General features: G+C 37.9%; 2 protein-coding genes across 2 annotated transcripts; both read right to left on the reverse strand.

Moving 5' to 3' along the window:
• Positions 1 to 2,178: 2,178 nt before the first annotated feature.
• Positions 2,179 to 13,031, reverse strand: LOC125233695. The gene is made up of 6 exons (XM_048139782.1): positions 12,918 to 13,031; positions 12,336 to 12,472; positions 7,550 to 7,695; positions 6,425 to 6,591; positions 4,359 to 4,510; positions 2,179 to 2,838 (listed from the first exon to the last, which is right to left on the reverse strand). Exons 1-6 carry the CDS (start codon positions 13,014 to 13,016, stop codon positions 2,688 to 2,690), a joined length of 852 nt encoding a protein of 283 aa, XP_047995739.1. The 5' UTR covers positions 13,017 to 13,031; the 3' UTR covers positions 2,179 to 2,687.
• Positions 13,032 to 13,644: 613 nt separating this feature from the next.
• LOC125233092 (outer dynein arm-docking complex subunit 4-like) lies at positions 13,645 to 34,337 on the reverse strand. The gene is made up of 8 exons (XM_048138956.1): positions 34,245 to 34,337; positions 33,306 to 33,375; positions 29,819 to 29,912; positions 29,018 to 29,175; positions 18,349 to 18,498; positions 16,951 to 17,157; positions 14,413 to 14,591; positions 13,645 to 13,657 (listed from the first exon to the last, which is right to left on the reverse strand). The coding sequence occupies exons 1-8, from the start codon at positions 34,313 to 34,315 to the stop codon at positions 13,645 to 13,647; spliced, it is 942 nt and encodes a 313-aa protein (XP_047994913.1). The 5' UTR covers positions 34,316 to 34,337.
• Between the last annotated feature and the right edge of the window lie 37,752 nt (positions 34,338 to 72,089).

Consider the following 72,089-nt stretch of genomic DNA (forward strand, 5'->3'; position numbering starts at 1 on the left):
TTTGGGGAAACCCTCTCGGTCTATCGGTGCTGTTTCCCCTAGAAGCGGACTAGGATCTGCATATTCAAATTCATTACGCAGAGTCAACAAGTCTGGAGCCGATTGATTTTGAGAACACTAAGCGCTTTGGTTTCGAATGTTCCCGAATAAGTAACAAAGCCGATTTAGACTCATTCCAGCCGAAGAAAAAATACAGAGCATTTCTTCTTTCCACAATAGTTGTGTAGGTACTTATTGCTATTTGTATTGCTTTTTTTCAGATCGTTTCTTCAACGATTGCCATTACGGCTAGGCTGGCAGTGTTCCTAGTTTTTTTACGTACTTACTAGTCTGGCGCGATAACCCAAATGGAGTTTTAGCCTCTAACACAAAAGCACGCCACTGTTCTCGGTCTTGAGCGGTATCGAGCCAGCTTTCGCCGATGCCGAGCTCTCGGAGGTCTACCTCCTCTCTATCCTTCCAATATTTTAGGTGACCAGTAGGACGACGTCCATTCGCTCTCCCTAGTAGGCTCTTTTGACTGCCCGATCTTCATCCATCCTTTCAAGATGTTTCAACGGAGACGATGATATTTGGTTTCTAGTCTCTCAAGGTTCTAGTCTCTCAAATTCCGGTATTTCTTCGGACCGAGATAGACTGCTACTACCTTTTGTACGATGCAGGGACCCGCCCGATACTTCCAGTTTTTTTCATAAGGCTATTCTTACCAAAGCCGTTGCTCTTCAAAACCCGTTTACTCATGAAACCCGAATGAAGTTGAGTTTTTAACCGCTTTGATACGGCTAAGCAATTTGTTTATAAAAAGCCGCTGCGAAAGGGTTTTTGAAGGCCCTTTCTTGTAGCTTTTTATTTGCGATTGCCGGTGACCAAACTAAATATCCATATATTTCGTTAGTCTCTGAGATGCTAGGTTAATTGCTCGTTCCTCGTCAAGCAGGGATCGGGTATGATTTAGGACACTTCCAACACACCGGTTTCTAAAAGGTGCCATTCGGGTTTAGACTACACCAGCACGGGAAGCATGGTCGCGCGATAGACGATATAATATCAGGCCGTCCATATCGCACTTACAAATAGTGCGATAGGGACGGCCTGCTATTTTATCGTCTATCGCGCGACCATGCTTCCCGTGCAGCATTACAGCGTGATATTTGTTACCAGACATATCTTTTCTAGAAATTTTGGTGCAGCATTTTTGTAACAATGGTTCGAAGTTAGCTGCAAGCTGGAGTAGTTAATTAGGATTAATAACAGTAAAATGAGCGTTAATTAATTATCTACCTAGAAAACACATGTTCATGAATATCTTTATTTCTACCATGCTGTACCGAAATTGCTGGACAAGGTCTGTTAATTACTCATCGCTGAATAGGCTACGTTTCTTCTAGTCAAATCAACGTCTTTTTAAGAACTGACAAAACTAATTTAAGTAAAAGATTTGTTAATATGGTATTTATATCCTTGATTTTCTTACTTATCTGATGCTCTATTTCGTTCATGGTATAAATTGTACATTACGCTACAAGTGCGGAAAAGAGGGAATTCGAAACATGACCGAAGGAATAGATCGTCAACTGTTGGAAACATTGCGTAATATATTCTAATCTTAAAGAGAATATGTTCTCAATGGCAACTAGGTAGCATGAAAATTATTTCATGAAAATTTCCAGTAATTGACGGAAATTTTCAAACTGTTCTTCAATTGCTAGTCACAGGTGTATAGAAAGAATTGACAGTAGTAGTACCGCGGTATAATACTGCAGCTGTAGCTAATTCTATTTCTGTCTGAATCCGAACTGCACCTTAAGGACACTACCACCGCGGTTAATTCCTCATTTTTAGCGTTCCAATTTCAAATTGTGGTTGCGGTTGCCCTGTTATTGTGAGGTATGACGCCAAAAGGGTATGGAATTGTTACGTAGATTAGGGAACTAATGTGAATTTAAGTGAGGTAAGGTGGGGTTAATTGGACTATGGGATATGTGGCAGATCTTCATGCGCCGTAGATTCATTTATTTTTTTAAATTAGTTTTTAGTAAAAACAATCGTGTTACAGTTAAGTAAATTACCTATAATTATGCGAGCGAGCATTAAGTGAATGATGCAGTGTACTTTAAAATTTAAAAAAAATCATCTTTTGTGAATGAAATAAATCGGTCATCGAAAAAGTAAACATTTTAATAAAATTTACAAAGTTTATGATTTGAAAGAATATTTTTACATTTTGATTTCATATTAAATTAAAATTAAAAATGTAAACTTTCAAAATAATTTAAACCGCACAATAACTTGTTAAAGAATCACACAATATATTGTTTAAGAATTATATACAAGTTATGTACTTAGGTATGAGGAACGTTATGAAAGTGAGCGGAGCGAAAGTGGATTTTCAGGATCTTAGCAAATAATGGAAGTCCTTGAAATCAGCCTACTGCTTCCCGGAGAGCTGTACATAATATTTGTATGTAGGTGTACATAGTTCTTTTTTAAAAGCAAAATCAACTGTCGAAGTATTGGAACCCGAGTGGGTGCGAGATCTTGTAGTGTCGTACGGCGGGTTGCACCCGAGGCAGGATTGATGCACGCCAAGATCAACGTGTCCATATGAACGCTAAAAATAATTTAAGTATTTAAGTAAACCAAACCGGTGATTACCAAAAAAAAACAAATCATTTTGGAAAACAAAATTAATTGTCGAAATCTTGGAAGCCGAGAGGGTGCGAGATCTTGTAGTGTCGCACGGCGGGTTGCGCCCGAGGCAGGATTGATGCGCGCCGCCCGCTCGTCGTCGGCGCCGGCGCAGCCTCCATGCGCGCGCCGGGCATTATTGAGAAGCGCCTGAAAACAAAAGGACCACGCTGAGTTTTTGAATTATGAAAAACTAGTTAACTTCGCTTGTTGAAATGCTCCATATAAATTTTCACCCCCATTTTAGGGAAGTGCCTAAGAAAAAGACAAAAAGTAGCCTAATAATATGTCACTCTCCATCCCTTCAATTAAGTCCACTTAAAAAATCACGTTAATTCTTTGTTCCGTTATGGACAAACAAACAGACACACACGCTTTGTCATTTATAATATGAGTATGAATAAGCTGCTAAAGACATATTGATTAAGGGCCTAAAGAAACTGAGAGCAGGCTAACGTTCTTACCACTAGCTAGACCAGCGGAAACAGCAGCCACAGTATAATAAAGAGTACTATGATATCGTGCCTGTACCATCCTGTACCAAACTCTCTAGTGTATAATTATTATCTTTTATAATATATCACGCACACACACACATAATATATCTAATACACACTACTTATACACATATAATTTGTTCCTAATATAATATACACATGTAAATAGCCATTTTTGTTTTTCCTATGTTAAGTATTAGTTATTACCAACATGTAGTAAGATAGTTATTTCGCCTAGACTTTAGACTATCTCACTATAGAGAAATATTAATTTCAATATCTCCCTAGACTAAATTATACTTTTAACTTAATTTTTCTGTACCTAACGTAATTAACGGGTATTGTATTGGTTTGTAGACCCCCTACCTTGCCGCTGGAAGAGCGGGGTCTCCTGCTACAAGTATTGATATACTTAATAGGAGGTCCCAACCCTTTCTTACCTTGTAACACAATATCTGTGACCAATAAACGATTTTTCATTTTTCATTTTCATAATCTAGGCGTCTTCACTAGTAACTTATGGTCCATATCATCAAAGATTATTAAATAGAGTATTCAATATTCTCTGACATCATGTATCCACTGAAAACGCGTGCCATATATATGACCAGTGGATACTCTATTTAATAAGGCAAACAATGTAGTTTAAAACATGGAAAAAATCGGATAGTTGATATTTGACCCCCAGTCGTAATTGCCTCGCTGTACCTTACAATTTTAATCAAGTAAGATTTTAATGCCTAATGCTGATATAAGACTGCAGTCTACTTCGTAACTTCGTATAAAGTTTCATCCCAGAGTGGATCAAACTCTGCATGCAATAAACTGAATTTTAGAGTTCCTCGTAAATACTTGATTGTGAAGATATTACTTTTTCTTCGATAATATAACGCACAAGGCTTCCAGTAAAACTTTGAAGCCATAACTTTTTCAAACTCCAAGCGACCATTACGAACTAGAGAAGCAAAGATTTTTAATTTATTTTCAGATTTTACTAGAGTTTGTAAAGTATTAAAATAGTTTGTTAAGCAGTTTTCCTTGTTTAAAGATGCAGAGGGAAAATATAGCATAGCTTGTGGCCGCGACTTTGTCTCCATAAAATTATTTAGTTCATAAAATTTTAAGGCGAAAATTAAATTTTGGCAAAATGCTTCCGTCAATGTTAAAAATCACCTGGCAACGGGAACTGTAGACATCCTCCTGAACAGATGTTCGGCGGCGGACTTTAAGTCATCGTCCTGCATGAGGCTCACCATGTCCTTCTCTCTTTTAGTTAGCGGCTCCTCAGAGAGCAGGATTTCCCCTTCGGTTGACACGTTGGCGCACTGCGAATACGTCACTAATATTAGCAGCAAAATGGTGAGGAAAACATTGTTAGGAAATCGGACTAATTCCATTAAGGCCTAGTTACCCTGCGGGTTGGAATATCCGTGGCAGTCTCTTTCGTTAAACGAGTGCCTACGCCAAATCTTGGAATTAGTTGTGAGAGCGGACACCAGGCTCCCATGAGCCGTGGTGAATGCCGGGATAACTTAAGGAGGATGATGAATGGTAAGGAAACGAAAGGGTCGGCGCAAAGCTTTGAGTCGACAAAATAATGTCTGTGACAGCTTACGCTTACGATTATATCGTTATCGTAGCTAGCTCTCTATCGCTCTTCGACATTTGAGCGACAGAGCTTGACTGCGTTTCAATTGGAGTTTAGCATCAATCAATTCAACGATTGCCATTTTCGGCTAGGCCAGTTGGAGCCAGGGTGGCTTCGGTAATCACAGCATGGGAATAGAAATTACAAGTTGTACTAAAGCGACTGCTATTATGACCTTCTAACTCAGAGGATAAACTAGGCCTTATTGAGATTAGTCCGGTATCCTTACTATGAGTTTCATAAATATGAAAGCTACTATTACATAATATCATTAATCCCAAAATAGAATATTGTAAAAATTTTAATTTTATGTTTTGATTCTCTTCACAAATGTTTACCAGAAAGAATAAAAGTTTTTTTCTTCTTTCAAATTAGCGAAATCTTTTATTCTGGAAGCAATTTACTAATGCGTACGTTTACCCCACATGACTTTACTCATCGGTAATAGCCAAGCCACCAGCGATTTTCATACCATCATGTTAATTTTTTTTTTATTTACTCAAAAAAGGTTACACAGTATTATTCTAATTATAGTATTTTCGCCAAACTGTATGACAGTTTGTTGGTTTTTGATCGCGTATGATGTCCCACTTATTCCATTAAAACAAATAGGTTTCCCTCAGCAATTCCCGTCAACTTTGTACAATGCCACGTCAGCAAATTTTAATTGATCCTATTTTGTTACCAACATTTAGTAATATAATTCGACTTTCGTAAGATATATACAGGATAATTGTTATAATTAAGAAAATATAGATACTAGAGAATCTTAATGACGAAATAAAACTTAATAAAATCTCAATTAATCAACAAAATCTTGGTAACAAAATAGGAATTAATAAAAACAAATTTAACTTTTCCCTTAATTTTTGTACAAAGTTGACGGGAATTGCTGCCCTATCTAGCTAAATACTGTCATTCAGCCTTTCAATTAAAAGTAATCAACCCCAGAGCATAAAGGAGTAATCAAGACTGCCTTCAACCCGTCCTTAATTATTCTCCTAGTGTTCTTAGCCTCCTTGCTTTAATAAGGTCACTGCTTGACTCCAACTAGGAACTTCATTTTAGAGCAATTAAAACCAGTGAAGTTGGTAAGGAAATTTTCCGGTTTTTGTCTAAGGTATTTGAATAGTTATTTAAACTATGTCAGGGTGCCAAAGATCTTTTCTAACTTTTATCACTATTCCTAGCCGCACTTCAGTTTTGCCGTATCCAGTCGTACGATTAATGAAATAGTGTGTAAGCCCTATACGGATCATAAATTAAACCTAACATTAGTGTCATCGTTAACTAAGAGATGTTTTGAAGCCTCGAGCTAAAGACTAGCCTGTTAGTTGCCCTGCTTTTTGAAAAGCGTGGCAAAGTTCCAAAATAAAGTAGGTAAACTATTATACTTAAGGCCAATACGGCTGTGTCAGGGAAAGTGTGTCTGGCCTGCACATTTGCCCTGTTTGATACAGGTTCATACTTTTGCTACTTGCTACTCAAGTTTAGTGATAACTTTTAAAGAGCGTGGCATGATACGTACTGTCAAAGAACTCGGAGTTATATCTAAGTTTCTAGCCAAAGATGAGCCTTCTATACTACTTACTGTGTCAAAGAATTCGGAGACATCGCCATATCCAAAGGATCGAGCCAAGGAAGCGCCTTCTAGTAGCGCGGCTCGAGCGTCAGGTCTATTGTTTTGGAGGACGTGGCATCTTGCCAGAAGGAAGGTGGCGTTGAGGAGCCACACGCTTTGGCCTGCCGATCGGGCTTCTGCAGAAAATAAAAAACCGGCCAAGTGCGAGTCGGGCTCGCGCACAAAGGGTTCCGTAGCAGCAAATATAATAAACTTATTATGTCAATTTATACACCTGCCAAAATTACAGTTAAATCAACCTATCTCAAAAACTATAAGAGATACTTTGATCAAACCAAAAATCGTTGAAAGAGTTAATTAGCATGCATCACCTCTATTTTTTTTAGAATTTTATACCCCGTAGTTATAAAAATAGAGGGGGGGGGGGACATACTTTTTACGACTTTGAGAGCTGATATCTCAAAAACCGTTCACTTTAAGAAAAATGTTTTTAGAAAACTTTATATCATTTTAAAAGACCTTTCCATTGATACCCCACACGGGTATGTACATCGAAAAAAAAATTTTCATCCCTCAGTTACATGTATGGGGGCCCCACCCCAATTCTTTTTACTATTTAGTGTCATAATTTTGTAGCGGTTCATACAACACATATTCCCATCAAATTTCATCACTGTAGTACTTATAGTTTCCGAGTAAATCGGCTGTGACAGACGGACAGACGGACAGACGGACAGACGGACAGACGGACATGACGAAACTATAAGGGTTCCGTTTTTGCCATTTTGGCTACGGAACCCTAAAAAGGCACTATCATTCGCTTGCCCTTATCCCAATGACTTGGGGTCGGCACAGGATGTCTGTTTCTTCCGTACCTCTCTATCGGACGTCATCTCACCATTCACTTGCAGGCGTTTGCATGTCGTCTCTTACACAGTCCAATCACCTCTTCTTTGGTTTTGCACTCCCGCATCCTACCTCCTCAAAAAAACCGGTGGAACCAGGGTCGATGACGGACTAACTAGGTCCTAGACTAAGACTACTGTTTAAAACTACTAGCGAATTCCGTCTCCGCCTTGGGTGGGAGGAAGGGTCACTATTAACCATTCGACCACGTACTCCTAAATCACCAACCTGCTTGGCACTTGGTAGAATAATATCTAGCTTTCTGTGCCTTCTTGGTGTCAGCATAGAGGCGAGCTAGCTCGTGCAGGATGTAGCAGCGTTCGGACGCACGCTCAGCTAGGGCCACAGAGCGCTCGAGGTTGCGTAAGCGAGTCCTGAAAACGTCGAGAAAGGTATGACAACTCGAGGGCGGATCCATTTTCGTACCCAGTTGGGTCACGTGGTCAATGTGCGGGCCCAGCCAGGGGCCAGGTGGTCAATTTGTATGGCCTACATTAGCCCCCCCCCCCCTCCTAGAAAAACGTCTTGTTATGGTTTTTATAATAATTTATATACCCTGATTGCCCGGTCCTATATTGAGGCCGGTGGCAGTCGGGTGGGCAGGTAGTTAGGATGTTAGCCACGTAAGCTGCAGACCTGACTGCGGATTCAATTACCGGTTGGATTGGAAGAGCTGGCGATTTCCTCGAACAACGTCTGATACGCATTGCGATACAGCGAGGAAATGCCGCCAGTATCTTTGGTACAATGCCTCAAGGGCCTATTTTAGACATTAGCTCTGCTAGCTTTTAAGTTTAGTCTTAGTTTCTTATACACCGTGTTTTTTTTGTTTTCCGTTAAATTCGACACGTGGTTAAGTTCATTATCAGGAACCACAAATTTAACTAAAACCAAAACTGATATACAGATATCAGTTTTAGTTAAATTTGCAAAAAAAAAATTTCATCATTTTCATCCATAATAAATGAATTTATCAGTCTGAGAGACCCTTAAGAATAACATTCAAGTTCAAGTGATTGACGGCACATGTCAAAACAAATAACATTAGGAATTGGTAAAGGTTATTATACACGTATTCAGTAATTATCTTTATTTTTTTAATAATTCGATAACCGTAAGAGTTAAGACGCTTGTTTCTTAGAGAAATTTATTGTATTTGATCTAAAGAACCTTCCCTTAAAGTTAACGGAATTCAATAAAAACAGGGTGTATAGTTATGTAAATATGTTCATGTAAATAAAGATTTTTCTTCAGTTTTGTTAATGTATGTATTAACACTATTAACGAACAAAATATATTAGAAAGGTGTGTAAATTATGCTGACCTATCATGTGTTACGACATCCTAAACGATTCAAGATTAATACCTGCAGTCTGCACAACAGATATCTAAACGACATGCTTAACAATGGGCTGTGACATCGTACATCAATTACATCATAACATAACATAACACTAAACTTTTCAATCAATGAAGCGTAGCAATCGTCATTAATCAATGCTATTATGAACATGACATGTATGTACTTCATTGACCAATTAGCAATGCAATTCGAAAGGAGGAATTAAGGAGCTGAGAGAATTGTTAGTGGTCAAAGTCTAATGCGCAGGGTGAGTGTTACGTGAGAAATTTTACTATTATAATAAACTAGCTTTTGCCCGCAGCTTCGCTCGCGTTAGAAAGAGACAAAAAGCAGCCTATGTCACTCTCCATGCCTTCAACTATCTCCACCTAAAAATCACGTCAATTCGTCACTCCGTTTTGCCGTGAAAGACGGACAAGCAAACAGACATACACACTTTCCCATTTATAATATTAGTATGGATAATAATAATAATCATTAATGGTACGGGCAAGGGCAACATCCGCTCGGTGTACCCCTTACATTTCATTAAAGTGTCAAAAGGGCCTCTACGCGTTGGCTTCGGCCCGCGCACGTCTCCCAAAGGTCCGGAACAACATTGTTCCGTGATGGGAAAGACATAATCATGGAAAGGATGTGACTACTGCTATAATAAAAGTTGACACTTCGGCCCGTCCCATCCCGTTTTAGTACGTTTTCACATTATCCGATCCAATATCTGACGTAGGACCGATATTCCACATACCATCCGCCATCTTTGATTTTTGTCTTTGAAATCCTTCCTACATCCGATATCGGATCGCATAATGTGAAAACGTACTTAGAGCGAGTCATTCTAAACCGTAATCAGACGGAAAGTGTGTGATGTAACGTGAAAATGTAGAAATGAACTCAATACCAGCATCGCTGATATTCGAGTCTCTTTGTGGCACCGATGTGACTGCACGAAATGGTCGGCCGTCGGTAAAAGGAATACCTACCTCATTTCCCTGTACGTTTCGTTTCACGCTAGAACCACTAGGCTAGGGGCAGGGAATGCGGAGCATGCTTCCTTCCTGACTAACATTTATAGACTCCGCTCTGATCTTGCCCAATGTCCTATTTTTAGGACGGAAGTATGTAGCGTAACCACTAGTCTAGGGGCAGATCATGTGATGCATACTTCCTTACATATGCCCATACTTTTAAAAACGAAAAGAAAAGTTACCTGATATTTTATCTTAAGTATATCATTCATTACAATCCAAAAATTTAAATCACCTTGAACTTTAAGATTGTTTGTTGTTTAGGTAATCACTAAAAATCACATAAGAATCCTTTTAAACCTTTATTATGCCGTAAAAGGTTTTAGAAACGAAAATAAAACTAACTCATAGGTAGTATAATACAATCCAAAACTAACCAGTAAAAATTATATGTGTAATTGTTAGCACACAATTAAATTTTTAAATTAAATGGAGTGATTGTAAAAGAAGTAAACTGTATTTAATAAACAAATCTAAGGGGAGCTTCTAAGGGGATCGTAGATAAGCCCTGCACCACTGAATAGTTGTTCACTCGCTACTAACTAGGTGGACAGGACAAATATTGGCGCGCAATGGAATGAAGCGATTAATGTTTAGTATCGCAGCACGTGGCAAGCGGAGAGATGAGCGAATGATAGGTATAGACCTGTTGGTCTTTGATGTACGCCGCTCATGTCCCACCGTCGCGCTAGGTTCCGACATCCGTTAAAACTTCCGTTTGAAAAATAACAGAACCGGAACAGAAGCGGATGTGTAAAACAAAACGGAAGTTCCGCAGTAACGGAAGCAGAAGCAGAACTCCGTTACATCCCTGGCCCATACACAGACTTCGTTTTTAATGTGACATTGGGCCATTCTAACACAAGTTTATGTCCTCACAGTAGGTGTAGTTCTGTAGTGTACATCATCAGAAAGTCATAGAAAACACACGGCAAACAAAACTGACATACGTTTTGCGTGGTGTTCTTAATACAGAGTGACATAATTATTGAACTGTGGTCCTGTTAAAGATGACATTCGGTATATAATTATACTTTGTTTATATTTTTAGACATAGATCTCTAAAATCATCTGGAACACCTACTGCCATGACAAAAATTGATCACCTATTCCGCTGGAAGAAATCACTTATTGTGACAAGTTCTGTTGTTTTGCCTTGTATTTTTCTGTGTTGAAGTATAAACAGTATTTATATTGTATTGTAAAGTGATCTATGGCCAGTGCTTTGCGGGCTTCCATTGCGATGGGGAACCACGCCAGTTAATCGTATACAGGGTGGATTAGACAAGCTTAATCGGTTTAAAGGAACACTATCTGGTATCTAATTATCATAGTACTATCGTGTGTTATGTAATCTAATTACAGCCACATTCGTGCTCTGATTAAGGCCATATTTTATCCACACAGTTCGACAGTAAAATTCCAAGATTGAAATTTTTGTTTAAAGAAGCATCACTTTTCACACTTACCATTACCACAGAATATAATTATAATAGTACAAGTACAGAAGGCTCACTCCATTGACATTCACAAAATGCCGCCATTCTGAATTCTTACCTACATTGGCAAACGGACCGCACGCGAGCAGCCGACATTGACTTTTAATGCGCGGCGCTAAGGTCGTCATCAGTGAATGGGCCGCGTATGTACTTGTAGCTCGGCGAAAGAATCGCGACGTGAGCCGCCCCTGCACTTACTTATAGGTGCCTATTTTAGGCACAGTCGGTAAAGAGATTATATAAAAATAAAAATAAATTGTTTCGCTGTCTTACGTATGTTGATTTGAAAGGGCACTGCAGTGTTGCAACTTTCATTATTATAATTTGTTGTGTCTTTGAAATTGCTTGTAAAACTTCTACACGATTATTTCTAAATAAAATTAACAAATTGTATAAAATATGCAAATACTAAAAATCAAAATAAATTTGGACGGAATTGGAAAGTAAATTTAATAAATTAAATCGACATTTTCTCCATTCTTATAATGTCCTAATATTGCGTTAACTTTAATTTTTTACAAAGTTTCCTTATTATAAACAATAAAGACTCAGTTTTCCTACTTGTATTTCTTTTTCTTTCAAATTGTAAAGATTTATTTTATTTTCAAAGTTGGGCACATCCTGTACCTAAACAATTCCCGTTTAGAGTTAAATGAAAAAGTGAAGCGTCTTAAAGTTTCCTGCTTTTTACAATTCCTTTAATTTCTTATGGGAGACGGATCATTTAAATAAAAAGAGGAAGTTAAGTACTTATTTAATGAAGCCTTATTTAGTATTGTTCAGAAATCAGTGAAAAAAGAAAATAATACTTTTTGTACTTGTAGGTACAAACAGCAACACCCTTAACTAACCATCGGTAATAGACTATGTCCTTGTAATAAGGATTACAAATGTACAGCTAACAGTGTTGCTGATGGTAGTGACAAGTACAAAAAGTATTGAAAATGGTACTATAAGCACTGCATAGGTAATTATTGTTGTAAAATAACTCACTACTAATACTAATACAATATCCTCTTCTATAACAGTACTGCATGCAATGCGAATCATTGACAACAGGTTACGGCTGCGTGCGTGCGTGCCTGAGTGTGTGTGTGTATGAGAGGGAGAGAGGGAGAGATACTTACTTGACATCAGTATGAGGCGCCATAGGCCTGGCCCGCCACAGCGAATCTTTGCTCGGTTCCCTTGACAGTGCAATGCCAAGCATGAGGAATGCTTTCTTTTCGCGATCCGCTTCGCTCATGCTTTCTGCGACTCGTTTCTAAAATAAAATGTAGTCAGGTCACAATTAAAATCATTGCAGATGTTGAGATATTTTTACGTTATTATAAAGTAATATGGAATGATTATTTAGTTTTCTTTACCAACTGACATTTTGCTAAAACGTAATTTTTCTGTGATCACAACCACACCCAATGCAACCTTCCTGGGTTGGATAATTTGGAAGATCAGTGACCTATTTTACAATAGTGACAATTGTCGCACAACAGTGACACATCGCCGTTAACAGCCTGTTCAACAAGAAAATATGGACGCCGAGTTGAGAACATTAGTTACTTATCAACCCAGAAATAGGCACAGAATGTCAGTGTCAAGTGTCAAAGTCACTGTGGTGAAATAATCGACAGATGAAAAGATTATGGGACATCAAATACGGTAAAAGATTCCCGAGAATTTACGATGTCAAGGTAACATCCAACAATCACCTGATCCAGGAAAGCCAGAGCAACAGTCGAGTATAGCTCCTGCAGGAATTTCTCTTTGTCCGGCAGCAGGTGAGCAGGCTTGCGAGCGATTTGTTGCATGGCGAACTCCGCTAACTCCAGACATCTATCAATCAATCAATCAAAAGGTTTATTTGTAATAAACTTAAAAACCACACATTATCTTATCATTATCTTTATATTCAGTAATGAACCTCCAGGTCTTTTTTTATCCAAATTACTTAGTAGGTACCTACATTGTAGTACACCAACTCATTTTGTTTATGTGACTGTTTGTGTTCTAAATAAGTAAATTAAAAAAAAAAATACGCAAAAAGGTATGACTAAAACCACATGTTCCCGCCTCAGCATAATGCTGACCCGGGAAGTCAGCGCTGATCTTCCGACGAGACCATTTGTGAGACCACGAACGCAGCCCTACTGTAAGTGGAACGCATCCTTACTGAAACGATCAACGCCATTTTTAACCCCCGACGTAAAAACGAAGGGGTGTTATAAGTTTGACGTGTCTGTCTGTCTGTCTGTCTGTCTGTCTGTCTGTTTGTCTGTGTGTGTGTCTGTCTGTGGCATTGTAGCTCCCGAACGGATGAACCGATTTCGATTTAGTTTTTTTTTATTTGAAAGCTGTGTTAGTCGGGAGTGTTCTTAGCCATGTTTCATGAAAATCGGTCCACTAGGTCGCGGTCGGGGGTTTTTCAAAATTTTAATTTTACCTACTACATCTGGATAAAAAAAATACAAATACGTATTCGGGGACAATTTTAAATAGATCAACTTCACTCAAAGGGGAGGAATCTGTGAGGTTCGCTGGAAGGATAACTCGACTAACTTCAGAAGCGCTTATATGAGTTGCGTTTTCGCAACTTCAAGAATAGAATCGCGAGAAAGAATGCAATTCATGTTCTGTTTAGCAAAAATGCAACCGGAAAATTTGCTTGTCAGAAATTATTTAGGGAACCTAGATACTTGCTGGTAGATTGGAGGAGACGAGTATTTTACTGTTCTATATCCACAGCAGTCAACAGCACGGGAAGCATGGTCACGCGATAAATGATAAAACATCTGGCCGTCCCTATCGCACTTACTAATAGTGCGATAGGGACGGCTTGATATTTTATCGTCTATCGCGCGACCATGCTTCCCGTGCAGGAATCATGTGGCGTTTCTGAAGCTCTGACGCCTTGCTTTTTTTCACTGTTCTTTACAGAGTTGACGAAAACGCCCGTACTCTCTACTTACAAATTCAGTATGTACATTATGTATTAATTTACATAAGGTAATTGTTAATATCATGTTGTCCCTGCATAGTTTGAGGAGCTGGCAGCAACGCTCACGTTCTGACGTCGCGCCTTTTTGCGTTGACAAAGTCGCGAACGCTCTTTCTCTTGGCAGACGATATTGCGTAATATATTACGCGTATACAATAGCGTATGGAAAGACATAATAGTATTGTAATAAATGAAAAATAGGTAGGTACTTATTAGTATCATGTTGTTCTTGCATAGCAACAGCGGCTGAGAGCAGTCGTGTGGCGTCTGTCACGTTCTGACGCCGCGCTTTTTCTTTCTGCTCCTTGCGGGCTTTACGAAGTCGACCACGCGCTGCGCTCTCGGCGGGAGATGTCGCGTACATGGGCCGACGTTCTCGTAGGACAGCCTGTAGAATAATGAAGGTACCTATCTTTAAATGTTTAAAGAAACCCTAGGCATTTTAAGAGGAAATTCCTTCGAGCTCTGATGCTATTTAATGTGGGATGAGAAACCTTCTAAGGTTTCCCAAGGGTCCTATATTGTGAGGTTCTTCAAGAAATGGGTGTATAGGTTCATAAAGTGTTGGAAGGTCGCAAGGCGCAATTAATACTTCTGGAGTTGAAACTGCAGACTACGGTGACTGTTTATCATCAGGAGATTCTTCTGCATGTTCACCATCGTATAAGAAGTTATATAAAGTATGCTCGCAGGCAAAAGCCTGTTTCTATTTTATATTTTGCACCATTTTAAGCAAGTCGCGCTTCATTTGTTTATGCTAGTAATGAATATTTAACATTGTTACTGCACAGTGTGCTTATTCCCCAAATTTTACGAGACATACAAAATGCAACACATAAATAAGAGCACCGGCTGCGTACAAATAAAGCCAGGACGTACATTCTCATTGTCTTAATCTAATATTTTAAGTCCCATTTTAGCGAAGGCCCAATTTGAGTTGCGAAAGTGATTTTGGTAATATACATTCCATATGCTAGAAGTATGTTAGAGAGTACTTTAGACTGGGCTGGACTGGACTGTTACATGTGTAAAGGTACCTAACAGAGTAACTTTTTTATACCATTTCGCTTCCCGAATGCATCATACCAGAGGCGGCTCACTCTGCGATTCTTTCGCCGAGCTACATCGCGTAATCTCAGCCCATTCAGTGGAGATGAAATTTGCGCCACGCAATATAGAAGAAATTTCGGCTGCTCGCGTGTGGTCCGTATGTTAATGAAGGTAACAATTATGAAAGGCGACATTTTGTGAACATCAAAGCAGCGAGCCTTCTGTACTTGTACAAATTCTCAGTTCAAATAAATCACGTGAGTCACGACCTTAGAGATAAAAATTCGCCCACGTATCAATACAATTGCAGTCCAAAACCGAAACATCACGTTTTCACTCGAGAATAGCCCTCCAAATAAAGCCAGTATTAAGTAAACTCGGCTAGCAGAACGGATGTCTTTCCGTGCCAAAATGTTTTTGATTCTGCATCTATTCTATTGAGATAGCTTGGCTCCATGCCTTCTGAGTTAAGTTCTGCAGATTTGCCCCATTTACATACAAACTTAACATAATCATTTTGCTATTGTGTCATTTTCTGGATTTCTTTGGAAGTTTGTTTTTCCTATAAAAGTTCGGAGTGTATTTATTTCGGAAATAATAAAGTTACTTGTTAAACAACATAAGTTTGTCACAATTGGCGAAAACGGTATTTGTAAGTTGTGTCGATTTAAAAAAAATCGCTAGTACTCGTAGCGTAACAATAATAATACACAACACAGCGGATATCATCTCACTCGAATCTAGAGCAGAGCCCAACTGGGGTAGTACCTCCGCCTTACAGAAGACCGCAGCCAAATAGCACTAGACTCTACTCATAGTGTTGTGTTCCTGCCGGTGAGTAAGGCTGCCAGAGCTCAACGAGGGTGCGGTGTGCTGATGACGGGAGGACTTACGGAACTAACTTGTTCCGTCTATTGTCCTTTGAGTCGTCGGCAACCCGAACCCTCCTTAGAACTTGTGCACTCCTTTTTGCTGCGAACTTAACACAGCAAAAGGGAATGTACAACTTGTACACTCCCTTTTGCTGCGTTAAGTACACAGCAAAAAGGAGTGTACAAGTTCTAAGGAGACAATAGACGGAACAAATTAGTTCCGTACGTAGGTCCTCCCGTCACCAGCACACCGCACCCTCGTTGAGCTCTGGCAGCCTTACTCACCGGCAGGAACATAACACTATGAGTAGAGTCTGGCTCTATTTGGCTGCAGTCTTCTGTAAGGCGGAGGTACTTCCCCAGTTGGGTTCTGCTCTAGATTCGAGCGAGTATATATTCGCTGTGCTGTGCCCTACCACACAAAGTGGAATATCATTCGCTATGCCCTACCTCCTATTTAATTGAATCTACGAAATACTACTTATATAACCTAACCACAAAATTAAAATTTTGAAAAAACCCCCGACCGCGACATAGTGGACCGATTTTCATGAAACATGGCTAAGAACACTCCCGACTAACTCAGCTTTCACACAAAAAAACTAAATCAAAATCGGTTCATCCGTTCGAGAGCTACGATGCCACAGACAGACACACACACAGATAGACAGACAGACAAACAGACAGATAGACAGACAGACAGACAGACATACACACAGACAGACACGTCAAACTTATAACACCCCGTCGTTTTTGCGTCGGGGGTTAAAAAGAAAATTAATTAAACTGTAACTAAAGCTAGTCACACTGTAATATTCACCTTACCTGTCTATTTTCTACGTCCGTAAGCGCATTAGTAGCTAACTCCTGTAACTTCTCGGATCCCTTCTTGTTGGCTGACACAAGTCTCTCATCCTTGCACAGTTTCGTGAGGAAGTACTTGTCGTGGGCCATCCTCTCTAAATACTTCGAAGCCATCAGACGGGTCATTTGAAGCTTCTTCTGCTGTTCAATGCGTGACATATCTTGGACCTGGAATATTATCAAAAATAAAACTGGTTCTGAAAAATTAAAACTCAAAGTTTTACGGAAAGTTATTGAAATGGACGTATTAGAAACGCGAAACTGTGTTTGAGAACTGGCATGGAGTCTGAGCATAAAAGTAAGTAGAACTGGGCCAGACACTTCTTCCGAAAACACCCGGAACGATGGGTCTCACTAACCATAGACTTCATCATGACTTTCATGAGTTAGAGATATGACCCCAATAGACGCTTTCATACAATTTGTGTGAGTGTCGAGTGTGTTTTATGTATTATGTACAACATTAATGAGCAACCTCTTCTTTTGATGGGGGGACACTTTACAAAGATCAACCTAGCCCCAAACTAAGCAAAGCTTGTACTATGGGTGCTAGATGACGATATACATACCGATACAGATAAATACATACTTATGTACATAGAAAACATCCATAACTCAGGAAAAAATATCTGCTTCATCATATAAATAAAATGCTTTTACTTGGATCCGAACCCATGACCATCAGCTTAGCAGGCAGGGTACCGACTAGGCCAGACCCATCATCAATTGGCGAGAAACAGGCTTTTGCTGGACAAAAGCCAGTAGTGTGATTTTTAGGGTTCCGTAGTCAACTAGGAACTCTTATAGTTTCTCCATGTCTGTCTGTCCGTCCGTCCGTCCGTCCGTCCGTCCGTCCGTCCGTCCGCGGATAATCTCAGTAACCGTTAGCACTAGAAAGCTGAAATTTGGTACCAATATGTATGTCAATTACGCCAACAAAGTGCAAAAATAAAAAATGGAAAAAATGTTTTATTAGGGTACCCCCCCTACATGTAAAGTGGGGGCTGATATTTTTTTTCATTCCAACCCCAACATGTGATATATTGTTGGATAGGTATTTAAAAATGAATAAGGGTTTACTAAGATCGTTTTTTGATAATATTAATATTTTCGGAAATAATCGCTTCAAAGGAAAAAAAGTGCGTCCCCCCACCTCTAACTTTTGAACCATATGTTTAAAAAATATGAAAAAAATCACAAAAGTAGAACTTTATAAAGACTTTCTAGGAAAATTGTTTTGAACTTAATAGGTTCAGTAGTTTTTGAGAAAAATACGGAAAACTACGGAACCCTACACTGAGCGTGGCCCGACACGCTCTTGGCCGGTTTTTTGTCTTATAAAAAAAATCTGTCATTTACCTTATGTGCCGCCTGAGTTGTCATTCTACTTTGATGTTTAATGACGATCGGCGTAAATTCGTCATTGGTCATCTCCTCAAACGCTTCCGAACGCAGAAGATGAACTGACTGCAGCACCTTCCCTGCACTTTTGCCGGTGCATACTCTAATCTAAAAAATAAAGAATTTTCATAAATTGTAGTAATCACTTTATTGTGTGCAATAGTTCATTCAAACAGACGCGAAGTGGTTTGTACGTGAATTGGTCGGCCGACTCAGGCAAAAAAGAGAAAGTCATCGCTCCGAGTCGTTCCTGGTGCAAAAGCTGTACATAGTAATACAACGCGGACTGCGAGCGTCATGGGCACTTTTGCATCAGGAACGACAGGGAACAGTTTATTTGGATAATTTTACGTTGTTATTGTCATTAGTTATTAGGAAAACAATACCTACACTCAGTTCAACCTTACTTGTCCAATCATGTAAACAAACACTGCTGGAAAACATTATCTCAATTTTCTCTGGAATTGCACATTAACCATCACTTTAACATGTTATTATACACTTAAATAAAGTCACAAAGTATTGAAATCAATCAAAAAACCACAGAAAACTATTATTTCTAAAACGATTTTCATCAATAGTTGTAATTACGAACCACAGAACACCCCACTAGAAGCCAAATGCAAGCGATATTGTTCGAGACGCAAATCACCAATCCTTGCGGGGTGAGGCGGGCGCGCACGGTGCTGCCATTGGTCGTTTCAAATAATGGCGCGCCTTTATGATTAGCAGTAGGGATGGGAATGGGACATGTCTATATATAGACAATGGTACCGGTACCAGTACTGTGGTGAATTTGTTTTGCAACAAATTATAATATTATAATTAAATTATAATAAGGCCTAGTTACCCTTCGGGTTGGAAGGTCAGATGGCAGTCGCTTTCATAAAACTAGTGCCTACGCCAAATCTTGGTAGTAGTTTCCAAAGCGGACCCCAGGCTCCCATGAGCCGTGGCGAATGCCGATGCCGGGATAACGCAAGGAGGATGATAATTGTGATAGCATCTGAATAAAAATCATTCTAGTAACTAATAACTAAACAATGCATTTTTACTTACGTTTACTAAGTTAAATAACCAACTAAATATTCTAAACTAATCAATGAACTAAATACCACTACAGACTCTACAGATTCTAGATAATTATTCACTATTACAAATCTGCTTTCTTTTATATTTCATAAAATGGTAGCACATGGTACGAACGGCAGTACGAAGTTCCCGCAACAGACATAAACTAACATGGCCCCATGCCTAGTCGTTTACGTGAAAGGGATAGCATATCACATTGTTAACTCGGTAAAGAGGGATGGACGCGCCTCGGCGCCGCTCAGCACAACCATATTGACCAGTATAAATGAACTCCGCGGACAATAAACAATATTCAACAAAATAATTAATTTGACTTAACTGTGGAATGTTGTTCCATCTTTTTTACATGTAGAAGTGTTAGAAGACTTGCCACACCACTTTATGCTGTAAGAGACCATTGTTTGCAACCAAAATTGATTATTTAAGATTTTTTCCCGAGCGGACACGGACACTGTTAGCGGGTCGTATACTTGGGCGCTACTGATCGGTGTCGCACGCGTTCAAACTTTTATAAACCTGATTTGTCGTATGCTTGGTGACCGCGAGTCGCCCTGTAAGGGCCATCTTGTTGTATTGATCTGTGTTACGAACGGATGACATCAAAAACTCCTGACATTACGAAGTCTAGATTGTCTATGAGTCGTAATGTTGGGACGACAACTTATCGTTAGGAACGATCGATATTAATCATTGATCATATTTAACGTTTCGTTTGTTTACATGATAGGACAAGTAAAGATGAACTGACTGTAGGTTCATAATTATACTTAGTTAGGTTAGGTTATTTAGTTTTAGAATAATTATTAAGATTTGTCTTTGTTTATTGTCTGAGTACATTAAATATAAAAAGTTTTTAGTTCAACTGTTCATTAAGATTAATAAATAAATAGTGATAATCTACCTAGAAAACACATTCTATTAATTCGTCCTTTATTTCTACCATGCTGTTGTACTCAAATTGCTGGAAAAGTTATGTACGATATTTGTTAATACGAAATGTAGTAATTATGAGTAAAAATCGTCAAAGAAGGAACTAAGAAAGAGTGATTGCCCAAGGGTGTCAAGTTTTGGCAGTTCTGAGGACAATTTTTTGATACTTTGGTTGCGTAATACACCACAAGGTCCACAAGCAATACGACCCGATTCAAACTTTCAAAAATTTGCTTTTATTGGATATGACATGTCAGTGCCATAAGCTTTTACAAAAACATCATTCTGATCCATATTGCAGAGCAAACATTTACGGCGAATGTTATATTTTCATGCCGATAATAGTACATTACATCAGAGGCCGGGAAAATGAGGATTTCCGGCCAAGTGGGTATATACCGAGCGAGCGTGCGAGCGAGGCCGGATAGGCATACGAGGCCGGGAATCCGTTTTCACGCCGAGGCATGTATAGTGCTTTTCTCAAACATACAATGAATTAAAAAAAATGCTCTAAAGGACAATATTTTATAAAAAAAAGTTACTTTACAGGCCTAGGCCTCAAAAATAATATGAAATCCCTTTACAGTCCTCTCGAGTTGTTGCGCCCAAAAAGCGACGATACTTCCCAGCCCATTTTAAGGAACGTAAAGACAATATTTCATTGCATGTTTGAGAAAATCTATTTTGATTTATATTCCTATAATAAATATACCTCGTTTCTGTTTTTAAAATACAAACAAAATAACAGTTCCGATATGATTTTATAAAACTGTAATCCGATTCCACGAAACAAATCTAGGTTTGCAAAAAGGAAAATGAAACTATTTGGTTGTATTGAGTTTTTAGATTGAAATAACAGGATTAATACATATACCTAATTTATTTATAATTTGAGTTTGTTTTGGACATGATGTGAGATTGTGTCGTCATCATGGCACCACTTTTCCATTACGACAATATACAATAATTATATGAGATAGTCTAAGCCAGCGCTTCCTTCCAGCAAGCATCATGCTGAGTTGGGTCCATTTCGTGATACGCACTTAATGTTCTGTTCTCTGTTTTTTTGTTCTTTTCTTGTGTGTACAATGTACAGTCAACCAACTGGAACCCTAGGCCACTGTAGAACTATGTCATAGTGACGTTATAAATCAGATTGTAAAAATCTCTTACTGCTTGTCATTTTGACATGGTTGTAGAGTGGCCTAGGGTTCCAATTGGTTGACTGTAACATGTACGTACGTCTTTATTGTGAGCGTCATGTATAAATGTTTTTTATCTTTTATCTTTATCTTTTAATGCCTAAACAAACATTAAAATACCTCTATACATAATTTGAACGGTCCTTAGGCATTAACAATAGGATACGTGAAAACAAAAGACACCTATGGGCTATGTCACCACAGTGACATTGACACTTGACACTGACAATTCTGTGCCTATTTGTGGGTTGATAAGTAACATTATAATTCAGCGTCAATATTCCCTTGTTGGAGTTGAAGGCAATGAACGGCGACAATAGGCTACTAGACTCATATCGAATTTGGCACAATAAATGATTGTATTTTGTAGTATTTGACATAAAAAAAATATATTTATAGTTTTTGGGTATAAAAAGTGTATTTTGGGTAAAAAATGTGTGAATTTTTTTATTTATTTTAGCCACCGAAAACGCTGTCAGCGTTGAAGTAACGTCATAGAATTCGAACCTAACTGCATGTTAAAACAATCACTGACATATTGAACTTTATGCCTTCATACTTAAAAAGTCAGAAAATGTTGTTTTCGAATAAAATGATCTGATGCACGGATAATCTATAGAATCAAAATCAAAATCAAAAATGTTTATTCTGTAAATAGGCTTATGCTAGCACTTTTACATGTCAGCTTAAAATTATATATATGTACATCTTATTCTAATTTAACATAAATGCATCCTTATCTTCTACGAATTCCTTGACAGTATAGTAAGCCTTTTGCAGGAGCTGTCGTTTTACGAATGATTTGAATTTATTTATTGACAATTCAGATACATTAGGTGGTAACTTATTATAAAATCGCACGCTGTTCCCCATAAATGAATTATTCACTTTTTGTAAACGGAATCGCGGGATCGCCAATTTATTTTATTTTTTTATTTATTTGGATATGAAACAAATGGTCATACAAAAATATTTATACAGTTTATTTTCTTAATCTAGACCTATAGTTTCCATTTTTCTTTAACAAATATTTTTTAAAAAGCACAATCAATACCTACTTAACTTGTGTGAGATTTAGTCTTAGTAAACAGTCTTAGCAAAAATTGGTTTTACAAAAAATTCAGATACTAATTAATTACATACAATAGGAAACATGTTTATCGTGTATTAAACACTTTTTGAATAAATGTGATATAATATCTATTCTATTTCTATAGACATACTACTAGAACTGAACTTCCTTTTTATAGAGCCTATGGTACTATTAAATACGTCTACAGTTTTTAAGATGTTATTCTCATTATAGAGTGCGCATGCTCGCTTAATAAAGGTATTTTTTGAATAATTAGTTTTACTTCTTGGGATGGAGAATAAATGTTTGAACCTGAGACGACATCGGCGTTCTTTATTACCTGGAACTGTATAAGAACTGTATAAGAATACATATGTCTTTCAACAAACTAGGGGCATCTATATGGCTATTTATTATTTTATAGGATAACAGAATCAATGCAGTCTCTTCGACACTCAAGCGTCTGCATTTTATGTCGGTTTAAGGATTCCACATAATCTTTGTATTCAGATCCACATTTGTAATCAAGTGCTTTTAGGAACTTTTTTTGCAATCTCTCTATCCTGTTAATATGTATGCTAATAGGGTTTCCAGACCGCACTTGCAAACTCAATCCGACTTCGTACATAACTGTTATAAAGAATTTTTAGCGTTAAGGTATTACTAAAAGGTTTACCAATTCGCAGTATCATACCTAATTGCTTAAAAGATTTAGATAGGATAGAATCAATATGAGGTATAAATGATAATTTGTCGTCCATGACTACTCCAAGATCACGAATCTCGTTTACTCTTACCAGGTCATGGTTACATAACTTGTAATTGAAATAAGATAATGCTTTTTTTCTGGAAAAAGTAATTGTATTACATTTCTCTGTGTTTAAAAATAAATTATTCTTTCTACAAAATATCTCAAAATTACTTAGATCTCTTTGTAAAAGTTCGCAATCAGAAGAATTACGAATAACTTTATAAATTTTTGCATCATCTGCATAAAGAAGAACGTGAGAGTGGGAGATGCACTTTACGATATCATTTATATATAAAATAAACAACAGAGGTCCCAAATGGGAGCCTTGAGGCACGCCTGAGCTGTTATATTTACTTTGAGAGATAAATCCCGACGCTACCACTGACTGTGTACGATTTTCTACATAAGATTTAATCCAACGAAACAAATCACCATGTATACGGAGTTCCCAGAGCTTGCATAGTAAAGTGTAGTGACATATTTTGTCAAATGCTTTGGAGAAATCGGTATACACGGCGTCCACAGAGAAACCATCATCCATAGCCAGTAATATGTCATTCGTGAAAGTTAACAAGTTTGTATCTACTGAACGGCCTCTGTAGAACCCGTGTTGATTGGGTATTATATGGTGTCGCACAACAGCAGCGAATTGGTCGGTAACTATCTTTTCCAGGAGCTTGCTAAACTGACATAACTTGGAAATAGGTCGATAGTTTTCAATATTACGGCTAACCGGATCCTTTGGCACAGGAGTTATCCAGGCTTTTTTCCAGATAGCTGGAACACAACCCTCCTTGATAGATTTATTAAAGATTATTGTAATTGGAGCTTAACAGCTAACGGGAAGCATAACAATTTTTAATAAAAAGTGGGTGTACTCCGTCAGGTCCTGCACCCTTATTCACATTAATAGATTTGAGATATCGTGCCACAATTTCTTCGCTAATTTCAACTGAATGCATATCTATCAAGGGATTAGTTGGTGCTGCCAGATTATCCGCATCAGCAGAACTCCTGTCGTAAACTTCAAACACAGAATGAAAGTGGTTATTAAATAAATTACAAATGTCTTCACCATTATAGGTAACAATATCCTTATAAGTCATAGTTTGCGGTAAACCGTTACTAGAAAAAATAGATTTTAAATATCACCAAAAGTATTTAGGATTATTCTTTATATTGTTTTCTGAGTAAGAAATGAAGTCACGGTAGCATTTTTGTTCCATTTTTTCGGCACGTTTTCGTAGAATTTTAAAACTGTCATAATCAAGTGGATTCCTATACAGCTTCCAACGCTTGTGAAACTTACATTTTTCCTTAAGAATTTTTTTCAAAGATTTATTATACCAAGCCGGTGATTTTGATGAAGACCGTAGCTTTCGCCGGGGAACATACTTTTCAATTAAGTGATTTAATAAATTATATAATTTTTCTACCGAACCTTCACAACTAATGCTACAAAAATAATTACCCCAATCTATATCCTTTAATTCTTTATTAATGTCTGTGTAATTAGCTAAATGAAAATTGTAAACCTCTTTCACAAGTGGCGTTAATTGTGGCACATAGGAGAGTTCAACATCAATTGTCAATGCCTTATGGTACAATACATCTTCAGATACCAGTGGTTCATCACATGTAGATACTACACAATTCCTATTGCATAATACTAAATCTAGTAAATTATTATATGAATTTATGATGGAATTATATTGTTTAAGGTCAGAAAAGCATAGAAAGTCTGCAAAATCTGGAGTTGCAAAGTCGTTACCCGACGAAAGCATCATCGCACCTGATAATGTCGGTACCCATTTTGCTTGAGGTGCATTAAAGTCACCCATTATAAGAAATGTATCATTACAATGGGTTTCTGTTAATTGACACACAATATCAAAAAATGATATCAATGATTCCCTGTAAAGGGGTCCATGTTTTCGCCTGATTACGTCAAAAGTATACTTTAAATTTAATATTTTTTGCTGTTTTTAAGTCATAATAAAATATGATAAAATTTCGGTTAATTGGTCAATTAGCCTACTCGTATTATGTGGCTATTTATGGGTTGATAAATAACATTATAATTTAGCGTCAATATTCCCGTGTTGGAGTTGAAGGCAATGAACGGCGAAGTGTCACTGTGCTGTCGTGCGACAATAGGCTAGTTACCTACACTTAAAATAATAGTTATTTGTTATACAAGGGGGCAAAGTTGTATTTTAACGCCGAGTCTGGAATTGAAAAACGAGCAAGTGAAAGGAGTATATAGTTGAAGCACGAACGAAGCAAGTTTTTTAACACACCAGAAGTAAAATACATTTGCACTCGAGTGTAACACAAAACTGTCAAAACTTTTCCCCTGACTATAGCGAGGAAACTACAACGCAAAAAATGCGTTTATCACTGCTTCCAGTAGTTCCACAGGGTGGTAAATCATCTTTATTACTAGATTCACCTACTTTTATCAATTTTAAAGCAGTGAATTTGACTTTGAACAAGGTCAAATTACTTTACCCTCTAGTGGATAAAATAAGTTTTTACCCGCTAGTATTAAAGGACAAAATACGTGTTTCCGAGGTAGTGAGATGAAAAATATTTTATACAGTGCACAAAATAAAGCACAACCTAATTCGAAGAAATTACGAATAAGAAATATGGACAGTAGTTTATGTTTAAACATAATTTATATTTAATAAGTCAAAGAAAAAGATGTAAAATAAATGAATTAACCGTGACGTTACTCCTCAGTATTTCATAGTAATTCCGTATTAGCAAATTGTTTTGACAGTTCATAAAAAGTAGCTGATTTGACTGCTAGGAAACTAGCCTATTATTGTCACAATTTTTTTTTTATTGCTTTACCAGTAACTGTTGTATGCATACTCATTGGTGCGAGCCGGGGTTCGAACCCGCGACCTCCGGAACGAAAGTCGCACGTACTTACCGCTAGGCTACTAGCGCTGCTATTCACAAAATAATCTATTCTAATATCTATTGCACAAAAACAAAACCCAGTTTAAAAAAGTCGATTAAGCACAATTCAGGTTTTTAGCTTAATCTATTCGTAGTGTTTTACACAACCAGAGTTTTTCGAACAAGCCTGATAAAGTTAACTACTGATTCTCAGATTACACAGATCAGATATAGCGCCGAGTTGTTTCTAGTTGGTAATGTGGAGTAACTATCAAAATGGCTCACTTTTCTATTACTTGCAGAAATTGTTGTTACTCGCTCCTGTCTGAAATTTATTTTAGAACAATGCACAGTTAATATTTAAAAATCTAATACCATTATTTTACATACCTACCTAAAATGTTGTAGCAATTCAACGAGACTAAACGAAATTGATATGAAATATTTTTTTCCCCTCGCTAGCTCGGAAACACGTGTTTTGTCCTTTAAATACCAGCGGGTAAAAACGCATTTTATCCACTAGTGGGTAAAGTAATAAAGATGATTTACCACCTGTGGAACTACTGGAAGCAGTAATAAACGCATTTTTGCGTTGTAGTTTTCTCGCTATAGTGAGGGTAAAAGTTTTAATTACACTCGTTTTTGTTATTGCAAAAGTATTTTACTTTTCGTGTGTTGAAAAACGAGCAAGTTTAGAAAGGATTCTATAGTTGAACCACGAGCGAAGCGAGTTTTCGATGAATAGAATCCTGAACTCTAAAAGTTCCACACTCGGCGTTAAAATACAACTTTGCCCCCTTGTATAACAAATAACTATTTTACACTTAATCACAAAAATATTTGCTTGCGGAAAATGGATAAGCAACCAATGATAAAACAACCGAATACTTTAGAGTATTTCGTTGGATACAACCAGAATACAACGGATACTTACTATCAATTTTTACCAACTGTTTACATTTACTGACTCTGTAAAATGTGTGTATATTTTAGTGCACCTCAAAACCTCTATTTTAACAAAACCTTCGAATTTGCTTGCATTAATTGCAAACATTTGTGAGTGTGTTTAGTAAAACGCCCCACTTTGTCGGTTACCATTAATGCGAGATTTACTTGTATCTTTATGAATGAAGTGATAGAGCGACTTTATAGCAATCGACAAAGTGGGACGTTTTCTCGTGCATACTCACATTTATCAAGGGGAAATAACAAAATTGAACAATTGATTTAAATGAATCAATGAATGATTTGTATGAATGAATGAATGATTTGAATGATTTGAATGATTGAATGATTTGAATGAATGAACGATTTGAATGAATGAACGATTCGAATGAATGAATGAATCATACTTTTTACCAAGCGTGAACTCCGCAACTCCCCCGAGTGGTTGGAGTTCCCGTTTGTTGTCGTGCTAACTTTATTACAAGTTGCACAAACTCGCTGATTGCCAGCCTATGTTGCTATTTATTATGTCTTGATATTGTTTGTGAACTTTGGTTTTGATTGGTGTGTTAATACAGAAGCACAGTCATAAAACATTTTTTTGCCAAAAATAAAAATGTATTTAACAAAAATGTTTAGGTAAGTTACGCCAATATAAAATGCAATGACCGTTACCAATTTTTTATTAGACACCTGTTTTAAATAGGCTGAGTTCCATGGGGAAAAAATTGCGCAATGTATATGCAGGACATCCTATATATATTTGTAGAATATATTTAATATATATATCCTATATATACAGAGTGGGGCCTGTAACAAAGGCGAAGAATTGAACTCTAGGCTATTCTCCTTATACTGATTAACATTTGTTCGGCGACTTTTAAAAATAACTTGTATTTTGATTTTTATCACCCTTGAAAGTTTTTTCTAAGAGGTAATGTATTGCGAATTCTGTTAAGTCTAAAGTGTGACAGACAACGTCAATGACAACAATAATGGCGTACATGAAGCTAATATTTATTTTGTATGAAAAATTAAAAATTTAAAGACTTCATAATTTTTAAAAGTCACTGAACAAATGCTGATCCGTATAAGGAGAATAGCCTACAGTTCAATTCTTCGCCTTTGTTACAGGCCCCACTCTGTATATATTTCAGTAATAGCCTATAGGCTATTGACTAATATAGAATTTTGCAGAAGAAATATATATATATATATATAGAAATAACACACCTCAGACAATGGCGATCAAATACATGAAAGCAGTGCGTTTCTACGCACAGTCTTTTTTTTTATTATTATAAATGGGCTTACTCCGCCACAGACTAGCCGAAGGCAAAGACGTGGCCTACGATGGAGTGAGCTCGCCCAGAAGATGCCTGTTTACTCTTGATTTGAAGGTTGCCGGGTTATATGAGCTCGGAAATATAGCCGCCGCCGCAAGGAATTCCACTCCTTGGCAGTGCGCATAAGAAAAGAAGAAGCAAAGCGCTTCGTGCGAATTCGCGGAATATCTACCAAGTAAGGATGGAAACCGGCCAGTCTAATCTCGTGTGGACGTAAACGTACCATGCTTGTATAAGTGCGAATAAGACAGGTCGCGTTCTTGACAGGCGGGAGCTGAGAGCGGGCGGGCGGCACTTTCAACGGGACAGCAGTGACCATACTGTACGATAATACTCTTTATTTACTGTGGAAATAGTGAATGAATATATCGGAACGTACAGTTTCCTCGGCATTTCTGGCACACTCCGCGAAGTTAGGTGGCAGTTTCCTCATCAACTGTCCGCGGTGAGACAAGACTAGGGAGCGCTCGAAGGCACATGTTTCATACGCCGTTTGAGCTCTGATGTGCAGGGCCGATACATTGTCAGGCTCGATTTCTGAAATAAAAATAGAGGTTAAAGGTTAAAGAAGTGTACAAGTTGCAGAACAGTCTCGTATTTCCGTATATTACTAGATCATGTGAAACTTCTCATGCATATCCATTCAGAACATTGCCTTTAAGATGATGAATATGTTGTTCTCAAGTCTCAACAGTTGACGATCGCTTCATTTGATGTTTGAGTTCCACACTGGCGTTTATTATCAACTTATCAACTCATCAAAATTCCACTGAAAGTGACCCTAAAGCTTGACACTATATGTGCAAAGAACTATTGTTCTTTCAATATACCTATGAATACCTAGAACTTTTGAGTAACATTCACAATTTTGAAAACTTGCATTAATTGTGTCTGGTACCTAACTGTAATACTTACAACATACAACAACATACAATCACGCCTGTATCCCATAAAGGGGTAGGCAAAGCACATGAAACTACTAAAGCTTCAGAGCCACTCTTGGCAAATTGCAGTGACAGGTTGCCAGCCTCTCGCCTACACCACAATTTAACCCATATCCCATAGTCGCCTTCTACGACACCCACGGGAAGAAAGGGGTTGGTGAAATTCTTAACCCGCCACCACACAGGCCCACTGTAATTCATTAAAATAAGAATAAATTAATGAAGTTTGTGTATACCGGTAGCTCGAATAGCATCTGCTATGGCACCGCTGTAATACGTCGCCTTTGCTCTTGCCACGCTGCGGCCGAGCAGCGAATGTACGTCATCTTTCTGTAAATTAAATAGAGCTATTGTAGCAATACAACCCAGGGAGCGTAGCCGAATGGCACAAACGCTCACGAAACGAAACGCTAGTAGATATCTATCTCTATCGCGCTTGCGTATTGGCGCGACAGAGCCAGCGCTTTCGCATTTCAGCGCACCAGGCCCCATAGCGAATTTTCTCCGTCGCCGCTGGCTCTGTCGCGCCAATACGAAATGCCATTCGTTTCGTGAGCTTTCGTGACGGCACCAGACCCTGAACAGACCTACAGTAAGGGTCAATTGCAGAAATTAATTAACACACTACGTATTTGGTTTAATATTTTGTATACTGTTACGTATTTGTTTTTTTTATTAACTGACCTGCAGTGACCAACTGACTTGCAACTGACCCTTTAGTACAACTTGTCTTGTGGCGCGCGAGTCCATACATACGCGATTTCATAGACTCACGGGCGACAAGGCAAGTTGTGCTAGAGGGGCTGATGTACAGCCTATACTTTGACTTGAATACACCCAATATGCATTCATACAAGGGAAAACTAAAACACAGAACTTCACGGATTAATGTTACAGCTTTCAATCCCGTTTTGAACTCAAAATATGACTGCAACAGTAATTATTTACATTTAAACTTTCATCTCAAATAACTAGCTGCATAGAGGAATAAGTGAGGGAAGAGTTGTAACTCTATACATCAGTAAATGCGAGTTATTTGTATAGGCATAGTTAAGTGACATCTAGCGACAATCACGCGTCAATCCGGCGTCAAATACTTAGCGTGAATTAATTATCAGTACTACTACTCGATACTAAGTGTCACAGTGTCTCGTCTGCTAAAAATTTAATATTAGAACAGTTTACAACTTATATTACAAGCAGAAGGAATTGAAAACAGAATACTGATTAATACTATTGTAATATTAGATAAAAATTCGACTTTTCGTTCGTCGCGACATCTTTTAACAGTACGACAACAGTAAACGACGAACAACAGTAATTTACGCTAGTTGACGCGTGATTGACGCGTGACTGTCGCTCTTAACTATGCCTATACAAATAACTCGCATTTACATATATTAGGCTTGTGTCGTTCATGAACTATGAACTGTTAGGAATAAAATCCCATCAATGACCGAAATGAACTGAATCTTTCCAGGTTCTGAGATTCGGTCTTTGCTCATTTAGTTCAGTATAGGATCGGCGAGCGCGAGCGATTTGGATCGAGAACGAGTGTGTGACTGCGCCGACCGAGAGCGAGAGCTAATTAGCAGAGCAACAAAAAACGTCAAGTTTTCATATTAAACTTCGATTACTTACAACCTTTGGGCCCGGAATGTTACTATCTGTGGACTATTCGTATCATTTTGACACTATTCGGTCCCATTCGTTCTGATCTTTCCGACCGCAGTGGTCGCTGGTCTGGCTGAACTAAATGAGCAAAATACCTAAAAGAGCGAACTAAGTAGTTCGTGGGAGCGATTGAACAAGATCGGAGCGCTCCGATCAACGAACGAAACGGCACAAGGCTGTAATAACAAGATATGTTATTACTGTTGAGGATGGGCAGCGTCACGGTACGACGAGGTGTCGTCAAATGATAGACACGAGTAGTAGGTAAAGTAATGAATTCAATCAATCTCCATTTATTGTATAAAGGTGTACCTATATATACATGTTTGGGCTGTCGCTGACCAAGCAATATGCGTTATGTCGCAGTAAACCATTGTGTTACTGCTAAACATGGAAAGTGGCTAATATGCCATTACACCTCCCCCGAAAGTCCCTTCAAGCCTATTACATATGTATGGAGTTACAACTCTTCCCTTACTTATTCCTCTATGCTAGCTGTTAGTCTAGTTAGTCATTTGACTAAAACACCACCTTTTCGTCAATAACATCTTAACAACCATTGGAAACTCAATCAAATGTGAACCTTATCCTTACGAGACAAAATTCAAATTCAAACTAGATTTCCAATGTCTGTTACAGTTTCGTTTTCATAATAGTAATAAGTAATAGTTATTTGTTATACAAGGGGGCAAAGTTGTATTTTAACGCCGAGTGTGGAATTGAAAAACGAGCAAGTGAAAGGATTCTATAGTTGAACCACGAGCGAAGCGAGTGGTTCGAGAATAGAATCCTGAACTTGCGAGTTTTTTAACACACGAGAAGTAAAATACATTTGCACCCGAGTGTAACACAAAACTTTTCCCCTCACTACAGCGAGGAAACTACAACGCAAAAAATGCGTTTATCACTGCTTCCAGTAGTTCGACAGGTGGTAAATCATCTTTATTACTAGATTCACCTACTTTTATAAATTTTAAAGCAGTTAATTTGACTTTATTCAAGGTCAAATTACTTTACCCACTAGTGGATAAAATGCGTTTTTACCCGCTGGTATTGAAGGACAAAACACGTGTTTCCGAGCTAGTGAGGGGAAAAATAGTTTATTCATATAGCTCAGCAACTGTATCTGAGTATAATGTTTGCTTCTGTTCATATTTTGTGTTAAGACCAGTCGTAACATTGTTTCTCAATGTTGCTCTTCGTAAATTAGATAAGATAAGATAATCATTTATTGCGAACCATGGTTACAAAGTTGTTTGCATATAAGTACATAGGATCACATCACATGGCACCCTGGTAGAGTATGGCAATTATTAATACATACTATTTAAAGTTATTTACTAATTATTAGGCTTATTATAAATGTGTCTCTTCTATATAATCTTGAATAGAGCAATACGCATCGATACATTCATAAACATTAAAATTACAGATTGCTCGCCTGCCTCATTCTAGGTGCCGTAGCCGATTGGCATTTTTGCAACGCGAAACGAAAACGAAACGCTGCGAAAGGTAGTCTGTCTCTGTCGCGCCAATACGCAAGAGCGATAGAGATAGATCTACTAGCGTTTCGATACGTGAGCGTTTGTGCCATTCGGCTACGTACCCAGCTGTCATTGGGTCGGCGCAGTATTTTCTTTTCTTCCATACCTCCCTATTGCCAGTCTTGTCACCATTCACTTGTTTCCGTTTCATATCATCTTTCACACAGTCCATCCATCTTTTCCTCGGTTTTCCTCTCCTGCTATTTCCTTCGTCATTCATTGGGATAATATAGCGAGTTAGCTATAAGCTATCGGCTATAAAAACGAACAAAATATAGTCGCTCCCGTGTAAATAAAAGAGAGAGCGAGCTATTCGTAGCTCATAGCTCGGCTACGAACTATAACTCGCCCGCGATATCATGGCGTCTCTTTTGTTTACATGGGGGCAACTATTTTTTATTCGTTTTTATAGCCGATAGCTCATAGCTTACTCGCTCGGTGGGACTGCACGCTCTTATAGTAAACAACTTTTGGCAAAAATTCGTGATATTTAGTTAGTACTTACATTCCAGCGGAGAGCTTCATTGTACGCTTGTATTGCTTTGTCGAATAAATCCAGACGCTGCAGGTAGTGTCTGCGAACGGTACGTTAATTAGTACTTTACCTCCTGTCTGTTGTTTGATAAACATACGGAGACATCAAAATTATATTCTACATGTGGAATACCCTTGTTTGTAGTTAACTAAGGGCCACTTGCACCAACAAAATGGAGGGTTAACCCACCATTTCATATGGAATTTGACAGTTGACAGCCCACTAACCCTGAGTTAAGTGGTAAGTGCAAGTGGGCCTAAGTGCTACACGGCCACATTTCAAAATTTTTCAGGTTCAGAATCATTCAAATTATGACCTTAATTCGCAAAAAATACAAAATATCTCCTTTAAAGCCTTTTTGGAAAATGCGAAATTGCATAATATGGCTATAATTATCTCCACAAAAATCGTCAACTCCTTTCCTGCAATACAGCCATAAATCCAAATATCCCGTTATAATATCATAATAATTTTTTTCCCTCACCAGCTCGGAAACACGTATATACCAGCGGGTAAAAACGCATTTTATCCACTAGTTGGTAAAGTAATTTGACCTTGAATAAAGTCAAATTAACTGTTTTAAAATTGATAAAAGTAGGTGAAACTAGTAATAAAGATGATTTACCACCTGTGGAAATACTGGAAGCAGTGATAAACGCATTTTTTGCGTTGTAGTTTCCTCGCTATAGTGAGGGGAAAAGTTTTGTGTTACACTCGTGTGTTAAAAAAATATCAAGTTCAGGATCCATTCCCTTGCTCGTTTTTCAATTCCACACTCGGCGTTAAAATACAACTTTGCCCCCTTGTATAACAAATAACTATTGAATTATGGCCGTATTGCAAATTTGTGTCCAAACTTTGACACGCGATTTCTCGAAGAAATGTTTTTGGGACGAATATGGTACTTACCCTCTTGATCTGTAGACAGTAACTGCATTACATATTGGTCTCTCCTCAAACTCTAATTTCTTGCGAACCATTTCGAAGCGTGATTTGACGTGATATTTTTTAAGCAATAGTTAGTGATGTATGGGATAATGTATCGATAATAATGAATTTGTTATGTAATTAATTATAATTAAAGAATAGAGGATTTAAAGAAAAGGCTCCTTGACACCACCAGGGATCCTAGGGCTGGTTCGTTATTGGGGCAGAAGATTGGCATTGCCATCCATCCAGCGGGGAAATGTGGCCAGCATTATGGGTACTCTTCCGCAGGGATCGGATTGGGCGATTTTATTTGATAGTTTAGTTTGTAAGGGAAATTTTAGATATTAAGATTGATTTATATATGATTGTGTTTAATTTAATGTGTAGGTATTCCGTATTTGAAATGAAATTATTTACGCTTCTGAAAATAAATTTTAAAGAATATCCCTTTGTAATTTGAGTTTATCAATTCATAGGTTTTGAATAATATTAAAAAATAACGAAAATAAAAAAAATAATCGTTCTCCTGACAAAACTAAAGTCACATTTAGTTATTATTACCACTGTATTTTTCCTTCTGAACAAAATAGGTACTAGAATCACCTCTCCACTATAATAGGCTTGTCAGAGTTGTCAGTCGCTCGTCATTTCCAAGTATAATCCAGTTGACCGCGATTTATTCCAATTACGAATACGAATACTCGTAAATTGCACAATTTGCCAACTTTTATAGACTGAGGACACAATTCTGTTTTAATAATTTGTTATACAAAAAAAACGGTTTTAAACCGAAATATTAATGTAATAAAAACCGTTTCTTATTACACTTAGGCCCACTTGCACCAACCACTTAACTCGGGGTTAGCGGGCTGTCATCTGTCAAATTCCATATAAAATGGTGGATTAACTCTCCATTTTTGTTGGTGCAAGTGGCCCTTAATATTAGTTGACATCCAGGTTACGCAACCAACCGATAGCGTTAGGTTTCAAGTTAGTATAGGGGTCCTCCGGGCTACCTTGGTAACATCACTGTAATGGTAGTTGTATCGTTGTTGTAAATAAATAAAAATAAAAAAAATCTCTATGGGCATCGTTCGACTATGTGCTGGGTAGTTTGATCCTTAATACCGCAGTCACATAACGGAATCTCGTTCCATCTTCGTTTGTATCGCATGTGATTGCACCTGCCATGACCTGTGCGAATCATTGTTTATAATCGATACAGATATAGATATCAAAGTGTCCCATCATTACTCGCCATAATAGGCTTGTCAGTCGCTCGACATTTCAAGTGTAATCCAGTTGACCGTGATTAATTCCAATTATGAATACGAATCACAATTCGGATTTCTTTCAACCCCTTTATGCCAAGAGTGGCACTGAATGAAACTTAGTAGTTCATGTGCTCTGCCTACCCCATACAGGCGTTATTATATGTTATATGTTTGTATAAATACGAATAAGTACTCAGGAAATTGCACAAATTGCCAACTTTTATAGACTGGGAATACGGTTCTGTTTTAATAGTTTGGTATGGAGTTATTAATATCAATACAGGGTGAAACTAAAATCGGAACCGAAACATATTTTTCTTTCTTTATCATTTTTATCAACAATATTTTGACAATTGAATGTCACTCAGGTGTCGCTTATAACAGACAATTTATTTTCTTTTTTAACCGACTTCAAAAAAGGAGGAGGTTCTCAATTCGACTGAATGTTTTTATTTTTTTATTTTTTTTTTTGTATGTATGTTACTCGATATCTCCGAGAATCGTGGACCGATTTTCAAAATTTTTTTTTTGATCGCACCGGTATAACCCCGAGATGGTCCCATTGGCACCAAGTCAGGGTCTGATGATGGGATCCTGGAGAAATCGAGGGAACTCTTCAAATGTTATAGGCACATGTAATGATTTTAGTCTATTTTTCAAAGGTACACCAGTATTTACGTCTGATGGTAATAATTTTATGTGGCTGAGCTGATGATGGAAGGTCAACTCCTCAATGGTTAGGAGTTAAAGGATAATTCTTTCATATATGTACCACTGTACATGTATTCGGGCTGATACATATAATATCACTAGGAACCACTAAAAATCAACAAATAAATAAATTTATGTTTCCAACAAAAAATAAAATAGCCGCCTTCAAAAATAAGCGCGTTACAAAAACACGGAGAAACTAAAAATTTTATTTAAAAATAATAAACCTTTCAATTCAGATTTCTTATCGTATTTTTCAAAGTAAGTTAACCATCCAAATTATAAACAAATCAATTATTTTTGGAGTCGGTACCAGCCTGTGTATGGTTGGGTGGGTTTTAAACAGGCAATAGCAAGGCGACGAACAGGTCTGGTACCGACTACAAAAAACATAATTGATTTGTTTATAATTTGGATGTTTAATTATTATTGCAATACGATAAGAAATCTGGTAATTGAAAGGTTTATTATTTTTAATAACCCGCGAACAATTTTTCTCCGTGTTTTGTAACGCTTTTATTTTTAGACAATTGGTTTTATTTTTTGTTAAAACAATTTATTTTCTTTTTCTACCGTTTGTTTTTTTGTTGTCAAAATAAAATTGTGTGCTCCTGACGCTCCTGTCGACTAAAGACCAGAGTCTTAAGTTTGAATCCCGGGCAAGGGTATTAGTTATCGTATTGCTATGATGTAGACAATTTTTGTTTCTGATGATTTTCTTAATAAAATGTGATGTTTTGTAGGTATTAAGCACTGTTGATTTTAAGTTGATTATTTTTTTTTCTAATAAATTAACAAATACAGCTGTAATATCAGTGCCTATCAGACGATTTTCATGATCTTATTCAAATCATGTAAAATAACATATTACAAATTAAAAAAGCACAATCGTCCTCTTGAAAACGGAATCGCCGAAAGGAACGGCTGAAGTAATAAATTTCGAAAGCTGACTAAGTTTGTAAACTTGACTTTAAACGCTGATAGAGAAAATTTGTTCAGTCTACACGTTTTACCTATTGGCGTCTACTAACTACGTAGGAGGTACCTACGTAATACTTTCTCAGCCAGTCTTTGTATTCGTAGGTATGATATTTTTTTTGTGTAGCGGAACATTGTTGTAGCATGCTCATTGATCACATCACATCGTCTAGAATCTAGACAGTTTTCCAAACCTTAATTTTTAACAAATCTCCACATCTATATCAAGATTTTCACATAAACACGTGCTTATCTCATTCACCGTCCACAAAGAAGCAATATTTCTTACAATCTTCCCTATTCCCTTAAAATGGGAATCTAATGAATGTCGGGTAACGACCGCGTTGATCTAATATCATACAGAATTCAATAAAAAGGGTGTCTGGTAAAACTGTAATAAAATATCAAATTTATTTCTTAAGTTCTAAGGATCAGTTTTGATTCAAAATAGGAGACAGGTAAGGTGGGTAATTCTATTTTTTCGTGACTATTAAACTACTGACGGAGAAAAGAGTGATAGCCATTTTCTTGTATGAAAAATGTAGCTTAACCAAAACTATTCGTAACCGAAACCTAACGTTTTTAAATTAAATTTAGGTACAGTCAGCATCAATCGATTAGCGGATGAAACAACTCATCAAAAAAAGGATCTTTTACGTAACATCCTGAATAACTTTTCTAAATTTAGGTTAACTAGTTTTTGCCCGAAAAAAAGAGACAAAAAGTAGCCTATGTCCCATCCCTTCAACTATCTCCACTTAAAAAATCACGTCAATTTGTCGCTCCGTTGTGCCGTGAAAGACGGACAAACAAACAGACACACACACCTTCCCATTTATAATATTAGTATGGATAGTACAGTTCAGGGTCAGAAATGACAAAGTTCAATTATCAATAAGTATATGTTATATTGATTCTAAAAACGGACGTAGAAACTACCAATTTTACGTTTTCTTACTATTTGGCTTTGACGGACTCTTAAGTAAACAAATTCTGTACGCCCGACAGGTAAATTAAATTTAGTGATACTACTACCTCATCAACATCATCATCCTCCTTGCGTTATCCCGGCATTTGCCACGATTCATGGGTCCGCTTTGACAACTAATCCCAAGATTTGGCGTAGGCACTAGTTTACGAAAGCGACTGCCATCTGACCTTCCAACCCGAAGGGTAACTAGGCCTTATTGGAATTAGTCCTTTACCGAAAAGCGACTGGCAAATATCAAATGACATTTCGCACATAAGCTTCGAAAAACTCATTGGTACGAGCCGGGCTTCGAACCCGCGACCTCCGGATCGTAAGTCGCACGCTCTTACCGCTAGGCTACCAGCGCTTGTGATACTACTACCTACCTACTAAAATGTTACCTATTATATCCTTCCTGCAGGCCTTTGATGCTTGTAATTTTATCAGTTATATCTACTTTGACAATGATAAAGCATCCGTCATTGAAATCAGATTCCTAACAAGTCCTTATGTTCAAAGAAAAGTAGAATGACCCCAGTAACATAATGGAAAACGTAACTGCGTGTGTTCGCAGCGTGCGGTCCACTCGCTTCCGAGTCTCATTATGCCGCCTTTATCACGGAGTAACGGGGGGACGCAACCTAATCAGGGACCGTCATCATGTGAGAAAATTGTGGGGCGTCGGGGCGATAGCAATTAATACTTTCTGAGCTACTAATGGCTGTGGTACAAGAACTATTTTTAATCCTTCCTTCTTCCCCTGTTCCTCGTGGCTGAGGGTCGCGACCACATGAGGTCGTTATTTTGCGCACCAAAGCTCTCCATTGATCACGGTCTTCTGCAGTCCTAATAATAGCCTGTGCCAATCCCTGGCAGGCCTTCTTAATGCTGTCCACCCAGAGGGTTATATTTTTAACAGATCTGTGATTTTTATTGTGCCATCTATGTGCAGACCATTCCACACCCGAGTCTCATTATGCCTCTATCACGAAGTAACGGGGAGGACGCAACCTAATCAGGGACCGTCATCGCGTGAGAGAATTGTGGGGCGCTGAGGTCACGGGAATACTTATACTGTTTGGGGGTAATTTTGGTCAAATTCTCAAGTTGGTGATCGTCGAAGGATGTTTATACTCAATTTGTAGTCTTTTATGATGAATAATTTAGAGAATAAAATGGGAGTTTTTAAAAGTTTGTAAAAGTTAAGAATTCTTTAAGAATAAATAAAAATAAAGAATAGTTTATTAATAAGAAACAATATTTCAATTACTTACATTTGCTATCCTGTGGTGCCAAACTAGGCTAAGCATTAAGGTCGTTTAATAAAATAGTTTATGTAATAAACGAAGCCTGATTCGATAGTCTCATTAAATACAGCTACTTAATTGAAAGAATAAATTGCAAAAAGTAATAGCGCATTTAATGTTATATGTAGGTAAAATAAATAAATGCATTTTATTCTCAGCGTGCGGTCCCCTCGCTTCCAAGTCTCATGATGCCACCTTTATCACGAAGTAACGGGGAGGACGAAACCTAATCAGGGAATAATGGTAACTTACCTCTAAACTGATGTTTTTGTATAGTTGCATTACAACTATACACCTAAGGAGACAATAAAATATAATCGCACCCGGGTTCCGACATGGTTCCGACGGAACCTAATCGAGGACCGTCATCGTGTGAGAAAATTGTGGGGCGTTAGTGCGTTTTCACATTATCCGATCCGATATCGGATGTCGGACCGATATCCCATACATTACAGGCGCCATCTTGGATTTTTTCTATTGAAATCTTTCCGACATCCGATATCGGATCGGATAATGTGAAAACGGCCTTAGAGTAAAGGCATTAAATCTCGAAGGAAATTATTGGTCAAGTCGGTGATCGTAAAATGAAGTATATTGGGTATAGATAGCTATTACGATACACATATACATACTTACAATATACAGTAAGGCCAGAAATATTTTTTAGTTTAATAAATCTAACAGAAATTTGGCATTTTTGAATTCACCCTAACGCACCTTACCCCTTTACTCGAGGGACTTGCCTGCTAAATTTCTTCTTTCTAACATAACAAACTTCGCAGAGACTATATTTCCCCTAAGTTTAATTAAAAATGTTTTTTACCTCCCGGCTGCTGAAAGAGTACATTACCTCGGGGAAACTTTTCGCCAATCTTATTTTATTTATTTACCTTTAGGAGAAAATTTTAGAAATTCAAAATGTTGTAGGAAATACTGGTATAATTTTGACAATAGGTAACAACTTTTAGCGTGATTCAAACTTTAAAACATGCTAAATATTAGATGTAGATACGATAGATTGATCAGATATCATTCTCAATTATTGAACATGATTTTCTGTAACTTGACGTCTTTAACTAAACTTTCTAAAAACCTCCGAAAATGTTCTGTTTGCAACTTCGACCCCATTTATGACGAGATGATATTAGAATATTGTCCTGATCTTGTAGTTTAGGAGCGCAGACATTTTAATTAATCCAAGTATAGGTAGATGTTTCATCTCAATATATTAAACTAACAGGGCAATTCGAACTAAAACTGATTTAAAATAATTACGTATTTTGTATTATGTTACTTTTTGTTGGTTACTATAGGTATTGTGTGTTTCACTTGCGTTACTTTATTTCAAGAACGAGTAACACAGTAACATTAAAAAATGATCACTGATCAGTTTTAATCACACTGATTTATACTTCTACAATTTTTAAACATTACTTCTAACGTGTAACACCAATCGCGTATAAGTACCACAGAATATAACAATAGTACAAGTATGGAAGGCTCACTGCTTTGATATTCACAAAATGCCGCCTATAATTCTTACCTACATTAACCAACGGACCGCACGCGAGCAGCCGACATTGACTATTGCGTCTCGTGAAGGTCATTACTCATTACCACTGAATAGGCCGCGAAAGAATCGCGAAATGAGCCGCCCCTGCATATACTTACGTTTTGAAACTAATCTGTCATTCTTATTCGCCCAGAAGATGCCTGTTTACCCTAGGTTTGAAGGTTACCGGATTATACGTATGAGCTCGGAAATATAGTCGCCGTCAAGTAATTCCACTCCTTAGCAGTGCGCATAAGAAAAGAAGAAGCAAAGCGCTTCTTGCGAACCAAGGACCGCGTTGTCACCGTGATCTGAAGTTGGCATAAATATCTTATGGTAGCGACGCGAGTTTCTCGAACTTGGCCCTGCCTGTAAAGGTTGCAAATGTTGCAATATCATTTATCAGAGTGTAAAGTCCGAATTGACTTGTTAAAGGTACCCAAACACGTCGAACCAAGTTTGTAGCGAGTTAAAACAGAAGTTTCAACACCTAATTTAAAGGAGACGTAGTCCCTCTTGGGTGAAGTTAGCAACCAAAGCGGAGACTCGTAAGACAGTGTTTATATTAGGTATTACATTTATGCACACTTATTTTATCTTGTACCTTTAAACTAGCAATTCTTGTATATTTATTTATTTATTTATATGTATATGCAGACGATCTCGGAAACCGCTCTAACAATTTTGCTGAAATTTGTTATGTGGGGGTTTTCGGGGGTAAAAAATCGATCTAGCTTAGCCTTAGGTCCCGGAAAACGCGAATTTAAGAGACTTCATGCGTTTTTCTTTCGCGTTAGTAAACGCAAAATATGGTCGCTAATTTCGCCACGTAGCATACGCACGTGCATCGTCGTCACGTAGCTCCGCCATAAGAAGGTCGGACTAATATTCGTATAAACATCGCAGGTGTCAAGGTTTCGAATCCCGACCGGGAATAAAGTTTTTTTTTTTTGTATTTATAAGAGTTTTTTTTATCTAAACATGTGATATAATAAAATACAATTATTGTTTATTTTATGCATGCAATTTGTGACAACATAAAATAGATTGTTGTATCGAAAACATACGAGAAGGGCTGACCCAAATGATATGAGAAAAAGAAGATTTTAAATAGGTACACTATATAACATCGTACAGTATGGCTACATGCTTCCCGCTGAAACTGCCGACCGCCTCACAGTTACCACCTGTCAAGAACGCGACCAGTCGACCTGTCTTATCTCACTCATACAAGCATGGTACGCGTTCGCCTACACGAGCTTAGACTGTGTGTGTACACTGAGAGAAAATACAACCAGTTTTCATGTTCGTTCAACAAGTTTTTTGGTTAAAATAGCGCCTACGTGCTCTTTGGTTCAAACAACAAGCTACTTGTCATTTGAATAGGCAATATATTTGAATCAACAAGTCGATTTTATAAAAACAACCTGACACATATTGTTTTAAACATACGTTTGGCTGATTCAAACGGATAAACCGCAACAAGTCGAACTTGTTAAATTCACAATGCAAATTTCTCTCAGTGTAGGAACGCGATTCTTTCATATATTTGATCATCATTGTCCGAGGTGTGCTATAACTACCATATAGAAGTAAGCTTAGGAATGAATAATAATAAATTAAGAATAGTAATTTCTAACAATGCCTTAGCATAACATTCCAAGGTAACTTCCTTACAGCACATTAAGCCTTACACCTTGCCTAAACTTACACTAATGTACCGTAAGTACCGTATGCGGTTACCCGCATGATAAAATACGGCCCACTTGGGGTATTTCGTTACGTATAAATTTTCGAGGAGCGGTTCAGAACTGCGCCGTTCCAGTTGTTTTGAGTAATGGGTGTCGCTTTGTGAAAATAGTAGACAAAGAGCTAGCCCCAGAATGTAACTACTATTCAGATTTAGAATAAGAGTTTCAGTCGATCAGTACCTGTACCCCTCCGTTTCGATGACTAAGGTGGCTATCCAAAGTCACAATCGCTTACGCTGCTTGCTCGCTCATGCCGGCCTAGAAGACATGACAATGGTTGACGCTAGACGCCGATCGCTAATACGGAAGAGCGATAGAGATAGCTACCTACGATAACGATATTATCGTAAGCGTTTGTAGTACGTTTGCGACAGAGCCAGACTTCGTTTCATCGCCACATTGTGTTATTACCCATTTTCATAATAAAATGAACTACAGACATGTCATGGCGATGTTAATGACTGTATTTTCATTACTTTTCATTAATACCCCGACATTACTGCAGTGGCCTGAACATTGCCATTTCAATTACAAAAAGAATGGTAATATAAACTACAGTGAAACCTGGTTAAGTGGGACCTGGATAAGTGAGAAACCTCTTTAGCTGGGACCCAAGGTGCGGTCCCGACACTTTCGCACCGATTTACCTCTGTTAGTGAGACAAAACAGACCTCTATAACTGAGATTAGCCTTTTCGATTTTTTAGTCACATTTCCCTCTATTAGTGAGACAGAGTACGTATTTTACCTCTATTACTGAGACTATATTTGAAATGTATATTCACTTAATTGTTTGTTAAGAATTTTATAGAAATTTACCTCTGTATCTGAGATACAGTCAATCTATGACCTCTGTAACTTGGACATGAATCATCTCATCAATTTAAAAAAAAATTTTTTTCTATATTTTTAATAATTCTTAGCCCATCTGTAAATTACGCGATTGATTCTTTGTGTTTCGGTGAGTTAAGGGTTTTCTTGGTTATTTTAAGTAATTAAAACTAAAATTTCGATTTGTAACATAAAAATTATAAAAAAATATAACTTTCATAATATAAAATTTCTATGACACAATGACACTAAAAGTCTTAAATTTTATTTAAAGACAGGGCTTATTTACCTTTTCTTTTAGTATGGAACTAATAATAACTATATGAAAAACACCTTATCACCTCTATAACTGACACATCCCCCTATTCTGGCCTCTATTAGTGATACCCTCTGTAAGTGAGACAAACATTGTATTATACCTATCTAACTGAGACCCTGAATAAGTGGAATACCTCTTTAAGTGAGATAAATTTTGTCGTCCCTTGAAGTCTCACTTATCCAGGTTTCACTGTACTACATATTTACTCGTAATTATAATACCGATACGTAATAAAACAATCTGTCCGGCTATTATGCTTCCAATTTTATTAATTATCTACGTGTATAAAGCATCCGTCACGTTCTGGCAAGTATGTCAGTGTGAGAGTGACAGGTGTCTTATCCACGTGGATAAGTGATAAAATTGGAAGCATAACAGCTGGGCTGGAGATAAATTGATTATTTAGGAAATATTACTCACTACTATTTCTTATTCTTATTCTTAAAATTCTATATTCAATTCAGATTAGAAATAAATAAAATCAAATACTCCACGCGACTAGCTCTTAGACTATAAGAGACGTGTGTTTGTAACTGGAGCTCTTTAACAGGCGTTTGAAAACATGCTGAACGCGCTTTATTTGTTACTTTCTCTTAGCGATAAATCTAGAATTACATGTGAATGTTACTTGAGCTTCTCTTTGAAATAAGAAACTTGTGTAAATCATTGGTGTATTCCTCTTTAAACGAGCTTTAGCGAGGGATTCGATTTTATATTAAAAATTCTTTTTTTGTACCTACTTCTACTGAAGTATATATGTATATGTTTTTTTATTGTGTACCATTCACTTAACACAATACACAGAAGATAAAATAAGGTACAGCGGGATAAATCTCGACTAGAGGCAATTGTAACTGATCCATTTTTTCCATTATTACACTACGATGTTGAGTTCTACGTGTATCCATTGAACACGCCTACCGTATATAACCGGTGGACACTCTATTAAATAATGTAAACATTGTAAAACATGGAAAAAATGGTCCAGTTACATTTGCCCCCCAGTCGAGATTTGCCCCGCTGTACCTTATTTCATCTTCTGTGTATTTTATTAAGTGAATGGTACACAATTTTATTAAAGGCTAGGTAACATTCTGGTCTAATTATAAGCAATCTTTTATAGACATTCTATAAAAACTAAAAAAAAAAAAAACGATGTAGTTACCTGTCTATAATCATTCAACATAGGTACTTAACATAATCTGGACGTTCTACTCTACAGTTTTAACTAAATAAAGCGTCCGCTACACATACAGCGTTTTGATAGCGTAGCGTTAGCGGAGCGGAATGCGCGTGCGTTCCGCTCGCAATCCGCGCTCGTAAGTGTCCCCCCACATCTAGCGTCTCGCGAGCGTCGCGTCGGGCCAACTGTATGGACAAAGCCGAGGCGACGTCGACGCGGCGTCTTTTTCCATACAATTGGCCCGACGCGACGCCCGCGAGACGCTAGATGTGGGGGGACCCTTAGTTACCGCCGGCGTTCGCTGGGCGCAACACCAGCGTTCGTCCGGCGCACCGCTATCATTGCGCTCCGCTAACGCTCCGCCTACCCTCTCAAAACGCGCATATGTGGCCGAGCTTTAAATCAATTCTGAACTTAGATATAAGTATTATATCCTAATCAGATCTAGTACTAAAATTTGAATAGGGCAGTTTAATTATGCTCAAGTGGCCTATTTCACATCAGTAACAATTGTCGCCCGACATCGACAACAAGGAAATATTGTCCTGGTTTTTCAGAGATAATTCTTTATAATGTTAACCGATTTAAACAGTTTTTACTTTATTGCACAGAAGATGGTTTACGTAACATCTCGTATTAATTTTAAGTACGATATATATCCGCAAGGGTGGGTAAATTTAAAGTAAAAATCTGAAAAGTTTTTTGTGAATTAAAAAAAAGTATTCAAAATACAAACACGATTTTATTTTTCCTGTAATATATAGCATAAAACCAATGTTTACTAAAATTTTCATAATTTTTCGTTGGTAAACTTCGGAGATAAGGGGGGGAACGGTATTTTTTTTTACATTTTCCTTCAAAATTCTTTTTTTTTCCACAACAAAAAAATTATAAAAAATAGTTTATTTACGTTCAATTTGAGCTCTTTCTAACGATACCCCACTTGACCTAGTAACTTGAAATTTACAGTTTGCCCCCCTTTCATTTTGGCCATTTTCTACAATTAAAATTAATATATTTAAAAAAATTATACTTTCTATTTATAGAGGTTTACAATGTTCACAACTATTCCAAATTTCAAGTTGATAGCATTAGTAGTTCTCGAGATATTTAGGAATGTGACAGACGGACAGACAGACGGACAGAGTCGCGCGACGCGACGTCGACGCGGCGTCTTTTTCCATACAATTGGCCCGACGCGACGCTCGCGAGACGCTAGATGTGGGGGGACCCTTAGTTACCGCCGGCGTTCGCTGGGCGCAACACCAGCGTTCGTCCGGCGCACCGCTATCATTGCGCTTCGCTAACGCTCCGCCTACCCTCTCAAAACGCGCATATGTGGCCGAGCTTTAAATCAATTCTGAACTTAGATATAAGTATTATATCCTAATCAGATCTAGTACTAAAATTTGAATAGGGCAGTTTAATTATGCTCAAGTGGCCTATTTCACAACAGTAACAATTGTCGCCCGACATCGACAACAAGGAAATATTGTCGCTGAGTAACAATATTACTTATCATCCCAGAAATTGTTACTGTTAAGTGTCAATGTCACTGTAGTGAATTTTTAGGGTTCCGTACCAAAAAGGTACAACAGAAACCCTTATGGTGCGACTCTGTCCGTCTGTCACATTCCTAAATATCTCGAGAACTACTAATGCTATCAACTTGAAATTTGCAATAGTTGTGAACATTGTAAACCTCTATAAATAGAAAGTATAATTTTTTTAAATATATTAATTTTAATTGTAGAAAACCGCCAAAATGAAAGGGGGGCAAACTGTAAATTTCAAGTTACTAGGTCAAGTGGGATATCGTTAGAAAGAGCTCAAATTGAACGTAAATAAACTATTTTTTATAATTTTTTTGTTGTGGAAAAAAAAAGAATTTTGAAGGAAAATATAAAAAAAAATACCGTTCCCCCCCCTTATCTCCGAAGTTTACCAACGAAAAATTATGAAAATTTTAGTAAACATTGGTTTTATGCTATATATTACAGGAAAAATAAAATCGTGTTTGTATTTTGAATACTTTTTTTAATTCACAAAAAACTTTTCATATTTTTACTTTCAATTTACCCACCCTTGCGGATGTATATCGTACTTAAAATTAATACGAGATGTTACGTAAACCATCTTCTCTGCAATAAAGTAAAAACTGTTTAAATCGGTTAACATTATAAAGAATTATCTCTGAAAAACCAGGTCGCGCAAATTAGTTAGCAAATTGACCGGGAGATGGCGCTATACACTATAATACTCATTAGTGCCTATACTTTTGTCTTCTAGTCAAGTCATTAGAGTTATATGAAAATATGAGATTATTTTTACTAGGTAGTTTGAAAGAAAGTTTGTACGGAACCCTCGGTGGGCGAGTCCGACTCGCACTTGGCCGGTTTTTTTTTATGAATGGGCTTACTCTTGACCACAGACTAGCTAAAGGCAAAGACGTGGCCAACGATGGAGTGAGCTCGCCCAGAAGATGACTGTTCACCCTTGATTTGAAGGTTGCCGAGTTATATGAGCTCGGAAATATAGCCGCCGGCAAGGAATTCCACTCCTTGGCAGTGCGCATAAGGTAACGAAGCAAAGCGCTTCGTGCGAATTCGTGGAATATCTACAAAGAAAGGATGGAAACCGGCCGTGCGTCTAAATAGCCCACACGTCCATACAGAGCGAGCAGCGTCTAGAAATTTCTTTGAGACATTGCTCGCTATTGTGTTGACTCGACCAGTGGTCAGTTTTGAATAGGTGTAAAGGGGTCTCCCTCCTTACAAAGCTGCAAAGAGCGTTGCTTGCACACTGTCTTTACTTTAGAGCTCGTTATTATAAAGACGGGAGTCTATTCTCGAGCGCATCTGTGGCGTATGAGAATTATATTATATTAGTAATCTAAAATCTAGGAGGGGAGGACACACCTTTTTGTTGTGTAGGTACTTAACATGGCAAAAAGAAGTGTATAAGTTTCTAATGGGTTGGCAACGCACATGTGACACTCCTCGAGTTGCAGGCGTCCATAGGTTACGGTGACCGCTTTCCATCAGGCGGACCGTATGCTTGTTTGCCACCGACGTAGAATAAAAAATAGGCTTTGATGCCCACGATGCACTGATAGCACGAGTGGGATACCCCCATTTGCCAGAATTTCATTTGCCATAATTTTATTTGCCATCCTATTCAACAATCATAATATTGTTTATCATAACATCTTATGCCATAATCATCTATATCTATATACATATATAAAATGCTAACGCTAATGTACGTATGTCCGGGGTTTTCTCTATCACTATCAATTCCAATCAACCCCCTGTTGGGGTGGTAAATACGCCTTGGTCTCTAGATGAAAGTAAGGGAGTTTGGTCGCGATGGGTGGAAGTGGGTGGCTGTGGGTGGCGAAAATGTTAAAAAAATATATATCTGTCCTTCTTCTGTACTGTACATCTCTACTTCTGTATCACGCAATATAATTTTAAATGTGTCACGCAATATAAAAAATGTGGGTAAGTGCATCTGTACTTATATATCTGTACTACTGGAAAGTTCTAAAAATTTCTGGAATGATCTATAAAAGTCCAGAATTTGTGTAAATGTTTCAATCGATCTGGAATGTTCTAGAAAGTTCTAGATACTTCTGGAAAGTTCTAATATTTTCTAAAATAATCTAGAACGTTCCAAAATCTGCAAAACTGAATGTAAGTAAGTAAGTAAGTAAGTAAATATTCTTTATTGCACCACAAGGATAACAGATTACAAATAGCAGACATTAAACATAGGTAGCAACAGGCGGTCTTATCGCTGTAAGCGATCTCTACCAGACAACCTTATGTAGTTGATATAGAATGTTCTGGAAAGTTCTGATATTTTCTAGAATGTTCTAAAACGTTCCAAAATGTGTAAAACTGAATGTAGTTGATATAGAATGTTCTGGAAAGTTCTAATATTTTCTAGAATGATCTAGAACGTTCCAAAACGTGCAAAACTGAATGTAATTGATATAGAATATTCTGGAAAGTTCTGATATTTTCTAGAATGATCTAGAACGTTCCAAAATGTGCAAAACTGAATATAGTTGATATAGAATGCTCTGGAAAATTCTAATATTGAACTTTCCCGAACATTCTAAATCTAAATATATAAAAGAAGAAACTGACTGACTGACTGACTGGCTGACTAACATATCAACGCACAGCCGAAACCGCTGGTCCTAGAGATTCCAAATTTGGCACGTAGGTTCCTTATATAATGTAGTCGCTACGGGACGAGACGGGACGGGCCGGGACAGGAATAAGGTTAGGGATAAGGATAGGGATAGGGATAGGGATAGGGATAGGGATAGGGATAGGGATAGGGATAGGGATAGGGATAGGGATAGGGATAGGGATAGGGATAGGGACAGGGACAGGGACAGCGACAGGGACAGGGACAGGGATAGGGATAATATGGGTATCGTTAGAGGGATATGCAGGCAGTGTAAAACGCAGTGCAGAAAGCAGGCGGCTCAGTGGGAAGGGATCGTTGTTGTAAGGGATAATGCAAGAAAGTACTTTTTACCCACCGACCATTAGTGTCGAAATACGGGCTATGTGGGTTGTTTATAAAGGTTTCCCCAGCGTATATAGAATACATACCTACTCATACCTACTACCCACGCTGTGGTCGATGTGGTAACATTTCTACAATCATTGCAAGCATTTCTTTAAAAACAATAGTATTATGTGTAATCGAAATAATCGCAGACAAATGTACCTACAGAGAAACCTACGGATCCAAATGAAAATCTTAATTTTTGTATACGTTTGAATAAAAATACTTTTAGTACGCGGGCGAAGCAGCGGGTAAAAGCTAGTTGTTTACTATATTAATCTAGTGTCAGAAACTTTGTTTCCCATAAAGTCAGTTTCCATAATGTCATTTGTCAGAATCATCGAAATCCGTAATTACCACATTCCATACCATCATTTGTCATACAAATTAGCGTCCAGAAAAGTCAATTTCCATAATGTGCTTTGGCAGAATCGAAAACTACTATAATAGGTACTAGAAGGACTAGAGAATGAAACTGCTATCAGAAAGTAGGTTAGGTTAGGTTAGAACTGTGACCCCCTGGAAAATGAAACTGCTATCAGAAAGTAGGTTAGGTTAGGTTAGAACTGTGAACCTCTGGAAAAGGAAACTGCTTGAAAAGTAGGTTAGGTTAGGTTAGAACTGTAACCCCCCGGAAAATGAAAATACTATCAGACAGTAGGTTAGGTTAGGTTAGAACTGCGATTTGACCGGCTGACACCGAAGCTATTGAGCGCAGCTGCTGCACTCGGGCGCCTACTCCCAAATATTGGGGGGCCAAAAGCGTCATGCCGGCGCCTATACACAGGAGTTGTGCGTTCCATAGCCCTGTACGGAGCTCCAGTGTGGGCTGGTGGTCTTAGTAGCAAGAACGTCACCCAACTGCGTCAAGCGCAACGGGTGATGGCAATAAGATCTGTGCGGGGCTATAGGACAATATCCGGAGAGGCTGCATGCGTGCTGGCTGGATCCCTGCCATGGGACTTGGACGCGAGAGCCCTTGCGTCCGTTTTCTTTGGCGTGAGGAGGCGCGGGCTCGGGATTTCTGGCCAGCGCCACGTGAGATCGAAGCCAAACATAATGAACTCTCTCGTGAGGCATTAAATGAGTGGGTGGACCGGCTCGAACGACCAAGTGCGGGCGTCCGGACAATTGAGGCGATTCGTCCAGTCATGTCCCTATGGCTAGAACGACCACATGGCGCTCTCACTTTCCGGCTTGTGCAGATTCTCTCGGGGCACGGTTGCTTCGGGAGCTATCTTCACAAGATTGCTGGCAGAGAGCCAACGGAGGAATGCCACGAATGCGGCGCGGCAGTTGATACCGCACAGCACACGCTGGAGGAGTGCCCAGTGTGGGGACCAGAGCGTGCTGACGTAATTGCCATAGTGGGGCCGGATCTATCGCTGCCTGCCGTGGTCAAATCCATGGTAGACAGTGAAAGATCGTGGCATACAATACAGACCTTTTGTGAAGACGTCATACAGCAAAAGGAAATGGCGGAACGCGCTAGAGAGATTGCCCCAATGGCCGACCAACGGCGCCGCAAGCGTGCTCGACGCAGACGGGTCGCACACGACCGCCGCCTGCCTCCGTAGGTTTATCGCAGGATGACAGGCACGGGGACGCCTGCCATCCATTGCACACGCGGTCCCTGAGAGGTCAACCGTACCGAGTACGGTTCTACATAAAACGAGGTCATGAAGGGCCTCCGGAGGTGGTGCTCTGCACTGCGGACTGGTGCTGGTGGTACTGTAGACGAAAAGCGCAAGTGTTCCTGCAGCCCACCGCTACAGCACAATGGCGGCAGATGGGGGGGTCGTTTAGTGGGTAGACTTGAGGCCTCATTAGCCCTTAACAAGGAGTCCCACATAACCACTTGGGTCCGTCCCCGCACCCAAGTGGTATGCGAAATTGCATTTTTCCCCCCCTAAAAAAAAAAAAAAAAAAAAAAAAAAAAAAAAAAAAAAAAAAAAAAAAAAAAAAAAAAAAAAGGTTAGAACTGCGACCCCCTGGAAAATGAAACTGCTATCAGAAAGTAGGTTAGGTTAGGTTAGAACTGTGACCCCCTGGAGAATGAAACTGCTGGAAAAGTAGGTTAGGTTAGGTTAGAACTGTGACCCCTGGAAAATGAAACTGCTATCAGAAAGTAGGTTAGGTTAGGTAATAATATGGGCAACAATTAATATGGCAATAATTGCTTATGGCGTTTGAATATTCTATGAAACCATATTATTGCACTTAATAATATGGCTAACAAATAGTATGGCATTGTATGATTATGGAAGGTAATATTCGGATAAACAACGGGTATGTCATATGATTTTTATGGTAAACAAATTATTCGGGCAAATGAAATTCAGGCAAGTTAGATTCGGGCAAATGAATATTATGTTAAATGACTGTCGGGCAAACAATAGACAACCAGCACGAGTGTGTAGTGTGTACACGTACACGACTCCTTCGTGAAAGAGAATTTATTTTGGTGTATTATGGATACCTTCATTCAAATGCGTTATATTATTATTATTATTATTATTTGTTTGTCTTTTCCATATCTCGGGACCATGGGGTCCCGGACCTTTGGGAGGCATGCGTGGGGCCGAAGCCAACAGCACAGAGGCCCTTTAAGACATTTTAATCTAAAGGCAAGGGATACACGTGGCGGATACCATCCCCGAGCGCACAATGTGATACACCCGAAGATGGTCCCCGCCAGGTGCAAAGACTATTGCAGTGCAACACTTTTGTGTTGCGATGGGAACTAAGGTCATAAGGCTATTGTTTTGCAAATTGGGTGGACTGGTTAATGGGCTATGGGAGGAGACTATCGGACACCTGCCGTGACAATTAGTCTCGGAATTGTAGAAGACAGGCGGTGACTTGCCAACTCATTGAGTGGGCCCTGCAAAACGGCCGCACGCACGGTGCGACAACAGAGCAACACTTGAAGAGAGGCTAAGAGGTTGTCGAGAGGTGAGATTATTATTTGTTTCTCCGTTTTTAAACTCTCGGGTCTTTCGAGCCCGGTCATTTATAAGGCGTGCGTGGGGATATAGATCCAACACGTAGAGGCCGTTTGGAGATATTTGATGTCATGTAGAACGCCTGCTGGAACCCATTCACGGGTACATGAATAGATACCCGTGAACCGGTTTCAGCAGGCATTGGAAACTATTGGCAATAAAATGGAAAGAATAGATCAGGTCTATGGGTTGAAGTTTGGATGAGTTATGAAAACGGGCTATTGCAAAGGTCCGGACACCTACCATAACATTGCGTTAACAAGTTATCGAGGCAGGCGGTGACTCGCCACTCGGTAGATGGGCACCTGATTTGCCATCATAAAGACGGCCAGGCGCAACACCGGCGTGAGTGGCTCAGGGGTGTCGAGAGGTGGTGCTGCGCTTTCTCCGTAGTTACTCGCGGCGTTATGCCCTTTAACACTTCCACCCCTGGAGCGATAGCTCAGACGTTCCTCTCTGGACGGCCAATTAAGGCAAGCCAGAGCTGAGAGTCCTGCGGGTCCCCTTGGGGTTCCACTCCGGCCGGCGAAGACACGCCGGAGACGGAGACCCTGACCGACTCTCGGGAACACTCGGGTCCGTGGGGTCGTCACTCCCCAACAGCTCGCCACAAGCTGCCCTGCGGGCTTATTATTATTATTATTATATATAATTCAGGCAGGCAGTTGAAAAAACAACTGATATGGCCTGTATCCTGGTTATATTGTGGTTATATGGTGTACTTATTTGGGGATTTTTTAATACAAAGTAACCCATCCGTTTATTTTGTATATGTTATTTAAAATTAACATATTATGCCTTATTTCATAAATATATCATGCGCTGTACTTATTTGTGGCTATTTATGCGATAAAAACTGCACGAGGCCATGCGTTTGGCGAGGAACAGACGCCTATGGCCTTCTATAGGTCCTTAATAGTCTTCAACAGAATGACATCATGTCACGATCCTCAGCATTGAGGGAACGACTAAAGAAGAAGAAGCGAGTCCCAATTGAGTCTGTTATAGTTAAATACTTAACGAAAATAAAGAAAAGCTAAGTATTATCGCGTACAAAATTGCAGGCCTACGATGCTTTCAATTTTATCACTTATTTCTATAGATAAAGCATCCGTCACGCTCTCACCAGTATGCCAGTGTGAGAGTGACAAATGTCTTATCCACGTCGACAAGAAATAAAATGGCAAGCACAATAGCCCTGCTGGACAAAACGCCCCATTTAAGCTGTCCTCCTAATTGTGATGCCCTTGTGCTCTCCGTCAAAGCTTTGATGCCCACGATGCACTGATAGCACGGGTGTGTACTCATCTCTTCTGATTGTGAACCTAATGTTTACCTAGTGTGACCCTGTCTGCTACGCCGCGGCCCCGAGTTCGAATCAAATCCCGGTAAGGGCATTGATTTGTGTGATGACATAAATTAAATATAACAAGATCATACCATCCCATACATTAAAATGCGACCGCCTAAGACCGCGCTTACACTCCACCACACATAGATGGCGCTACAAAAAAAATGTCTTGTAGCTTTCGATTATACCTGTAGATGGCGTTAAGTGTCACTTTTGACATAGATTTACGGCTCGGAATTGACACTTAATGCCAATCTACAAATAATCGGTGGCAACAAGGCATTTTTTTGTGGCGCCATCTATGTGTGGTGGAGTGTAAGCGCGTTCGTAGGCGGTCGCATTTTAATGTATGTGATGGTATGATCTTGTTATATTTAATTTGTGGTGATGAGCACAGATATTTGTTCCTGAGTCATGGAAGTTTTCTATGAAAGGTATATAAGTATTTGTATATTAAGTATATACATCGTTGTCTGAGTACCCACAACACAAGCCTTCTTAAGTTTACCGTGAGACTCAGTCAATCTGTGTCAGAATGTCATATAATATCTATCTAATGAATGCGCCGTATGAAATAGAATCGGCAGGATAAATCCATGTTTTACTTTATTATGTCTAGATTACTAGTTTTAAGACCTATTATGTAACTATTTACGTATATTCTTGCAAATAAATAGTTTGAAGATTGAAATTCATTCAAATGTACTATCTAGCTGCACAAGAGCATGGCGAATTTATAAATGAATTCATACATAATTTCTCCATGCACTTTTGCTGCTGATAGTACCTAATGTGTAGGTACTTATTTAGGGACCGAGTCCGCCATTTGTACATTTTTGATTTATGTGCAATAAAGTTTACATAAATAAATAATAAATATGTCCGCGCTACACTCAGATACATTAATATCAAATCACAGTTGTACACTTCAATCTGAATAAACCTTCTGCATCTATTGCAGTATACTCATGCGTGAAGTTTTAATGGAAAGGTTGTAGTAACTTAAACATTTCAACTATAAATACAGTAAAAAACGGGTAAAACACATTGCAAAGTGAATTTTTATTGAGGTACTTGCTACCATGGAATGAGACTTTAATTTTTCCGAGCATTAAGTTCTGAAATATTATTTTAACATTAATGTTGGCCTTTTAGGTACCTATAAGTATACTTATGTCACATTTTTTTATCAGTGATAAACGTTTGGTAGTAGTCACGCCTAATGGAAAGAAACTAAGATGAAGCCCACTAGCACGATAGTACTCTTTATTATACTATATTATAGAAATATAATATTATATTATATTATAGAAATGCAGCTTCCACAGAAACTTTCAAATTAAAAATTAAAAAATGGCTCGCTTGAAAACATTTTTTTTTTTGCTAGCCTATAATGGTGTCCCACTGCCCAGCTTGAAATTAAGTACATTATTTAATTAGTAATGCAGTATCAAAACGCTATATTTTCAGGACTGCTTGTTGAATGCACTATACTTTAAAACCAAGCTGTAAGAACATACAGCAACGGGCTTGACTCGGAGTAACATTGGCCATAAATTTCAATGCTGTAGAATGGGAAAGAAAGCTGAGGTTTGTGTAAAACGCGGTGTATACTGCTATTGGTGGCAAAATGTAACAAGAATTGAGAAGGGTTAACTTAACAAGCTTTGTTTCTGTTTTCACAAAATTATTATTAGTCTGTAGATAGCAATTTATTAATTCATTTTTTAATAGCATATAATTTGTCCCACTTCTGGCCAAAGGCCTTCTCTGTTTTCCACCACTCGTCGCGGCTATGTGCATGCTCGCCACAAAATGAGTCGAGGTCTTTCCGCCATCTAATTTTTGACCTACCTCAGCCTCGTATAATAATCGGGTATTAAGAGGATAAGGTAGCGAAAATGCTAAAATGGAAAGGAGCCCCCCTTTCAACTTGGGAATTTTAGTTAAATATACAAGTGTTATTAACTAGATTTATCGAAAAAAAATTGTCCATTAAGAACAACTCAGTCAAAAGATATTTCAAAAAAATCTTTAAAATCGAGGTTCCGCTCTCGACTCTTTCCTCCTTCAAAACTTAATCAATCGGAATGAAATCTGAATAACAATGAAATAATCTATGTCGGACCGTTTAGCTTTTTTGGTTAATTGTTACCAATCTTGAGTATCACACCTTTTTTTGCGCCACAATGAGAAAGGCCGTTTATGGAAATTTTTGATTGGCTCTAGAATCTTTAAAAAGCAGAATATTAAAAAAATCAAAACGGTCCGACACAGATAAATATAATAACAATCTGTGTTGAAAAAATCATTGCTCTAGTTATCTTCAAAAACCAGGGAGGAAATAGTCGAGAGCGTTTGTATGGAGAATTGACCCCTACCGTATCGTCTTAATTCATGTCCTAAAAATATTGTAGTTTAGTTCGTTAAAAACATCTTGTATGTATTACTAGATTACCTTTCAATTCAGCGAACAGTTACAAAACATAACTCATGTACATAAGTACTCGGTTGACACCGATTTCATGTTAACTAATGAAGCCGAATCGTTATGCCGCCAATCTATCAAAGTGGTTCGAGTGACCGCCCGCAATCAGGGCCAATTATGTCCCACCCAGGTGTTTCACTGCTGATACTAGCTAGTTAATTACTTTCCCCTCACTAGCTCGGAAACACGTGTTTTGTCCTTTAATACCAGCGGGTAAAAACGCATTTTATCCACTAGTGGGCAAAGTAATTTGACCTTGATTAAAGTCAAATTAATTGCTTTAAAGTTGATAAAAGTAGGTGAATCTAGTAATAAAGATGATTTACCACCTGTGGTGATTTACCACCTGTGGTAAATCAACTTTATTACTATTAGTGATAAACGCATTTTTTGCGTTGTAGTTTCCTCGCCATAGTGAGGGGAAAAGTTTTGTGTTACACTCGGGTGCAAATGCCTTTTACTTCTCGTGTGTTAAAAAACTCGCAAGTTCAGGATTCTATTCTCGAACCACTCGCTTCCTCGTGGTTCAACTATAGAATCCTTTCACTTGCTCGTTTTTCAATTCCACACTCGGCGTTAAAATACAACTTTGCCCCCTTGTATAACAAATAACTATTTCCTACTCCCATACCGTCATTTACAGGGTCGTGCATAGATCTTTGAAACCCTACATAAAGAATGTCAAGATAAGTCTATAGTACAGTCAACCAATTAGAATCCTAGGCCACTCTAGAACCCTGTCGTATTGACACCGTGGTTTATTTGCTATAGAAGTCTGTTTAACTTTTACTGTGAAAGGGTTCTACAGTGGCCTAGGATTCAGATTGGTTGACTGTACATTCCCCAAAAACGCATTTGTCGGCTTTGTAGCAGTGTGTTTTTGGGTTTTAACGCTCTGATGTTATATTGCTACCAACTTAACAACCCAGAAAAAAAGACGTGAACATGTTTATTCAAGTATTCAAAATTTGTGTCAAAATCCAGGAAGCAGTAAGTATGCATTTCACGAAAGATATTCTAGAAAAATATTCAAAAAGCAGCATGGTCGTAAGAATAAGTACGAGTATTGTTTGTAACGGTATTTAACTGAGTAAAAAAATACTCGTGACGTCTTTATTAACAATTTTCGGCTTTGCCTCAAGTTGTTAATACCTACGCCACTTGCCTTTTTTGACCTCTTTTAAACGCCGGTTGCATAAAATACTATTAAACAGATACAGTAGTATAAGCACAGATTATGTTATTCTCTACAACAGTGTTGGGAATAATTCAATTTTTTGTAATGGAATTACAAATTAAAGTACATGTAATGCAATTACGTCCGCAATTGAATTAAATCCGCAATTGAATTAAATGTAATTAAAATTACTTCATAATTTCTAATTGAAATTACATTACTTTGTAATTGAATTACGAAATTACTTTGCTAATCGCTTTGGGATCTTCTTGGTTCGCGGCCTCGCGATCCTGTTCAGATTTTACAGGTGAAAATAATAATAAATAAAATAAAAATGAAAATAAAAATGAATAATTTCAAAAATAAATAATAAAATAAAATGAAAATTATGAAAAAAAAAGAATAAATTAAAAAAAGACAAAAACAATAAAAAAATATATAAAATTAAATTGAATGAAAATACTTAGGTAAAATAAATCAAAATCAAAATGAAAATATAAAACAAAATCAACACCAAAATCAAACAAAATAGAAATATAAATAAATTTTAATAAATTTTAGTGTCACTGAAGCTTTAGTAGTTTCATGTGTCAGGCGTGATTGTATGTATGTATGTATGTATGTAAATAAATTTTATAGTGGCAAGTTATATTACAACAATGCCAATGTTCTTTCTTAGGTGAAATTAATTTGTAATTTTATAAAGTAATGTATTAAAATTAGTGAAAATTGTAATTAAATTAGAAATTACAATTCTGTAATTTCAATTACTAATTATTTAGTAATTGCAATTCATAATTTGTAATTCAATTACATTTTGCCCAACACTGCTCTACAATAGTTTTCTAGTATAATTGTTTAATAAATTAATACTATTTATTTACTTACTGTGAGATGTAGGTAGACCTCGCGACAACCTTGAATTGAAGCATAGCTAGCCATCCATTTCTTCGGCCATACATGCTCACTATGAGTCTTGATTTAAGTACGAGTAATCCCGTTTAACTGCGTAGTACAGAGGTTCTCAACGTGTGCTCCGAAGTTTGAATGCCTTTTTATCTGCTACAAAACATATAAGTATTTCCCAGTCCCAGCGCGAACAAGTTGTTCACAGAAGTCGCAAAGTGTCTGGTTGATGTAACTGGTGACCGAAGAGCTGGCAACTTCCTCGCACAAAGTATCATCATTGCGATACAGCGAGGAAATGTCGGCAGTATCCTTGGTACAATGCCGCAAGGACCTATTTTAGACATTAGCTAGCTTTTAAGTTTAGTTTTAGTTTCTTATATAGTTATGTAAATATGTTCATGTAAAAATTGTGTTTCAAAGTCTCTGTACTGTTTCATTACAGTTATTACAGTAGCGATCTTCGAAGAGTCAACATACCTATAAATGTTTCATATCTTATCTTACAACCTGTCAACTTTGATCCGCTGCCACAAAATGAATATCCTTTATTTTTCTTTCATCCCATAAGAAAGTTAGGAACCACAAGCGTGAGGAAACGCGTATTTACCTCCGCGTACCCACTTGGCACTCGTCTAATGAAAATATTTCATTAACTGCTCTTCCTAAAGATGTATACGTATTTGAACCTTAACACATTGCTGGAAGGTGAATAATGTGTAGATATTTTTGATGCTGAAGTTATCTTTGTTCAGCCGACCTGACGAGGTAATTTTCTTTGTTCTATATCAAGGGGTGAATTCTGTTTTAAAAATTTTGAGAAGGTTTTGACATAATATTGTCTTCGGTTACCGCGATAGTTACTCATGAAATAAAACTATGGAAACGGATTACATCGCGTATAATTAATTTACAATTCATCCCGACGTTTCGAACACTTTAAAGCATTCGTGGTCACACCCGTCACCCGTTGACTACGAATGTTGTAAAGTGTTCAAAGCTTCGGGATGAATTATAAATTCATTTTACGCGATATAATCCGTTTCCATAGTTTTATTTCAAGGTTTTGACATTTTACATTGCTTACACGTTTGCTGGCCCTGAAGGCGTCATTCAGTACCTATAGCGTAAAATTAGAATAAATTTAAACAATTAACGTTGCATGCTTAGTTAGTATAGCTATTAATGATGATTTAAACATTGCATGATATTATGTATAACTTGACACAACTTGTACCTACTCAGTAATCAATCAAGAGCAAACATAACTGCCAACAAACTGTTTTGCAGTTTGGCGGTATTTTGTAAACTGTAATATCAATGTAACTATTGTGTCTGAAGAAAAAAAAATACATGATTATTTCTTGGGGTTTTGATATTACGTTATTTGCATTAAAATTTTGAAACGAATGTTTTTTTTTGAGATGTAGGTACTAGGGTACAATCGTTAATACTATCGCATGATAGATATTTCCTTCTACCGTTATTCCATATTGTTGCGACGCCAGTTACATATCGTTCGCTATGTTCTTATTTCTTGAACTGACCTGACCCTAATGCATAATGAATGGCAATCGTAAATCGATCTAAATGAAAGAAAATTATCAGAGAGAAAAATTCTTACACAGATTGATTGAGTTCCACGGTAAGTTCAAGAAGGCTTCTATTACATTTTACGCTCAGTGAGAGTGAGAGTAAGACTCGAACCTACTTGGCCTTAACTTTTTGAGTTTCATATCAAAGCTTTTCATCTACATCAAACCCTATTACCAGTATATTTCGTCATTTAATATTTCTTGTCCCCGTGTGGTGACGGGTTGATTTCACCACCCCCTTTCTTCCCGTGGGTGTCGTAAATATCGACTTTGGAGTATATGTTAAATTGAGGCGCAGACTCAGGCTGGCAACAGTGGAAACCTGACACTGCAATGTCACAATTTTGTTTTCTTTAGAATGGCACGTGATGGCACTGAAACTTGAGTGGTTTCTTGTGTTCTGCCTACCCCTTTATGGGATACATGCGTGATTGTATGTATGTATGTTTTTCTTGCGGCTAAGGTCGTATTAAAATAAGACGAACCTACATGAAATAGATAACAGAATCAGCATCCTCCCGTGTTTGTTAGCGAACTGTTTGAGTTGAAGAACAAGTGCGATAAAATATACGATTCTGTGCGTTTATGCGTTCATGCACAAGTTAATGTAATTAGGTCATGGATCCGCACTGCGGTTACTGTTTACTGATGATATAGTAAAGTTACATGAACTAAATTATAAGTTTTAGGTACAAAGGTAAAACTAAAACTACACACTAGCACAGAATATATACTCGTAATACAAGTACAGAAGGCTCACTGCTTTAATGATCACTAAATGCCGCTATTATATCCGCACGTGAGCAGCCGACATTGACTTCTAATGCGGCGCGCTAAGGTCGTCACCATTTGAATGGACCTTGCACTGGCGGCCGCCGGCATGTACTTGTTTATGTAAACTATATTGCACAAAATTATTTATTTATTTAAACTTTATTGCACAAAAATACACAAAAATGTACAAATGGCGGGCTTAATACCAAAAGCTCTATATGCAAATGCTCTTTTCTTAAAAGTTTAGCTCTAATCGGTAAACACTTTGGCGGTGGCCTGTAAAAGGCATTTTTACGAAAAAATATTTACGGTTTTATATAACGTTTGCCAAAATAATGTTTTACCTTCAGCTCATGTATACTTACTCATAACTTCCAATGAAAATCTACATGCGTATTTTACGTTATTTGCAAACACATAAAAACATGTTATGTTTATTGCATAACTTTATGGTACCCGAATACCTTAAAGAAGCTTTCGAGGCTAAAATATACAAGGTGGACCAAAAACATGTTCAAGTTTTTGGTCCAGTTCACACAGATCACCAGTTTCGCTAGTATATCTGTTATGATTACTCACGTTTAAAGTATTGAGATTTCACTACAGACTGTCAAATAGTTCTGGTGCTATTGACTTCATACAGTTAGAAAGAGAGCGCTTTAGCTGTGAAGTTGGGAACGTATTGGAAACTCGAAATGAATACGTTAGTAACTTGTGATACCGATGAAAATTTTAGTACATGTGCGTTTCCGCTTGGAGCGCTGTTCAGTTTTTCCATACATTTTCCGTAAATTTCACTGAAAACGTAACGACCTTTTTAACTTCAAAAAGTCATGGTAACCCACCCTACAGTTTGACGGAAAATATCCCTGTCAGTCATTTGCCAAATGTGACACTGAAAAAAACTAATAACTGATAATACTCAGAAAAAGCTAAGTAGATAACAATTCAACTAGGGAAAAATTTAAATTATTCTGTAAAATACTTTTTGATTTTGGTCATTCTTTCTTCGTCTTAGATATCTATAAGATTAGTTTATAGATAACGATTTTTAAAGCCCCGTTTATCAAGGGTTTAGTAATTTCATCAAAGTTCAACATTTAAAATAACATTGGCACCGGTGAAGCTATCAAAATCGCTGCAAACTTAGCTTGGTACGACCAAGTACGACTATTGAAAATAGTCACTCTGTAGGATTGGTATAAATACAAATTTGCGAATAGCAAAAGGGTCAGAGCCAAGTAGTAAATAAATTTCAACGTTTCCACATTAACACACATAAACGAAGTTAAATTTCTCGGGTAACCTTCTTCCATGTTGAATATTTAATGTACACTTCTTCGACCAATCGGGCAGTGCCGATAATTCCTTAAGGCGCATTTAGACTGCACGAGATCGCATACGATTTTAGTTTGCGGATTGCCGGCCTGGCTGAAATGACAATCGTTGACGCTAGACGCCGATGGAAACGCAGTCTGCTCTGTCGCGCCAATACAGAAGAGCGATAGAGATAGCTAGCTACGATAACGATAATATTATCATAAGCCTTTGTGCATTTGACTGCGTGCCGTTGAAGTTACTACATATACCGCGTATCCATCAACTACCGCAAACCGCAATTCAGCATTTTTTTTTTTTTTTTTTTTGCCAATAATAAAATTTTGATTGTTTTAGGGAATTTTAGGTCAATTGTACTCAGAATCACGAGTACTTTCAATTTCACTGGGAGACAAAAAGTGTCCCAGAATTTCCATACATTTTTGTTACTTTCCTCTTTTATTACCCCATACAATATGTACGGAAAATGGTAACAAAATAAGAAAAAATCGTATGGGACAATTTTTTTAACTACTAGGATTGAAAAAGCTAGTAATTCTGAGTAGAAATAGCATTTTTTTTTTCAAAAATATCACACTTCATAAAAGTGGCAAAAAAAAGAAATGCTCTATTAACAGCCTAGAAAAAAAGAAGAAAATAATAGGGGCGCCACCGTCAATGTAAACCGTGAATTGTCGCCTGCGGTATTTCCGGACCGATACGACCTTCAAATCTTCAAGAAAAGAGCGTACACCCATCTTAAAGGCCGGCAACGCACCACCAACACCTCTGGAGTTTCGGGTGTCCATGGGCGTGATCGCTTACCATCAGGCGACCTGTCGGCTCGTTTGCCTCCTATTCCATAAAAAACCGTTTTGCATGTGGCAACAATTGAGTAACTTTTGTATGACAATAAGTAAATGTTGATATGATAAAAAGAAAAATATTTCCGTTTCTACTTTTTTCACCAAGCTGTATAGAAACTCGCATGCGACTGATGCGAGTTCTCGGACCGTGTAAATGAACCTTTTGATGTATCTACCTTCTTCGTTCCATTGAGCAGTCCGATAAATCCTTAAGATGCGCATTCATTACCATTATAGCTATCGGAATATCCTTCGATTTGGGTAAAAGCCTTTGGTAATATATTCTTAGGAAAATATGTTGTCGATGGAATATAGGTGTATATTTTGTATCTGCTTGGTACTGCCAGGCAAGTATGGCCGCGCGATAAATTCTAACGACGTGTCTTGCGTGGGCGATGGTCGGTCGCCGTTGCGTCTCATCGCATCGTCTACTTTCCATATCGATAACGCCGTGTCTTGCGTGGGCGCGTCTCATACTTCCATATCGATAAGGTTTGATTTCGTATGCGTCGCATCGCCGTCGCGCGACCATCGCGCGACCGTCGCCCACACAAGCCGCGGCGTAAAACATCTGGCCGTCCCTATCGCGCTTACAAATAGTGCGATAGGGATGGCCTGATGTTTTATCATTTATCGCGCGACCATACTTTCCTGCCTGATATAGGTCTTTACCTCAACAGACTTTATTGCCTGCACATTAAGATGTGTATACATAATTTTGGCACTTTGTCTGTATTCACAGCTGTGCTGTTGACTGTACCTTTGTAACTCTTACGTAAAGTGAAATGCGATACAAAAGTCAAGTGGGATCTCGTAACTTAGAACAAGTTGGGACAAGAGAGGCAAAAAAAGATAAAAGAAATTATATATACATACATACAACACAATCACGCCTGTATCCCGTAAATAAAATGCGTTTTTACCCGCTGGTATTAAAGGACAAAACACGTGTTTCCGAGCTAGTGAGGGGAAAAAGTAATTTCAGCCTATGAGAGCCACATATTCTTATAGTGCTTTATTGTAATTATACATACATACATACATACATACGCCCTGTATCCCATAAAGGGGTAGGCAGAGCACATGAAACTACTAAAGCTTCAGTGCCACTCTTGGCAAATAAGGGATTGAAGGAAAACGAAACTGTGACATTGCAGTGACAGGTTGCCAGCCTCTCGACTACGCCACAATTTAATCCAATCCCACAGTCGCCTTCTACGACACCCACTGGAAGAAAGAGGGTGGTGAAATTCTTAACCCGTCACCACACAGGCGAAATTATTTATACTTACCCGAATAATATTATTATGTAGATACCTACTTATTACATTGTTTACAGGAGTGTAAGTTCAGTAAGCCTTTGAATCAGACTGATGTTACTATTTCCCAAAAACGCATTAGTACATTCTGACCAATAGGAGTAGTAATTAAAAAGTGGCAACAATTGTAGTGTGTATATAAAATGACAAGCAGTAAGAGATTTCTTACAATTTGATTTATAACGTCACTATGACATAGTTCTACAGTGGCCTAGGGTTCCAATTGGTTGACTGTACATACCAACATCAATTGTCGAATATGCATATTGCTGCTTGTTTACATTGAAATGTGACATAATTTTACTGCTTAAAAGGTGTTCAAAGATCTTCGAAAAAAGTGGGATTAGAGATATGGGTCTAAAGTTCTTAAATGAATTCATGTCGCCCTTACCTTTGTAAATAGGCTGGACTTTGATTACTTACCCGAATAATATTATTATGTAGATACCTTCTTATTACATTGTTTACAGGAGTGTAAGTTCAGTAAGCCTTTGAATCAGACTGATATTACTATTTCCCAAAAACGCATTAGTACATTCTGACCAAAACGAGTAGTAATTTAAAATTGGCAACAATTTTAGTGTCATCCCTTTCAAATCAATATGTGTGAAAACATACATGTAAAACCTGTCACTGCAATGTCACCAGTGGCACTGAGACTTTAGCAGTAGACATGTTTTTCAAGCTGTCGAAATCCAAGAAATAGGGCCTATTCACGAAAGTTATTCTATACAACATTTGAAAACTAAATGCATGGGTGTAGAAAAACAATTGCCTTGAGTCAGAAAATCCTGGCATCTATGTTCGAATCGTTGCAACGCCACTCGCCTTTTTTGATCTCTCCTAAACACTGGTTCTTGCATAGAATCCTATTCTATATAAATTTGAGCCAACTGCTCAAATGAGATAGGATTTTAGATTCAAAAAATAAATGGAAAGTTACAATAAACCATCAAATCAATTAAGTACGCATTTTTGTATCGGAAATAACTTATCCGGGATCGAAATGAATGATGCGAAAAATAACATCGGCGAAACAATCATTTTCGTCAACCAAATCGAAATTGCGGGGGCCCATCGTTCCTTGCACAAACCATGTTGGAAATTTAAAAATAACATTATTCTCCAATATTTATTGACAGTACCTATGGCGCGTTCGGGACGCATAAATTAAATTTACGACCGGCGTTTTAATATGAGTTCCATTGTGAAATATTCTTTCAAAATAGGTTCCTATTCGTATTTCTGATGCATTTCGCTATTGAAATTCTAAAAATATTTTTTCGTTCGTTTGTTCGGAACTGAAATTCCGTAGAGCAAGTCTCTTACTAAGTTGTTTAGTATATGTCACGAGAGATGTCGCTGTACCAACTGTCACTATTTCTACATCGCGCTATCGAAATGTTTATCGGGAATGTATAATTATGTCGCAGGGAAATGGCCAAAACAGAGATTTCATCAAATCACTACGGGATATGATCAAATCACGCAGGATGTCAAAATGGCGAATCCATTTTATGATTTCTCTAGAAAATTTCAGTCATTTGACTAAATCCCTTATTCTGTTTAGTGAAATCACAAAATCGACCAACAGACACGCCACGTTTTGTCATTTCACTAGATTTGTTTAGGGATTTGATAAAATCCCTGAACCACGTCAGTAAGTTGACGAAACGACCTTATAAAGTCAACTAGTTTTATCATTTCGCTAAACAAGTTCAGTGAAACGACAATTGTTATTTGTTATACATTTCGCCGAGTGTGGTATTGAAAAACGAGCAAGTTCTATAGTTGAACCACGACAAAGCGAGTGTTTAGAATAAAAACTTGCGAGTTTTTTAACACACAAGAAGTAAAATACATTTGCACCCGAGTGTAACACAAAGCTTTACTATAGCGCTTGCGTTTATCACTGCTTCCAGTAGTTCCACAGGTGGTAAATCATCTTTATTACTAGATTCACCTATTTTTATCAATATTAAAGCAGTTAATTTGACTTTATTCAAGGTCAAATTACTTTACCCACTAGTGGATAAAATGCGTTTTTACCCGCTGGTATTAAAGGACAAAACACGTGTTTCCGAGCTAGTGAGGGGAAAAATGTTTTAAAAAAATATGAAAATAATTTAACGCTTGCTCGGTGCGCGCGGCTGCTGAGGACGGGCGCAGGGGGGGTCGGCGGCGCGGGCGACGTCACCGTGGTGAGATCGGAGCTATCCACTATGTTACTTTTGTCAAAAGCAGGATTGCACACAACACTTATTACGTCACTTGTTAAGGGTGCGTTTACACTGTGCGTTTACGCCCGTCCTCAGCAGCCGCGCGCACCGAGCAAGCGCCCGCAGTATGCGTCGCGCTCTCGACATGTAAAGGCGGGGTCGCTACTCTTGAGAAAGGTTCTCGAAATTGAACCGAAACATGTCGAACGCTATATCGACTTAATACGTGAGTAACCCGCTTAAAATATTTTTAAATATGTATGAGTGTCACGGGAGTTTTATAATTAAAATTTTTATAATATATTGGCTTTACTTGTGACTGGTTGTTTAATTCATAGGTAAACTTCACTAGGTTAAGTGCGCCCTTCTTGAAGGAATTATGTTCGTTATTCGTTTTACTTCACGAAACGCATTTTTTTGCTTTTTTTCTGCTGCCGGGGCCGCTTGACAACAAATCAAACAAAAAATGAATTAGGTAGTTATTTTTACGAAAACCTGTGCCTTCTGAGACTACCTTTCTGCGGCGTTTTAGTGGCGTTCCGCGTCACAGAAATGCCAGTTTTACAGATCGTTAAATCGGCTACAAATTGAAGTTCTCAGGTAAAAGTAACGAACAGTCTACGGTCTCGTAAAAAAATCCATAAACTTCATATTTTCGCTTAATACCATTCTGAGCACGTACGTGAGCCGGATCACGTACCTTTTTATTTTTTATACACGGTGTTGTTATCAAACCCTGTTAATTTCAGCCTGTGGCTTAGTCAATTTATGGAAACTAGTGTGGCATATGACTATGCTTTTTATTCAAAATAAATCTTATCTCGTTATATTATTTTAGCAATAAAAGTGTAAGTACAACTTTGAAGAGCATTATTATATAAAAATGAGTTAATTATATTTAAAAAATGCATAGGTTTGCTATAGCATTTATAATTAAGTAGCTTATTTTTACCACAGGGTTCATGTGGCCACCTTTATGGCATTATAAAATGTATAATCTTAATTGCATCCAATTTACATACTATTATGTAAGCATCCTAGTAAAACACCGTAAACCGGAAGGTGGAGCAAAAATAGCAAAATGAACTAAGAAGATTTGACCGGCACAAACTAATATCATACTTATAAGCAGAGATCGGACGGATTTGCGACATTCTTAGTGACTTACGTCATATTAAATTAATGACTTTTAGTATGGGATGACGCACAAAAATCCGATCTCTGCTTATAAGGTACATCACAAAATAAATAAAACACTTACAAAGCAGGGTGTATAAAATGATGTTATTTTTTACGAAAGCCCGCAACATATGGGTTTGATAAATTGCCGAGTTGCGGTAAACATGTCTATGAAAAATTGATCTGCGAATACGACCTGAATTTCTTAGCTTTCCTTAGTTTCCTTCCCCACGTTGTTTGTCACACTTGTTGTTGTTGTGTTGTGTTGTTGTTGTAGTCCTGAGGCCTTTACGAGCTCGCGCCACACCTTCCTATCTTCAGCGACCCTCGTGACCTCGCTCCAGATGAACCCGGCCGCTCGTTGTTCACTCGACGGACCGCTTCCATGAGTGTACAGGGTACGTAGCAGAATGGCACAAACGCTCACGAAACGAAACGCTCGTACCTATCTATCTCTATCGCTCTTGCGTATTGGCGCGACAGAGCCAGACTACCTTTCGAGGCGTTTCGAAATGCCATTCGACTACGGGGCCAGGGCGCCCGGGGACATGGCTTGAATTTTGCGGTGTCCAATGTTAGTTTGACTATAAAACAGAAAATATGTAGGTATATCTCGCCTGATGAAAAGTTTTCACCTAACTTGAACAAAGAAAACTGAGAAATCATGACGAACATAATATTTTTTTTATAAAAACCTAACCGAAAAATTTAAATGAAGAAACCCCCGACATAAAGGCCCCATCTTAAAGGCCGGCAACGCACCTCCAACACCTCTGGTGTTTCGGGTGTCCATGGGCGGCGGTGATCGCTTACCATCAGGCGACCTGTCTGCTCGTTTGCCTCCTATCCCATAAAAAAAAAAGACATAGTGGACCGATTTCCACCAAACATGGCTAAGAACACTCCCGACTAATTCAGCTTTCAAACAAAAAAAAACTAAACCTAAATCGGTTCTTCGGGAGCTACGATGCCACAGACAGACACACACACACAGACAGACTTGTCAAACTTATAACACCCCGTCGTTATTGCGTCGGGGGTTAAAAATACAGTAACTGATGACAGTTTTACACTTTTTTCTCAATTAATCCGACTTAATACCTAAAGTCACCGTCAATAGAACTTGTGAACAATGTAAACAAACCTTGTAGTCAAAATGTCTTTAATTTCCATTCTAACTCATCAGATACTGGCTAAATCCATGTTTTATTTAATCAATTCATATCACATTATGATCCGCAACCTTTAAAATAATAAAATTGTGCTAGAATATTGATATTTTATAGAATGGTTTGTTTACATTGTTGACAATTTCTATTGACGGCGATTTTACCCTCCACAGATCGAACCCCACTGCCCTATATAAAATTTTAACCCAAATTTTTCCCTTCCTGAATGGCATGTCGTACAAGTGTCTCTCGAAAACGACAAGGATATTGTTGACTTAGTGCCCCGGTTGTAAACATCTACCAAAGAGGATCGAGTATTACGCTAGTAGCACACAATAATACTACATTTTGTTTTTATTAACTTAATGTTTATTTTAATCCATACTAATATTATAAACGGGAAAGTGTGTGTGTGTCTATTTATTTGTCCGTCCTTCACGGCAAAACTGAGCGACGAATTAACGTATACTATTTACTTATAACGAATGCTATTTACTTAATGTTGAAATGAAATAACAAAAAATAAAACCGCCTTCAAAAATAAGCGCGTTACAAAACACGGAGAAACTAAAAAGCAAAAAATAATAAACCTTTGAATTCAGATTTCTTATCGTATTGCAATAATCTAAACATCCAAATTATAAACAAATCATTTATTTTTGTAGTCGGTACCAGACCTGTTCGTCGCCTTGCTATTGCCTGTTTGCCCCACCCAACCATACACAGGCTGGTACCGACTCCAAAAATAATTGATTTGTTTATAATTTGGATGTTTAGATTATTGCAATACGATAAGAAATCTGAATTCAAAGGTTTATTATTTTTTGCTTTTTAGTTTCTCCGTGTTTTGTAACGCGCTTATTTTTGAAGGCGGTTTTATTTTTTGTTAAAAAGTTAATTTATTTGTTGATTTTTAGTGGTTCCTAGTGATATTATATGTATCAGTCCGAATATATGTACAGTAGTAAAAGAATTATCCTTTAACTCCTAACCATTGAGGAGTTGACCTTCCACCATCAGCTCAGCCACATAAAATTACTACCGTCAGGCGTAAATACTGGTGTACCTTTGAAAAATACACCAAAAACATTACATGTGCCTATAACATTTGAAGAGTTCCCTCGATTTCTCCAAGATCCCATCATCAGACCCTGACTTGGTGCCAATGGGACCATCTCGGGGTTATACCCGTTCGATCAAAAAAAAAATTTTGAAAATCGGTCCACGATTCTCGGAGATATCGAGTAACATACATACAAAAAAAAATAAAAAAAAAAACATTCAGTCGAATTGAGAACCTCCTCCTTTTTTGAAGTCGGTTAAAAATGTCATACAGTGTAACCCAGTGTCATGGGGTCTCATCCGGAACATCGTATAATTAATGTCAAACCAAAATCATAGATGGCGCTACGTGCCACGATTAGCCATTATGACCTATTATTCAATAAATTTAAAGGTCTCAAAGGTATTATTTTAGTCTCATGCATTAAGAATATCATTAATTTAATACACAAATCCACACAAACACGAATTCAATGCAATATTTTTCAAAATTCGAATCTAAAATTTATTACACGACGTGATACTGATAAGAGTTTTGTTGCCCACGCGTGGCTACTGGCGCCATCTAGCTCTTTGAGTGTGGATTAAATTTAGTACACAGGTCTAGAATACTTAGGACGGCGCCCATTTTTAGTATGGGGTTAGGTATCTGTACTAGTATTATTTGATCTGTGCCAGTGTTTTTTAATGCTGCCATCTAGTGTCGACTGGCATAACCACTACACTAAGAGCCCTTATTCCTTAGAGCGTTCATCAATTTCGTGAAATAGCCATTGATAGATGGCGTTGGCGCTCGGTACGCGAGCCACCGGTAACGCAACACACAGGCAAGAATGATCTTGATAGTTTTGAATTTAATTGCTAGTAACAATTCTTTTGGTTTCATGTGTTAACTTTTTTGTAAAGTTTACAAGAGATAAGAATATATTATTATTATATGGTACCTACTAATTGTAAGTAACTTAAAATAAACAGTTTCAAAGAGCTGAGCTGTGTGCAAAAAATTACGTGTTATTGGCCCGGCTAATGAGATCAAACATGGTCGAGCTACGATAAGTAGAATAGCAGTTCTGTTATTCATTTCCTGACTCGATCATGTGACCTTGGACATCATCGAGATCGACGCTGCTCATCAGCCCAAATGTAATAAGCCCAAACATAGTGGAGTTATTATGAGTAAAATAGCAGTTTTGTTGACCATATCCTGACTCCACCATGAAAACCAGAACCTCATCCTGGGGGCCGGTTTTTGAATCTCACATATGGGATTTGTCACTAAAATACCGGTTGAAAACAGTGAATTGCTTAGTATTTTCAGTGTCAATTTTCTGAATTCGAACGCGTGAGACTCAAAAATCGGTCCCCTGGTCTCGAAATATAATAATAATTCAAACTCTCATCAGATTTCAAGTAAAATTTCTTGGATAAAATTGCATGTGTAAAAATCAGGCGGACCGTATGCCTGTTTGCCACCAACAGGATCAAGATTTGTTTAGTCGCAGTACCTATACAGCACTTCTCAGAAGTCAGAACTATCTACCTGCTTACGCTTACGAGAGCACGGTGCGCCGGACTATCGAACGTAGATCCACTGTCTATGAGCGCTGGGCGCAGACTGAACTGAACTGAGCAGTGAGCGGGCCCGTGTCAGCAGTGTATTTTATTCGAATTTTATGTGCTTTAAAATAGTACATTACGATACAAGTGCGTAAAAAAGGAAGTTCGAAACGAGTGGCGATAAATTAAAACACGACCGAAGGGAGTGTTTTAAATCGACACGAGTTACGAATTTCCTTTTTGCACGCGTATCGTACGACGTTTTTCAGTACAGATGACCCTCCGAAGTTTCGACCTGGCATATAATGAACCACTTCTCGCACTAGTGAGTAAAAAAAACACCATCTGTACTGAAAAATATCTATCGACACAAAGTGT

This window comes from Leguminivora glycinivorella, chromosome 14 (assembly GCF_023078275.1).
Source record: "Leguminivora glycinivorella isolate SPB_JAAS2020 chromosome 14, LegGlyc_1.1, whole genome shotgun sequence".
NCBI lineage: Eukaryota > Metazoa > Arthropoda > Insecta > Lepidoptera > Tortricidae > Leguminivora > Leguminivora glycinivorella.

What these genes read in the sequence shown, in the direction of transcription:
- LOC125233092 (XM_048138956.1), bottom strand. Translation starts at nt 34,315, where the DNA reads ATGGTTCGCAAGAAATTAGAGTTTGAGGAGAGACCAATATGTAATGCA. An exon ending in AGATGCTATTCGAGCTACCG is followed by an intron (nt 29,176 to 29,818) that starts GTATACACAAAC and finishes TTTTTATTTCAG; the next exon opens with AAATCGAGCCTGACAATGTA. An exon ending in CGGACGTAGAAAATAGACAG is followed by an intron (nt 14,592 to 16,950) that starts GTAAGGTGAATA and finishes ATTATTCTACAG; the next exon opens with GCTGTCCTACGAGAACGTCG.
- LOC125233695 (XM_048139782.1), bottom strand. Translation starts at nt 13,016, where the DNA reads ATGCAACAAATCGCTCGCAAGCCTGCTCACCTGCTGCCGGACAAAGAG. An exon ending in CTCTGGCTTTCCTGGATCAG is followed by an intron (nt 12,473 to 12,917) that starts GTGATTGTTGGA and finishes ATTTTATTTTAG; the next exon opens with AAACGAGTCGCAGAAAGCAT. An exon ending in TTCTACCAAGTGCCAAGCAG is followed by an intron (nt 6,592 to 7,549) that starts GTTGGTGATTTA and finishes TATTTTCTGCAG; the next exon opens with AAGCCCGATCGGCAGGCCAA.